At 38.9% G+C, this 60948-nt stretch overlaps 2 protein-coding genes across 4 annotated transcripts; one reads left to right on the top strand and one right to left on the bottom strand.

Moving 5' to 3' along the window:
• Nucleotides 1–1117: 1117 nt before the first annotated feature.
• On the top strand, nucleotides 1118–17616 carry CENPJ (centromere protein J). 3 transcript variants are annotated; one of them, XM_033084737.1, is made up of 16 exons: nucleotides 1118–1598; nucleotides 2624–2747; nucleotides 3519–3749; nucleotides 4413–4557; nucleotides 5680–5785; nucleotides 6087–7710; nucleotides 10983–11115; nucleotides 11929–12094; nucleotides 13140–13379; nucleotides 13966–14065; nucleotides 15223–15317; nucleotides 16007–16105; nucleotides 16215–16355; nucleotides 16464–16548; nucleotides 16642–16762; nucleotides 17359–17616. In XM_033084737.1, exons 1-16 carry the CDS (start codon nucleotides 1221–1223, stop codon nucleotides 17549–17551), a joined length of 3981 nt encoding a protein of 1326 aa, XP_032940628.1. In that variant the 5' UTR covers nucleotides 1118–1220; the 3' UTR covers nucleotides 17552–17616. The 3 variants fall into 3 exon arrangements, with proteins under 3 accessions (XP_032940628.1, XP_032940619.1, XP_032940612.1); XM_033084728.1 differs by having other exon boundaries at nucleotides 15220–15317; XM_033084721.1 differs by having other exon boundaries at nucleotides 15220–15320.
• Nucleotides 17617–18864: 1248 nt separating this feature from the next.
• RNF17 (ring finger protein 17) lies at nucleotides 18865–59597 on the bottom strand. Its single transcript, XM_033051705.1, is given in 37 exon segments — nucleotides 18865–19043; nucleotides 19878–19979; nucleotides 20315–20504; nucleotides 21850–21985; nucleotides 22858–22999; nucleotides 23553–23657; nucleotides 25987–26112; nucleotides 26765–26845; nucleotides 29229–29348; nucleotides 30209–30372; nucleotides 31500–31798; nucleotides 32107–32231; nucleotides 32801–32891; nucleotides 33509–33627; nucleotides 34673–34823; nucleotides 35545–35766; nucleotides 37335–37452; nucleotides 38176–38296; nucleotides 39221–39336; nucleotides 40043–40196; nucleotides 40665–40803; nucleotides 41364–41554; nucleotides 42859–43024; nucleotides 43446–43638; nucleotides 44258–44419; nucleotides 45975–46066; nucleotides 47241–47315; nucleotides 49584–49660; nucleotides 50968–51139; nucleotides 51919–52016; nucleotides 53360–53440; nucleotides 54527–54626; nucleotides 55900–55955; nucleotides 56950–57008; nucleotides 57662–57753; nucleotides 58375–58456; nucleotides 58859–59597. Coding segments are annotated over 36 exon segments (5253 nt in total). The 3' UTR covers nucleotides 18865–19043; nucleotides 19878–19880.
• Between the last annotated feature and the right edge of the window lie 1351 nt (nucleotides 59598–60948).

Genomic DNA, 60948 nt, shown 5'->3' with positions numbered 1-60948 from the left:
GTCCAGAGGGAAAGGGGACGGGGACATCAGACCGTGAACCCTGCAGACTTCAGTTTGCCACTGCGGGAATCTGCACCCCGCTGGGAAACTTCCCTTAGCGTCTCAAATCAGAAGGCACTCATTTCTATATAAAACATTTGTATAATGTTTCTCCCAGTCGCGGTTTCAAACTCTGGTTGGAAGCGTAAGTATTTTTACTGAGAAAACTGAGAGCTGGCATGAACTGGTCTCTTGGGAATGAGGAAGCTTTAAGAAGTTATTTCCTGATTTGCAGGACTCTTGAACCTGGGCTGCTGTGGCTGTCAGTCCTTGGTGCCCACCTAGGCTGCTGTGGCTCTGTCCTTGGTGCCCTGCCCTGGCACACCACATGCACAGGCAGAGAACTATTTGCCCTGGAAGCACATTTGAGTGTTTCGAGGAAGCACAGCTGAGTAGCCCGGCTCCTGCTGCCACATTGTCACCGGCAGCAGTTTTGTCTTTTTCTTCTTAAGTGAGGGAATAACTTTGGGTCTCCTTCCTACGTGAATTCATTCATGTTATATGGCGCTTGTAGGATTTGTTGCAGTATTTAAGCTTTCCTTTGGATGGGTTTTAAAGAAGCTTTTTGGGAGAAGGAAGATGACAGGCAGCATAGTTGTAGTGTTTCCTTGAGAAACTAAAGAAGATGTGAAATTGATAAGTGTTGCATTGAAGTATGTGCAGTAAAGTGTTTGTATTTAGATGGACATATCTGAAACTTTGCATTAATATGAAGGTCACATGGCAGAGATCTCTCAGCTCCTCAAATCCCTTCTTTTGTTGCAAGTGTTTAAAAAAATTCTGGATCCCTCTCAGTACTACTGAAGAAAATATTATGTACAGCGTTATGGTATTTGAGATTATATTAGCTGCACTCAAATAATATGATTAAGAGTTGGATTATGTTGATTTTCTGCACCTAAGGTGTTTGTTACTTATTATCCAAATTGTTTCTGCTGATTATGACTTATTTTTATAAACACACTGGGTTGGTTATGAGAGAGTAACTTTCTTTTACTGGGAATATGTTACTGAGATTTCTGATTTTGTTTATCTGCTTAATTTCTAGGTGCTAGAAGTAGATAGATAACTGTCCATACCAACTACCTGAAACTTTGAAAGTTATATTGTCTTAACCCTACAGAACGTAATATTATTGTGTTAATGCTGATCAGCAAGGAAATTGCAATAAAATTTGCAAGATGCCAACTGTTGAAAATCTGAGTGGTGAGCAAAACTTCAGTACACATTGGATGTTCAATACTTCCCGTGCTGGAGTCTTATTAGGTCCTGGTTTTACTGGTTTGAACTTCAAGAAAGAAAATTTGTTACCTGGACCTGAAAACATCACAACTTTACCTGAAGAAGTGCTACATCTTTCACACAGCCGTTCTGTAAGTGATGACTCCCTGTGTGAAGAGTCTGGCAGCTCTCAGACACTTCAGCAATGTACCACTGGAACATCTTTTCCAACAGCAGCTGCAAACCTAGAAAGCTCTAAACCAGACTTAGTTCACGGTGAAGCGGGTGGTCAGAAGAAATCCTGTCACAGTGATACACTCTTACAGAGGCTTGAACAGGTACTAAATATACCTAGAATTCCTCGACATACTTACAGTGAGAGTTGTTTCTGCATAGGATGTTTCATGCCTGCAACTAAGTAAACCCCTTGCAACGTATAGGCCAGAGCAAGCTTAAAGAGCAAATTCTAAGTTCCAGTTATGCTCACATGAAAGTTGGTGTCCTCCTCATGATGTGCATTTACTGAGAATGTGTAACTACTGTTGTTTCCAAATGGCACAAGTTCCAGTTTAAAATGCAATAGTTCTCAAAATCATTTTACCTGGAAAGGTGCACACAGTTTTGCAGTGTTTCTTCACTTGAGGCTGTGGAAATGGGGTGCTGTCATTACAGTGGTAGTTCTTGACCACAGATATTCACAACACAGTGGAGGTGAATGTTCTTGTATCTATAGCAACATCTTTTGTTAGTTCTCCAAGTAGGTGTGGCATACCTGGTTCTGTTTAGATGAGGAGGTATGTTAGAGTTGAATGTGATAAAGTATCCAAGACATCAGGATAAAAAAGGCCTGGAATTATAATGCCTTTATGCCACTTACTGTTTTTTTTTTTTCCAGTGCAAGTGTGCCAGTCAATCCACTGTAAGTGGCTGTGTGTTGACTGGAAGCTCTTTCCAGTTACTGGATACAAATTGTGTTAGCTGGAAGTCTTCAGCAGTACTTTGGTAGATCTTGCTGTTAAGGGCTAAGAAGTCCTTGTCCACTCTGCCAGCAGCTACATCAGCATAAATCCCTATGTCTGTTCACTTGAGTGGAGAGAGGGAGAGAGTGTGTGTGTCTCCAGAGTAGAATTCCATGAATTACCAAGTTTTCTCCTCTATTTTACATAACAGGAGAATACTTACCCACTTAAATATTGTCAGTAGTATCAATCAGTGGCTAAATAAATATTAGCTGATTTATTGTTATCTTAAGAGGAATTATTAAGTGTCCTTAGAAAGTTATTGACAATCTGTAACAAAATAATTCTGTGGTACATTCTAAATAAATCTAGTCTCTAATACATTTGTTTATCTGTTTGAAAAGCTGAAGGAATTGCAACAGCAGAAACAGGAACAGTTAAAGAAACAACAGATGGAACAACTTCAAAGGTTAATGGAAGAGCAGCAGAAGCTACTTAGCATGGTATCTGGCCAGCCAGGAGCTCTTGGTAAGTTGAGAAAGAAAGCACATGATGTACTTTGTATAAATGGAAAAATTTAATCTCATTTTCCAGTTAAAATCGGTGTCTTCTGTGTTCCTCATTTTAAGATTACTTGATTAGTCAAAGATAAATGCTGCATTGCTTCAGTGCCTGAAAATTGAGTGCTACTGAAGAAGGAATGCTGTCCTATTTTTATGAAAGGCCAGCTGTAGTTGTGACTTGATCAATACGTGCTATGATGGGAGGCCTTGCTTCGAAGCACATGTTCTCCTTTCTGAGTAGCTGCTTCTCGCAGTACTTTTGATTGCTTTAAGCTTTCAGTGTAGCCAAATGAAGTGGTCCCTCCTTGTTTGTGCTCACACATATCACATTCAGGTGATGAATTAGAATAGAGAACTGATCTGTATTTAAAACAAAGGCTTGTAACCTGTATCACTTTTCCAGTCTTGTTTGCTGGGTGCAAGGAGAGGGGACGGCTCTTGGCTGGGAAAAGCTTTTAGAGCTGAGGAGGGGTACATTCTGCTGTTGGCAGTGTCAGTCCAACCTGACTTAAATGATTGTCTTCCTTTCACTCTGCCTACCTGAGAAGATCAAATTAGGGTTTATTTTAGGAGAAGAAAATCAAGATTGTCTAATCACTTATTCTTGGTCAGTGATATGAAGATGGAGGCTGGGTGATAAATCCTGCCCTTCAGTGTCATTTCTTCTCTCCTGTGGAGCAGCAGTTTTGTGATACAAATAGAATGACACAGCTATTTTGTTCCTTCTCATTTCAAGGTTATACTGTAATGGCTGAAAGTCAGAAGCTGAGACCTGGGTATTCTACTGGTTTAGCACCTTCACCTCAATTGCCATCATCTGGATATCAGAATATCTTTGAAGACAGAGCTCGTGCTCTCGTTTCTTCCCATACACAAGACAACGATTCTTTACAAAAGCTGAACAACAGAGAATGCACCTCATCTTTGAAGAACAGTCTTTCAGAAGTGTCTGCCTGTGAAAAGCAAGGTCTGTGTGTGCCTCTGAAAAGGCTAAATTATTTGAAAAACAAGGAAGACAAATACATTACTGCTCAGTCATTTGCAGAAAGATAATTTGATGTGTGGTTCTTTTTTTCCCCCTTGTCACTGAGAGTAATTTTCTGCTAGTTATTTTGAAGGTGTTGTGATTTTTGTTGGTTTACTTGGTATGTTCAGTTGTTTATTGAGAACTTATAGACCTCAGAATGTTCCTATTGTTGTCCATTTGAGTTTGGTTAAAAGCAGCATGAGCCAAAAATCAAATTCTTCTGAATTTATGCATATATGTGTGGGAAACAGAAGCTTGATAAGAGAGCTCTTTGTACAGCAGGCATCAAAATTTGTTCAGTTATGTTTTTAAGCCATACATTAACAATAGCAAAGAAGATGAACAATCACAATGGGTCATTTAAGGTCTGTGGAAAATTTTTAATGCATAATTGCTTGTTCCTTTTTTTTAAAAAAAGTGCAAATTCAAATAAGAATTATTTTGGGGAAATCTTGGGACTGTTTTATATAGAAATTCAGATTACATGGCCGTGAAGCTCCCTTCTGATTTTCACGTGACCTGAATGCTGTTTTAAGTCTGTGCTGAAAAATGATTTGCTGTTGGGATGAAAAAAAACACAAAACAACTCTATTGCTTTCACAGGAAAAAACATGTGGTGTCCAGAAAAAAAGATGGAATTGTTAATGGAGAGTGAAGATAATCATGTTGATCCTTTAGGTGTGGAAAGCACAGATGTCTCTGAAAATTCCAGTGGAGGTGTACAGTTGTTGACTAATACAGAGGAAAGGTAATTCACACTATGATTATGCAGTTTTTATCAAATTACACAAGTTTGGTTGAATTCTGAGTCCTGATTGAAAGAGTCTGATACTCTGAATTTGGATTTGATTTTTTTAGGTACTGTGAAGATGTGTGGTAAGAGAGTCTCTTGCTTGGAATTGCTTGTGCTGTAAGAGATGAAATGTGTGTTGGATGAAGAGGTGTGTGTGCAGCCTGGGGTAATGACAACTGAGAAGCACCTTTCAGTATAGCTATATATATAAGCAGTTATGATTGCTGTTCCTAGTTTGATTAATTGTAGCCTCCTATCCACTATTATGTGCTGAAAGTAGTGATGTGAGGGAGGAGGGAAGGGCTGTGACTTCCTAGTTTATTATGGTGGGTTATGATTGTTTGAAGTGTCCAAGGCCAGGCTGATGGGGCTGTGAGCAGCCTGGTCTAGTGGAAGGTTTCCCTGCCCACTGTGGTGGGGTGGAGAGGTTGGAACAAGATGATCTTTAAAGTCTTTCCAACCCAAACCATTCTGTGATTATGTGATTCTATGAAATGTGGCTGTAGGTCTTGCCCATGCCCAGCCTGTTTCCTGGGGTGGGCAGCAGCATGGAAAAGCAAAGAAAGCTTTGATGCTGTACAAGCAGGGTTCAGTAATAGCTAAATTATTGTTATGCTATCAGTGCTGTTGTAGTCACAAGACCAAAACAGCTATAAAAAAAGCTCACTCCATGCCAGCCAGACCAAGCACTCCTGTGAAGGAGGAGGAGTATCGAAGGGGGAGACAGGGATCATAATCTCAGTAGCATTCCTGAGTGGAAAGGTGATACTGTAGGAATTGGCAGTGTGACTAAACTTTGAGTGGAAGTTTGGTGTTTTGTCCAAAAGAAAGGGTCTTTAAGAAAAGCAGTGCAAGAAAAAGGAACAAAACCTGCACATAGTGTGTTTTAGATATGTATATTAACTATTGCAGGAACGTAGTGTTAAAATGCATTTCTCAGATTAACTTAATGCCTAAAGCACAAAGATTTGTCATCTTTTATGCAATTACACTTGGTCTTTGAATACCAGTGATGTTAAACATAATTACTTTATTCTGAATAAAGTAATACAGGAGTTGTTTTTGTAATTAATCTAGACCTATTAAAGCTGCAATACATGAGAAGAAACAAACTTTTGAAGAATTCTTGGAAGAACAGATACAACTAGAAGAACAGCGTCTGGAGCAAAAACAGAAGTTACAGGTTATTATTACTTAAAAAAACCTTCATTCTTCTTTATATATTGTGCTGAGATGTGATAGGTACTTTAAAAGTGTACGAGGAAGATGCTAGCAGGCAAACCTAACACTGAATGCAACATTCACATTCTTAAAAATAATAAGCCCCAAATATCCGTGTGCTTAAATCTTCAGAAATCCAGTAGAAATGTAGAAATGTATCATGTTAATTTCTACTGATATGTGGGGTTTTTTTGAAGAGATCTTCAAACTGTGTTAGGAGCTTTCTAATATTTTATTGCTTGCTTTTCTTTACTAATTTGCAGGAGACAAATGGATCAGCTGTCCAAAAACCAGTGATCAAGAGACCTTTCCTGAAAAGAGGAGAAGGTTTAACAAGATTCACTAATGCCAAGTCTAAAATGACAAAACTTGGAGAAAACACCTCAAAACTTCAACAAAGGGTTTCAGATGATAGAAATGTTGTTAAAGTGGACAGGTCACAAACACAGAAGAAAAGTGTACCTTCTGGCAAAGAACTGGTTTCTGAAAATCCTTTTGCACCATGTAAAAAATACAGCCACTCCAATAAAGTCAAACGTTGTCCTATACAGAAGACAGTGGTACTCAGGAATCACAATGGAGAAAATATCTTGTCATTAGAAACAAGAATGCAATCCGGAAAAAATCATGATGGACAGATGGGAGATTCTTATCCATCAGAAATTAACAACAAAATAGAAAATAAAGAGAACAGAGTAGAATTTGTTAAGTCTAACACCGGCAAAACCAAAACCAAATTACCTGGTGCAGAAAAGTCTCAATTGTCTCAAGAACTGACCAGTGCCTTATCTAATTCTAAGTATCCCATAGGTCACCCTGTAAAAGATTCAGAACTGTCTTTTGAACTTTCATTTCAGAATAAACTGGATAACTGGGAAAAAGAAAAAGAAAAGGAGAACCTGGAATTAGATGAATTTTTGTTTCTAGAACAAGCTGCAGATGAAATATCTTTCTCAAGTAATTCCTCATTTGTGCAAAGGATCTTGGAACGAGACCAGCAAACTTCAAAAGGCCGTAGGATGTCTTCTACTCCTATCAAGGCAAAGCAGCAGCAAGTCAATGTGCTGGCCATCGAACTGACAAATGAGAGAAATAAAAGGGCAGACTGCGTGGCACGGGAAAATATAAATGATAGCCCAGTTATGCATATAGCCTCAAATTCAGGAACAGATTTTAGAATGAAGGATCCACTGAGTAAAACAGACGGTGTAATATTCTCAACTACTTCCATGAAAGCAGCTCCTGCTTTAAAAAGTAATCACTGGATTGTAAATGAAGATAAGAGTGAGAGCAGTGGAGATACTAGTACAGATTCTGAGAGTGAATTTGGGGCCACATTGAAGCATGACAACAAAGATACTAAGTCAGCCCTTGTGAACCATAGAGAAAGCGATCCAGAATTTTTTGATTGTGAAAGTTCTGTTACAGACATCAGCAAAGACAGCAAAAATGGGGATGCTGACCTTGACTTGTCAGACAAAGATTGTGGTGCACTGTCAAAGCAAAAGATTAGAAAAGCTACAGACGATCACAGAAACGTGTTGTGTATAAGTAGGAATAAGATGGAGTTTGATGATGAAAGAACATGGAGTGATCTTGATGAAAATCATGTTAGCACTGATTTACCTGAAAAATACACTAAAACACCTTTGCAGATGGACTTTTCCTATAAGAATAATACAACTGTCCCAGATAAAGCAATAAAAAGAAAAGTTGCCTCAAAGAAAGGAGATGAAATGTCCAAAGAATCTGCAGTGGACAGTGGTTCAAACGGGCCTCCTGTATCAAACCTGATGCTGAAACTGTTTCCTTCACTGAAGCCAAAGCAGAAGGCAGGCTGCCATCCAGAGCGTGAAATCAAATCAAATGTGGAACCAGAGCTGGGAGGTGAGAGAACCGCAACTGGTAAGAAGTGGTGAGGAAGGTGCATCACACAAATCTTCCCTATTACTGCTTAAGCTCCAAACGGGAATTGCACCCAAGGGTTTAAGTACAGACTCCTGCTGCAAGAAAGGGCCTTATTCTCCCCCCTACATGTCTGGTTGCATGTCTGATACCAGATCTAACAATTACACAGCTTGCAGAATTACTGTGATTGGTGAAAACTTACTTTTAAAATTTTATTTAATTTGTGGTTTGGTTTTTTTTCCTTCATCCTGGAGTCTTCAGCTCATTGAAGTAACTTGATCTAAAGGTGCTTGATCACTATTTCTGAATGGAGGAAAATACCAAGGGCAAGCTGAAAATGAAGTGGTACCTTCCTTTCCACCACAGTGGATTTACACCACAGTAGGGTAATGCTATTCACTGCTAGGTTAACTTTTTCCTCTTATGAAATATAAAGGAGTGGCAGACTTGTCTCTGTTTTCTGAGAGTAGCATAGTATCTACAGATATATACAGAATAGTATAGTATCTACAGTATTCATGTGGAATATGGGAAATGTGGATTAATTTTTCTGCTTTGCCCAAGTTTGATTTCATGTATATGGTTACAGTCTGTGCACCACTGCCTCTAAAACCCCCTATTGCAGCTGTTGCATTTCTGCTATCATTAAAAATGGAGTTGTTCAGTAAAAGCATGATGGCACAGCCTAGTATTTAAATCTTCTTTCTCTGAGGTTGTGATCTTGGTTTTAGACTGGTTCAGTGAATGTTTAGGATTGTTTTTAGGTTTTTACAGTAAGCCAGTTGATGTAATCTTTTTGGATTTCAGTAAAGCCTTTCTCATGAGCCGTCTCTCTCAGTGCCCTTCTGAACAAAATGTCCAGCATTCAGCTGAATAAGCACATCATGTGATGGATGAGCAACTGGCTCACAGGTCAGGGACTGAGGGTTACAGGGAATGAGGTGACATCACACTGGTGACCTGTCACTACTGGGGTTCCACAGGGCTCCATCCTCTGCCCTGTGTTCTTCAATCTTCATAAATGACTTGGATGCAGGACTGGAAAGGATACTAAGTAAGTTTGCCAGCCATACTAAATTGGGAGGAGCTGTTGACTCCTTTGAAGGCAGGGAAGCTGTGCAGAGAGACCTGGACAAATCAGAGGGCTGGGCAATCACCAGCCAGATGAAGTTCAAGGAGGGAGTGTGCTGGATTCTGTACCTGGTATGGTTCAGCTCTGGATGTAAGGACAGACTGGGGAATGAGAGGCTGGAGAGCAGTGCTGCACAAAGGGACCTGGGGATCCTGGTCAATGGCAGGTTGGACATGAGGCAGCAGCCAGGAGGGCCAGCCCTGTCCTGGGGGGCATCAGGCACAGCATGGCCAGCTGGGCAAGGGAGGGGATTGTCCTGCTCTGCTCTGAGGCAGCCTCACCTCCAGTGCAGCTTTGGGTGCCACAGTATGAAAGAGACATTAAACAACAAAGTGTCCAAAGGAGGGCAGCAAGGATGGTGAAGGGTCTGGAGGGGAAACCATATGAGGAGTGGCTGAGGTCGCCTGGTCTGTTCAGCCTGGAGGAGAGGGGACTGAGGACAGACCCCATTGCAATCAGCACTGATCTCTTCTCTGGGGTGATCAGTGACAGACCCGAGGTTGAAACACAGGCCTCACTTGACATCAGCACCTTAGCATAAATATGAATTAAGAAAAACTTCAGTGTGACTGCTGCATCTGACTGTAACCACTTCTGCAAGCAGGGAACTCTGCCCCTGGGGTGGGCTCAAGTGGTAAGAAGGGAGAGGCATGGTGACTGTCACAAAAGGCTAGAAAAATGCAAAGTCATAGAGTTCATTTTCATAGATAGAAAATAGAAGAATGTAATAAATGAAGCACAGTTATAGAAAAGCATAATAGCACTTAGGTGAATGTGATGAATATGTTAGATAGAACTGTGTCTGGGTAGCTCTAGGATAAAGAAACCAAAAGTTATGTGAGACCCCAGCCTTAAAACTGCAGCTTTTAGATAAGCAAACAAACAAGGGTGGATGTCAGGACTGTTATAAAAGCCTGTGTAAAATGAACCCCAGTCAGATGTGCACATGGAGGTGCTAAGCCCTGCAGGTTCTTTGGGCACCAGTAAAGGTGTGCTTTACTTTACAGGACCTGCTGTGGAGCAGATGCCTTTGAATCAAGGGAATGGCCTGAAGTTGTGTTAGGGGAGGTTCAGGTTGGTTACTGGGGAAAGGCTCTTCACCCAGAGGGTGTTTGGGCACTGGAACAGGCTCCCCAGGGAATGGTCACAGCACCACCCTGACAGAGCTCAAGAAATGTTTGGACAGTGCTCCCATGCACATGGTGTGATTCTTGGGGATGGTCCTGTGCAAGGCCAGGAGCTGGACTCTATGATCCTTTTTGGTCCCTTCCAGTTCAGGATATTCTGTGATTCATATGAAAGCTGCTACTTCTGCTTATTGTTTTCTGGAGAACTGATTGTGTAGGGTTGTCTAAAGATGGCTGCTAAATGTTTGCAGGAAGAGGGGTAGGGTTGGGGTTTTTTTACAGTGTTTCAGAGTATTTAGGGATGAGCACAAGGAAACCACCTACACAGACAGCAACATCAGTATTTCGTCTATTCTGTTGCATACCCAGACTCTAAAACCCTGGGGATTCTTAAGTAGTGACTGAACAGCAAACTGGGATAGGAAGAAAGCCGACAAAAGCCCCTCCCTGTCAGCCTCTGCAATAGATTTCCCATCAGGGATGGGTGCGAACAGACTTTGTAGTGACTAAAACTTGAAAAAACTTACAACCATGAACTTTCCTGTTCGATATACCTTATACTTTCATACTGTGTCCATGTGCCTGGCACATATATATGGTATGTACCTACCTACTCATGTGCCATATACACTCATTACACCCTTATACCTTCGTTTTAGTTCTCTGGTTTGAAGTGAAGCCCTTCACATTCCAGTTCCAAACAGTTTAGTTCTACCAAGATGAAAGATATATCCAGTATTTAAAAGTAACACATAAGTGATGGATCTACTCCATATTTGACGTACTTAAGTAAATAGTGCTGAGTGTTTTAAAACATAACTTCTGTTGTTTGAATAGTAGAATTTTTTTGCAAAATTACTGTTGTGTCTAAAACAGTATTTACTTGGTTTTTTTTTTTTTTCCCAACAATTTTTAAGCTGGTATGCGATAGTTGTTTACTTCAGTCTTAAGAATGCCATTTAGATAATATGCATGTGGCTGTGCTTTGACAGGAAACACTGTTCCATCCCAGCTACTGAGAGAGAGACTCGCTGAATTGGAAAATGAAATTGAGAGATTCCGAGCTGAAAACACAACTCTGACTAAGCTCCGTGAAGAGAGAGAGCACGCCCTGGCAAGTATCAGGTAATTTTTAAACATTTTGGTGCATTCACTTTCATAGTGTTCATAGCAGATTCTCCTAAGGTCCAGTTACCAACAGCACAGGTAAACACTTTATGTACTTCAGTTACAGTGGAGATAGGTGTAGACACAAATTGTTGCTCTGTGTGTATGTTAAGCTGTAATTATTGCACACAGTTTATAATATTAAGAACCCCTGCTCAGTTAATATGATGCCCCTGAAGGCTGTGTTTTGGAGAATATTTGAGTTCTAATCATAAATTTGCCTTGCAGAACTGTTCTTAATGCTTTTGTTTGGATTTGGTATTTGTGTGTACATACTGAGAATCTTTTGATTTGAACTGGGGCATTTATAAGTGGCACATAGAACAGAATAATTACCTCTGATGACATAAATGGGGCACATCTATTCCTACCACAGCCACTTTTGTTTTGTTTGGGAACAGCATTGTGTCTTCGGCTAACGTTTAATTTTCTACCTCCTATTAGGAGATTATTTTCTCTTGTGCTTTTGGGGAATGGTGTTCTAATGTTTTGAAGAACATAGCATGGATTTTAGCCAAAGCTTTTCTAAATTCAGGATAATGTTTGTGACTAGAAGATATAAAAATATATATTGCTGGACTTCAAACACTCACTGTGGGATAATTCTTACTCCTTAAATAAGTAATACTATTTATATGTAAGTCTTCCTGGGGGTAATAGATGCTGAATTGCAATCTGTGACCACAAAATACTGAGTCTTCACCTTCTTTCTTACGATCCAGATATGAAGAAGTCTTGGGCTAAAACAACAACTTTGTTTCATAATTACAGGAAAGAAATTGTAGACTTTGAACAGAAGAAAGCCCAAGAACTGGCTGAAATAGAAGAATATAAAAAAAAAGAAATTAAAAAACTGCAAAAGGAGCGTAAAGTTTTTGAAAAATACACCACAGAGGCTAGAGCAATTCCAGATAAAAAAGAACGGGATGAAATTCAGGTATGAGAATATATTATTCTAGTCCACACAGGCAGTCAAGAACTAAATTCTAACTTGGTTCAAAAATTAAAAGCGATTTCAAGATGGGAACTGCTAGCAGTGGGTTAGTGGTGAACTTGGCAGTGCTGGATTAAGAGTTGGACTCCATGATCTTAAAGTTTTTTTTCCAATCTAAATTATTCTGATTGAGGAAGGGAACTTCTCCACAATGCAGTTTGATGGTTTTAAGGCAAAAACTCCTCATGAGCAAATTGTTTTGTCACATTTCCATACTAAAAACTGCTGGTGACTGATAGAATGATCTTCAACTTTGAAACAAAATTACCAAAGTTAAAATAGTAAATTATAAGTTTTTATTCATGGTAGTGGATCGAAGCACAAACTGGAACTCCACAAGGGTTTTATTCTGTCTGTAACTCTTGTACAGTCTAGGTAGTAATCTCCTACAATTTTCAAAGTTACATTTTATTATCACTTATAGGTCTATAAGTATCAGGGATGTAAGGAACAAGATCTGTTTGTATCTTCATTGTCAGGACGTATGGTATATGAGATGTATAAATAAGCCATATTAAACACCACACAGGGATTTCCTCTTCCTTCCCCACAAATTCACCTTACTTCAAAAAACTGATGGACATTTGCTAAACTAAGCGGATTTACACGTGTTTTGTGTGATTATTGTGTCCTCCTTGTTTTCCTATGCAAGATTTTTGAAGGGCCCTCCAAGGGTAGCATTAATGATTTTGTGTTTCTACCTCAAGTGTATTTGTACTGGCCAATCTAGGAAGTGTTAGGGATGCCAGGAAAGCAAGAAAAACAATTCCTGTGATAGGAGTAGAGCTTATGAAGTTGGTAGTCTAAAGTAAATAAACACTCTTTCAGGAAAGAAAACTCTTCCTTACTTTTCACCCCTGCAGTATTATGCTGATTTCACTATTTTGCCACTTGTGCCTTTTTGCTTGTGTTTGTATTTCTATTACAGATTAAAATGTATTTTATTATATTAAAAACAAAACTGTCTATAAGCATGCATTTTTCTAAGGCTTTAAAACAGCAGATTGCAGAGTTACAGGAAGATCTAAAACGAAAAGAGGCAAAATGGTCAACCACCCATCGACGCCTGAAAGATCAAATAGAAGCTTTGGCAAATGAGAATTTTGAGCTAAAAGAGGAAATCAGAATTATGGAGAAGTTTCGTCTAGAAGCCTGGAAGAAGGTAGAAGCTGCTGGAAGCAAGAAGAAAACAGAAAATCCTGGGATGAATCTAAATAGAGCAGAATCTGTAAGTTATTAACCTTGGTGCTTTAAATACATTGGTGTGAATACTCTGAGTTTTCTGTTATATACTTGGACTCTAATAGCTGCAACTTAGCCGTTTACTTTTAATTTACTGATTTGGGGACTACACTAGTGGTGACAGACACAGAATTTTGTTAATGTCATATTCTCAGCAAATGTCAATGCTCACAATGTGCAGCATTCCCTTTTGTTGAGGAACTATCTTGGAAATTACCAATGATTTTACCTGCCACCCTCTGCCCCTTTGGGATCAAGCAGGCAAATCAAGCAGTTCATGATTGTCTGAAGCACTTCTATTAAGTTTTGAAACTGTAACTATTGTTCTGGATTGCTTGCATCAAATTAACATTCTGGAATTGGTCATAAGGAGGGAGCTGTTGGAGGAAGAGCTCCAAAGTGCAGCTTGGGCTACATCACACAAGCCCTTCCGCTGATCAAGTCTCAAAACTGTATAGTTTGTGAAGAAAGCTTCCAGTAAATTTCATGTCATATGGTCTATAAATTTTGTTGACTTTGTACGAAAAGTTATGATTACATCACATCAACCACAAATACTTCCTTTCTTTTAGTGTCTACCAAATAGAGGCCCAAAAAGTCGAACTGCATCTCCACTTCTTCCAGTACAGAAGTGCATCAAAATAAATGGCAAAAGTTATTCACAGGCAAAAGGTAAAAATATTTGTCCATGCAGAGAATTCTATTAAGTCTTTAAAATAAAATGAATGTGAAGTTTACTTGTGGAGTGCATCGCCACCTCAAAAGGAAATAGAGTGGGAGCTATTATGGTCTTGAGCATATGGATAAATACCTCGTAGGGATTCTTGAGAAAGCTGTGATGAGACCAATTTTAGAGTGAAAAATGCTTCTGGCCATACTTGATGGTGTGGAGCACTGCAGAAGCTGCTTTCTGTAATCAAAAATGACATTCATCACTGGTGTTTTCCAAGCTGCAGATGTTGGTTAGATCAGAGCAACAGAGTGGTTTGGATTGGAAGAGACCTCAAAGATCATCTAATTCCAACACCCTGCCATAGGCAGGAACACCTTCCACTAGACCAGGGTGCTCAGAGCCCCATCCAACCTGGCCTTGGACCATTCCAGGAATGAGCATCCTCAGCTTCTCTGGGCAATGCGTTCCAGAGCTTCACTGCCCTGACAGTGAAGAATTTCTTCGTAATGTCTGGTTGAGTGCGTTGATAGCATCAGAGATCTTCAGAACCTTCTGTTACCAGGATCTGTAATCATATGGGCAATGCTGTGGCAGGTGTTCCTTGTTCACAGTTAGGAGCGAGGCTGTCTGTCTTCCTAAGGGATAATTGCCTATGGAAAGTAACTGCAGGGTACTTAATTTTCACACTCTCTGACAGCTCATCCAAACATCCTGTTTTCTGTTAGAGGACTATGTTCCAGAATTGAAGGTAGTTTTATTTTGGTAGGAGAGACATGGAAAAAATGTGCTGATCAGTTCCTGTAAAAGCTGATATTCATCTTCCTTTGTTCATTATAAGGTATAACGAACAATGTCGTCTAAATTTCTAGGAGGGGCAAATCCTTTGTAAATCTACAGCAATGAAATAGGAAAGAAAGTGCATTAAATGTCCATCATAATGATTCTTCAGTTCTAGCTTATTGCTTGCACACAAAGCAATGGCAGATTGATTCTTTTCTGGGCATGTGCTATTCTTTTAATAAATACCCTGCTTTCAGTTTCTACTGCAGTTAAGAAATGTGGGTGTCCTGTACAGTTTGACCTCCTATATAACTGTAACTCTTAAACCATACTTTAATTTCTCTGTCCAATTTAACTATTACATGTATCCCAGTAGGAAAACTTTGTAGAACACCTGCATCAGGACCTGCTAATGACAGAAACAACTCTGAGGCAATGACAGCACTAGAAGATTCTTCTCAGACTTCTATGGTAGTAAGTCCTGTGTCTTGATTTGATTTTCAAAGCAGGGAAGAAAAAGCCTAAAATAGGAAAGTTAGAGTATCTGGAGGGTGACTGATGAGGCTGTTGACTCATCTTTTTATGTTCAACTTTTATTGTCTTAACAGAAAATGGCTATGTACCAGTCTGTGAGGGGTGTTTTACCTTTGTCGCGTAGTTGAATTATTCTTTGGCTCAGGAAAAAAAACAAAGTAATAATCTCCTACTCTTTGGAATTTTGAAAAATATTTTATCTTTTGGGAGATTATATAAAGATGGATGTTCATATGCTCCATGCAGGGCAACTGTGCAAGGATCTCTTAAATAGTTTAATTAATTCTTAGATTAATTGGTGTAGGCTACACTTAGGCTTTAGAGAACTCGATTGTTTCATACCATGATGTGGATTTCTTAAGGAAATTGAGCACCATGTTACAGCACCTCACTGAATTCCACTTCAGTCCAGACTACAACTGACCACAGATAACCAATGATTGTTCAGTCTCCACCTCTTGTACCACTTGAATTACACTTGGAGTTGCTTAAATGCCAGATTGTGTTTATGTCTCCCCATACTTACCTTCCTTCTGTGATGCTCCTTATTTCCTAAAATAGCGGTTAGCCTAGGAAAAAAGTATATAAAGACAAAGCTTGATTTGAGTTTTTGCTTGTCATCTCAGGACACCGCTCCTAATGAAGCTTATGTGTCACTACCATCTGCTCCTGCATTTACAGGCAGTGAAGAGATAGAGAGAGAAACTGCTCATCCTGATGGAAAGGTAAAATGAGAGCTTGGCAGTTGGAAATTCTGGAAGACAGCTGTTGGGAAAGATGAGTGAGAATGTGAGTGTGAGGGCTCAATACTGACCTCGCTCATGTATTCATTAGGTTGAAAAGGTTTTGAAAAATGGCTGTCACCTTATATTTTTCCCAAATGGAACATGCAAAAAAGTAGGCTCTGATGGGAAGACCATAACTATAACCTTCTTCAATGGGGATGTGAAGCAGATTATGCCTGATCAAACAGTGGTAGGTATCCTATATCTGCATTTTTTCAATAAATACTTATTTATCTGCATGTGTACACTCATTTAAAATTTCTCATTAGTTACACTAAATCTCAACTGTTGTCTGCAGATTTATTACTATGCTGATGCTAAGACTACTCACACTACATACTCTGATGGCTTAGAGGTCTTGCAGTTTTCAAATGGACAAATAGGTAAAGAAATCATCCAACCCAACTGTCAGAATTATTGCCCAGATATAGCTATGTACTTATGTAATAAGTATATTGTCTCAAAATACATTTCAGAGAAGCATTATCCTGATGGCAAGAAGGAAATAACCTTCCCTGATCAAACAATTAAGAATTTATTTACAGATGGCCAGGAAGAAAGTATCTTTCCTGATGGCACCATTGTTCGTGTGCAGCGGTGAGCTTTTCCTTCTTGGGTCCCCTGGCTGGGCAGGGGATGGGAGCACCTGGGGCTCAGTGACAGGGCATTAGATGGTGACAGGAGTGTTTCTACAGCTCCTGAAGGTTTACATTTCAATGGACTGTACTGTAACCACATATTTTTTGCTCAATTTTTGGTGGGCTTTTTTTTGTTTTTTTTTTATATGTGGGTAGCAGGGAAAAGGCATAAAGAGAGTGTTGTCTTAATACCCTAAGAGACTTTACTATTTGTACATAATTCTAGAAAAAACTACCTCGGAATCTGGCTGTAGTGGGAAGTAGGTGACTGACAGCAGATAATTGATAGTGCTCAAATTACCAAGTTTTAAACTTCCCTTGGCCTCTAGCAGTGATGGATTTGATACAGATAACATGCAGTGGAGTCATCAATTTTGCAGAAACAGGTTTTTAAGCATGAACCAGCTAAGATCTTTAACAGATTTTTCCACACTATTTTTAATAAAAAAAGTCTTCTGTATTTAGGCTTAGTATCTGATGCTTGTTCTGAGACTAATCTTACACCAATGCAAATCAACAAAACCTTGGGTTTTTTTTTTTTCCCCTTTAATGCAGAGATGGAAGCAAAACTATAGAGTTCAATAATGGCCAGCGAGAACTCCACACATCACAGTTTAAGAGACGGGAGTATCCAGATGGGACTGTCAAGACTGTGTACATGAATGGACAGCAGGAAACCAAGTATGGCTCTGGCAGAGTCAGAATAAAGGACAAGGATGGTAATATTATCATGGACACTAAGTTATAGACCATGTCAAAACTGCTGAAGTGTTAGCACATGAGCAAAAATAATGTACATTTCTGTAAACAAGTGAAAACGCTTAAAGCTTCCTGTATATATATTATTTATAGTTTTCTCTAAATAAATTTTATTTTTCAGTGGGTGCTACTACATCAGAGCTTTTGCTAATTATTTTTTCCCCATTTCTATGTTCAAGAAACAATTTATTGAGTCAGTATTCAACCATGTGGCATTAGAAGGGTGTTTTTTACATCAGCTGTCAGTGAACACTCAAACAGCTGTTTTTTAGACATCAGTTTGCTAACTGCTTGACTTAAAAGACCAAGGGAATGGCAGTCTCAGGCTATTTCTTTTCCTTTGTCTGTTCTATATACTGCTGTTCTGTACTCACAGGGCTAACACAGGTGAGTGTGGAGGACAGGTTCATTCTCCAAGCTACTCAGAAACACCAGAAAACTAACAGAGGTCATCTTATCAAGTTTTCCCACCTACCAGGTATTTTTAAGCTGACTTGACTTTCAAAATTCTGCAGTACATACTACCAAAAGGCTGCTGCTGGGCTGGCTGATCTAAGCCTGCATTCTTGAGCATCCTGAAAAATGTGTTTCCTTCTCTCACAGGGTAGAAGGCACTTTCTTTTCCTTGTCTCTTCTGCCCCCTCCTATTTTTCTCTTCATTGAAGGCAAGCTCTGTCCTTACTCTGTCTATGCCTTTTATTACTTACAGGGTGGCAATGAGAACTGTGCTCACTCACACCCAGAAATTACCCGGTTGGGTGGAGAGACAGGTCCTGGCCTTTTGCATCAAACTGCTCTGCATCAGCTGCTAAGTCACTTTCAAGAGGGGTGATAAACAACGGGATTTTGGTCTTTTTAAAATGAAAACAAGCATGAGCTCTCTGGTGTATTTGCAACAGCACCTAGGACATGTCTGGTTAATACCAGACTATGTAGTGGAAGTGGGACAGGATCCTTCCACTGCTTGTCCCACTGTGCCTGGCAGAGGTCAGCTTTGGACCCTTGCTTTCATGGGAGCTTGAAAGAAGAGATGGGTGTAAGGTTCTGTGTGTATGAGCACAGCAGGTTTCCTCAGAACCAGCAAGAGGCTGCTTTACTGGGAGGGTGACTGAGCACTGGAACTGGCTGCCTGGAGAGGTTGTGGAGTCTATCACACACTTGTTTTCCTTGATAGTCTAGCCAAAGCTCTCCCTGGAGAGACTGGGAGGAGCTGAGCTTTACAGGTAAAGGATTTAGTACAATAAAGAGACACTCAAATAAACCTCACATACTATAGCAGTAAAGGAAAAACAAGCTTTCAGGTGCATGCTGACCAAACTGTTTATTTCCAAACTCCAAAGTGAAAGAGGTGTAACAACACCTGAAAGTGAAAACAGAAACCAGCAATGACACAAACGTGTTTCAGAACAAAAACAGTAATGCAGCACCAACTGTTTGTTCCCTATCTGGTGCTGGGTGAAGATGTCTGTCACTAAACAAACCTGAAACACAAAGAAGAGTTATGTCATGATAATAAAATTATCATTTTTCTTCCAAGTCTTCTAACAAGATACTAGAGCGAGTGTCTCAGCATCAGCTTTTATCAAATTCTTTACCATTCTACATGAGTTCCATCTACTCCTATGAGAAGGGTATCACAGAACAGTACTTAAAGTTCCAAGGCCAGATGATTGAGATGTTTCACTCTTTCAATACTAGAAAGTGGTAAAAACATCATCTGCTCACATCTGCTAGAAGATTGCTTATTAAATGGCAAGGAAAAATATGACGTAACAGGGTTGGCCAAGAAATGTGAAAATCCAAGTCTCTGGTATTGCCCATGGGTACGACATAGTATAAAGCTCATCATTAAAAATATTCTGTGTTTGTCTAGACATGTGGGCACCAGTATGTTATCATGGATGTTTGCCTGAGCAACCACTGAGAAACACCAGCACCTGACACAGATTAAAAGCAGAAAATAAAGATTAGTTTTGATTGTTTGGGCAGAGTACACTGCCACATCTTCATGTTGCCTTCTTCAGCTACTGGCAACAGAAGGCCTTTATGTTACACCAGCCTAGGGGTTCTTTGTTTCAGTGCCTCTAAGTTCTTAAAACTGTGGGTTTCAGAAAGGCATATGAAGAAGTTAATTTTTAACAGCTTTTTGTTTAATGTTAAATACTTTACTAACAGAATGGATATGTGGACAGAAAGGATTTTTTAAAAAAATAAACTACTTGTCCACATTATTGTCAGTCTATACTTCGCTTAAAACTTCTGAAATCATCCCTCCCCAATGGTGTGGATTTGTAGTTCATAGTCACTGTACTTACCTGTCACTGATCCAACTCTGCAAGACCCATTTCTATTAGCTTCAGATGAACCAGATTTTTGTCATCTCCATACAAAGAAATGGTTACCTCTGGTGAAACAGTCTGAAAGTTTACAGTGTTGACAGTTACAGATTTAAATCTCAAGCTGATACTCAAAGACTTTACTGGCTGCATTTACTGTCTAAATGGAACTGTGAATATAAAAATAATACCTCTGTTTTTAAGTAAACAAAAGTGGTTGTAAAATAATAGGAATGCCCAGAAACTTTGTGATTGCAGAATTAAGAACACCCCACCATTTTCTCTTAGCATTCCTTCATGGCAAAGGGATTTCATTTTTAACTATAAGGGTTCACAATAAAACAAAGACTTAGAAATTGGAGTGCTAGTAAGAATTTTAGGCTCTGCAAGAACTAGGGAAAAAAACCATTTCTTACAAGTATGGAAGCAGAGAGACGCTTTCCTTCAACACAGTCCACCATGGTCCACAACGCTTTCAGGCTCCATTCTGGAGAATAAGGAATTCTTTCCACATTTTTGTCATTTGAAGCAGGTCTAAATCCAGCCAACAGAACTCGTACTGCTTGAACCGGATACTTCAGCAGATGACAAGGTATGTGACGCAATCTGAAACCAGAAGGAGAAGCGTTTGCCCACACCAATCCACCTGCCAGGAAGGACAGCAGAATGGCCAAGTGGCTCACACAGCACATTTATGGTGTGGGAATCAGGAACTGGAATCCCTGCTGTACAGGACAAAGTCAGACCCAACAATTCCTCAGGTAGGGCTAGGCCCTCTGAATGACTTGGCACAGGAACTGTCAGAAAGCAGCCCAGCATCAGAGACCTCTCCCCAGTACCCTGTCTGGGGAGGAGTCTCAAGAGCCAACCACAGATCAGAGCACAGGAATCCAGATGGAATCATCACAATGCAGCTCCACAAACCTCTGTGGTCCAAACACTTCATGCCTGAATGTGCTCTAGGCACACGACTGGAAATAGGTACCTGAGGTTTACATTATTGTCTCCCCATTCTTTATCTTTCTATCCCAGAAGCAATGGAATGGGGAAGCAGAGCAGGAAATGCAACTCTGGAACAGAAGACACTGTCTCCCAAGACCCAAACAGACTATAAAGCATGAAATCTGTTCAAATCCCTATTTTTGCATCATCTTCAGCAAGGAAGTGTACATTCCACAATAAGCTTGAGAGCAAGTAACTGTATTTGAGCAGTACATATATATATATGTACTAATATGTAATATATATAGGTTCTATATATGCTCTGTAGTACTATGTGCTATCCATATATATATAAATGTGTATGTATGAGAAATTCAGACAGGCTTAGGGAAACCTAAAAAGCCTGGGATGTTTTGAGACACTCAGCTGACATCTGTGACAGTAGAGGAGCAGTCCAGAGCATCTCAGAACTGCACAGAACAGGGATTTGAACTTCCATTTTCCACACAGGCAGAGCAGAGGGTATTCCATTCAGACACTCCCTTGGCCCTTAGTTTATTCCCCAGCTGTCTTCTGTGTAGACTACAGTCGCACAGGATTGGGATTTGTTTGTACACCTGGAGGGCTCAGTCCTTGTTTTGAGTAAGGTTCTCAGGTGCAGAAGCAGATTAACCTGAGCCCACTCACAGGTTAAGTAACTGGAGATAATGGAGAAATCTGATATTATAGTAATGGGCTTCTTAGAACAACCTGAAACAGAGAGGCAGGTGCACGAACCCCACACCCTGCAGACAGAAATTATTTACCCAGCCAAACCACTTTCTCTCTAACTGAAATCCAAAAATAAATTATGCTAAAAATATATAGTTATACAAAAAATGTAGTTATATAAAATTAATAATAAATTTAACATACATATTTATTTAAAAGTATGTATTTTATGATCTAAGGGTATACATTCACAGACATTTTACATGCTTTTTTTTTTTATTACTTATTACTTATTTACCTGCTTGTTGGGGCAACTAAGTAAGTACCATAGTCAACAAACTGAACCAGAATCTGAACAGGAACAAGCTGTGTAACAGAGAGGAGCTTTGCTCTATACCATAAACCATCCACATACTCTGCAAGGCAAGGTAGTTCTGTAAAGGAAAGAAAAAACTCAAAACCATCACATAACACCCCACAGTACTCAGTGCAGTACAAACTGACCTTGAAAATCCACTTTACTTGGTGACCAAGATAAAATATCCCCTTCCTTACCAAAACTGTACTACGATTTTGTTCCATGCATCCTCCAATGCTCTCTGAACTCCAACCCAATCTGTACTAAGCAATTTAAGCAATGGTGAGGAATAAAAGCAAATTGCTTGATGAAAAGATGGTGATCCAGAGACTAGTGTTCCAACTTTTCAGCTTGGACTCATCTGCACAATCCAGTAAATGGATTGATCTCCAAGTGAATAGACACAAGTCTGGAAGAGATGAGGCAGATAATGCCTAAAGCCTCATGCAGAGTTTTATGAGTTGGCAGAATCAAGTACGAATGAGAACTGCTTTCTACACCAGGCTTTAGACAGCCATACTTGTGTTTGTTCAGGCCCAACAGCTGTGGACATTAAAGTGGTGCTCCTTAGGGCTCACACAACTTCTAAACCTTTATAACATTAATTTTTCTGTACACAACTTTTGTCTTTTAACTACTTAATACAATTTTCACAGTTCAGTGACAGGTGCCTTTAGGTAAAAGTTTTATTACAGCCAAACATGATCTAAAGTCAGTTCGTACCTAACAGGCACCAGGAGTCTGAGCTCTGTCCATCATTTTCCAGTGGAGTAGAATGACACAAAAGACTCAATTTAATGAAGAATAAAAACATATTACAGTGTACCATGTAATTATAGTGTGATGTTACTCCTTACTCTCCAAAACTTAGAACTAGAAATAGAAAAGGAAACTCAGGCTTTCTGAATATTCACATGAAACAGCAGGAAAAATAACCACACACCGTACCTTTTTTGAAGTTTGTTAGATGAGGAAGAGTCTTTACAATTTTATTGCACCACTTCAGGGCTTTACTAAGGCCCTCTGAGTCACAGTTGGCAGCTCTCTCTGTGGCAGAGTGCTTTGTAGAAGAATCGAGACAAATATAAACCTATTTAAAGAAAAGACTCTGATGTTTTTTTGCAGTTAATTTAGAAACTAGAAAGTCCAACCATTATTAAAAGATTACTTTTAATCCAGATCCCATATTTGAAAGGTTCAGTACCTCCTTGCTCCCCTTTCTTCTCTATTTCATCATTCAACGTCCACACAGGAATCTTTTATTCAATCAATGCACGTGACATCCTGCTTTTGCCTGGGAGATTGGGCAGAACTCCAGGAAGTTGTGTGGGCTTACACAGAATTCACTATTGTTCTACCACATTAAAATCCAATTACCTACTTTTGTATTAAAAAAAGCTAAGTAGCAGACTGCAGTAGTGTAATTCTTTAAATTCATTTTGCTAAAGAAATCATTAATGTTTCACTGCCCTCACCTATGAGGTTATTTCAACTAAGAGTTCATTCAGAGGGCTGCCCCACACCTGCACCCCTAGCTCAGGACCATTTTGCAGCCTCTAATGCTCTAAGACTGCCAGCTGTGATTTCCTTTTCACCAGCTTGATGGGACTGCAGCAAGTGAGATGGTGAGCAGACACACTTACCTCCTTAGGGGACACCAAGTGAGTAACCGTGACAGGAAAGGTTTCTCCTGGAACAGGCAGTGGTTGCAGCAGGTACGAGGGTAAAAGGTCTCCTTCAAATACTCCCTAGACCAAGACAGACTTCAGCTGAGCATCACAGTGAGTAACAAAATAGAAACTAATTTAGGTATGACTTCTGGTTCAAAGGAGTTACCTAAGAAGGTGTATAAAACAACAAGCAGTGTGTCCTTGACAAAAAACACCTGACATTGCAATGCATAGATACAGATTTTTCTCAGCAGCATGGCATTGTCCAGTGGATTTTCTTTCAGAATCTTGTATTTCACAGTTTGAATTCTACATGTCATTACTGCATTTGGTTCACCATAAAATCCTGGAGCATTGAATTATACTTCTAGAAAGATACATGGCACACAGCTCAGCAAGATTACAGGTCATGAGGAGAGCTCCTGTTATCTCTTGTACTTACAACACGATGCATAACAAAATGTACAATTTCTCCAAAACACATTTTTATGCATTTACTTGATGAACGCTTTTCATTATGCCCAAAGAGAAAAGTAGAAGCAACATATGCAACTGGAAAATGAAACAATGAATTATAACCCTTTATTTCTCCTGCAGGATCTGACAGAGGATGCAGTACAAAAAATCATTACATTCCTCAAACTTCACTAGGAAAAAATAATTTTTTCCATTCAAATATGTACTCCTACAAGCAAAGAAAGGATGTCTAAATTATAGACACACAAACTGAATGCCAGATTTCTGCAAAACTATCAGGAGCACTGTGAGTCAGGAGCCACCTGACTACACATGGACAGACACACGAGAGTAACTGCTGTGAAGTTCAGCACACTTTGAGGTTCTGATGCATTCTCCAACATCCCACTGCCCTACCAGGAATTTTTCAGGCTAATGCCAAAGCTAGGATTGTCATATGGTAACAAAGACAAGCTCCTAAACTCATCAGTGCAGCTCAAGACAAGCACATCTCAAAGACAGTAACACACTGCAGCAATGTGCGCAGTGAGTGCTGCACAAGCCACCATCAGCAGTTGCAAGGCTCAGGAAATAGAATAAAGTCCTCAACAGCCTAACTTAGCCCAAATCACAGATTCGAGGCTGTGAAACAAAGGTACAAAACTATAGAATAAAATAATACATAATGGTTACACCTTATTTAAAAACAATGCACTTCGGCTGTGTCGTGAGCATGGTTGCTGAGTCTCTACAGATAAATCCAGAGCTGATTATGTTTGAACTTGTTCACTGCTGCTTGCTCTGCACTTCTGCTGTTCCTGAGGTTCAGATGGAGTTCTGGATGCCTTGCTTCCTTTCTGGTCTACAATTGAACACTTCTGATGTCCATTTTCTTACAAATTGTTCAGAGTCACTTATTCCTGGAATGGATCTGCTTAATGCTATTATTTCTTGAGGAAAGCACTTCAGGCTTTCTCTCTTCTTGCTCACAACCTTCTTACATCGCTTTATTTTTGTTTTCCAAATTTAATTTTTGTGTTTAAGGTACAAATCTCATTTCCAGATCCATATTTAGTTTGCTGAAAGCTGTGTGTTGTGCTGACTTTATGAAAATGCAACTAGAGACTGATTTACAATCAGTTTCTCCATGGTTACTCAGTTCTAATACACACTGGGGGATTTTTCTAACTGCATCATGAGCCCAGTGGCAGACAACTTGAGCCTTGCACCAGCAGCGACAGCAGCAGACTCTGTACTGGAAAATTATTTTCTGAAGTAAAGATGTACATTGGAAAGAAAACTACATTGGCAGACAAACAGAACTACGAGAAAGATGCAATAACGAAGTCTCAGCAATTTAAATAAACCTGATCCTCAGATTTCAAGAAACAAAATAATTAAAACAGAGAAATTACTTATGTACAGGTCTTTTTGTGTTAAGACAGTGAAGTTAGGTGGAAACTTCAATCCTCCCATAAAGAATGTCAGGTAAGTGTCCCAGACTCTTGGAATAAAGAACCTAGGCAACTCCCCTGTAAGTCACTGGGTTTATGATGAAATACTTGATTTAATTTACTCCATCCTTGGATATATTTTTGTGAACAAGAGATCCTTTCAAGTGATGAAAGTATTACCCTATTCCTAGTGTTTTAGAGGAACACAAAAACCAGCTGGACTTTAAACAAAAGTGCAAACATCTCTTTTCATTACAGAGGCCATGAACAAACTCTTGGCAATTCGCTATTCCAGTCTTATCAGCACATCATAGCTCCCCATGTTGTGCTGCAGACCTGTGTGCTCAGTCCTACTGCTGCTTACAGCACAAAACCCCATAGAAATATTAAAAAATAACAAATCCTCTGAGGCCACAACAAGCCACTGAATAATCTTTCCCATGTTAAAACAGCAACAGCGAAAGGGACATACACACATGCACACACAAAAGTCTCACCAGCTTTTGTATGTCCTGGCAATCTTCAGCAACACAGTATTTCTGGTATGCCATGAAGGATGAAAGTGATATTCCCCCAAAATACAGGCTGATGGACAACTTGCCCCATGGGTTATCTGGCAATTCCTAGTTACACAGGATAAAACAGGATTGTAATAGTAATACTGGGACTGAAGTTTTAGAAATAGTGACCAAGAAATTCAAACCTCTCATGTTGATATGCATAACACTCAAAGATACAAGACCAAGATGCTATTAACATCAGTTGTAACACAAATGGGATTATCTCTCTTTCTGATATGGCAGCACCAACTGCTCATTCTAACACAAATATTATCCCATGTTTGCTCACTCAAACTGTTCCCCTTCATAATTTATCATTAAACTGTCTGAAACAGGCTCGTTTTCAGACCATACAGACAATGCATTTCCCTATAATTTTAATAAATAAATTTAAGCACATCCATACATAACTATGTCAGAATTTTAATACTTAGAATTTAGAACAATTTATGCCGCCAATAGGTAAGTTACTTGTCAGAATGACAACTCAACATGAACAAGGTGAAAAAACAGCACTAACTCTAATGGACATATTCAAGGCCTGAAAACTATAATAAAGGTAAAGTCACAGGAGAAGTAAGTTTAGTTGTGGTTTTTCTTTTGTCTAAGAAATACATTTACTGCTATACTCCATGTACCATTCTTAATGCCAGTTAAAAGGAAAAGGACAACAAAAACTTTGCTTCATTCCACATCTATGAATAAATTAGGCTACCTTAACATGAATTTCAACCTCTTCATTTTTGAGAAGTTCTTGAAGGTAATCTACTGCATCCTGCTGCCAAAAATTTCCAATCTATTCGGGGAAAATCAAGAAACCACACATTAAGACGCTAACCAGTATATTCTTCCTATTCTTAGGGAAAATGAAAATACACGACTACCATTAAAAAAGAAACCTGACTAGAAAACACATCGTTAGTTTGATTTGTCTACAGTCATTCAAATATCTGCAATTTGGTGCATTGAAATTTATGTGACAACGCAACCCACAATTTTCAGATCCTGAAATGGCTTAGAAAGAGATGCTGCTTGCCAAACCTATTGTACTATGTACACAATAATGTATGTGCACAAAATTATCTGAAGCATAATCCAAAGAATTACAGAATCTAAGACACAACAAAACACAGAATACCTTAAATAATTTTTGCTCTCTGCTGTATCTTTGCTTTCCAACCTCTGCGCTCACAAGCCTGTCTGTCACAGAATCATAGACTAGTTTGCATTGGAAAGGACCTGAAAGATTGAGGTTCAACCCTCCTGCTGGGGCACCTTCCACTAGAGCAGGGTGCTCCAAGCCCCCTCCAACCTGGCCTTGAACAGTTTAGGGATGGGGCATCAAGAACATCCCTGGGTAGCCTGCTCCTATGTCTCGCTACCCTTGCAGTGAATATTTTCTTCCTAGTAGCAAGTCTAATCCTGCCCTCTGTCAGTCTGAAGATACTGCCCCTTGTCCTATCACTCCATGACCTTGTCAAGAGTCCCTCTCCAGCTCCCTTGTAGCCCCCTTTAAGTACAGGAAGTTGCTGAAGATGTCCCGGAAGCCTTCACTTCTGCAGGATGAACAGCCCCAACTCTCTCAGCCTGTCGTCATAGGAGAGGTGTTCCAGCCCTCTGATCTTGATCATCCTTCCTTGGACTTGCTCCCACAGGATCTGCTCTTCAGGTGCTCTCCTGCTGACCTGAGATCCCTTTCCAAACCTGGCATGCCTATGGACCAAAGATGCTCCTCCTCTTCTCTGAGAGATGGGCCCCACAGGACCCCACCAGACCACGTTCCTCCAAGTGAGTGTCATCATGCAAGCAGCCTGACCACTGGCTGTAGCAGCAGTCCTGTAATGATTTCTTAACTCACCAGACTGGACTGAACCTTTTAACTCCCTTCCCTCTGACAGACAGGACTGATGGAAAAACTACTGGCCATCCACAGATCCTTGCAAGCACCTGGGATCTGCAACCCCTGCAGATACAGCCAGGAGCATTCCTCAGAATTCCTCTGGTGCTAAGAGGAGCAGGTAACTCATGGCAGGGGTAACAGTGAGTGGACTGTATGAGGCCTGGCAGTCTCTCAGTGACGTCCCCGACACAAACAGGCAGGAGCACCATATCCCTCTCTAGAGAGTGTCAGGTCAGCACATGGGTTCCTCTGTACCTCTTAGAGGGGAGCACACCCCCTCCTATCTCCCATTGCCTTTTGTTAGCTGCACTGGGGGTTCCACAGGGAGCAGATGGTGCTGCCCTCCTCAGCCCTGGCCTCTCTCCAGCTCTGCCCTCACCAGCCCCCAGAGTGACAAAGCAGTGTTGCAAGTGCACTTCACACTCTGGGGAAAATCTCTTCTCGCAGGTCCTTGCCATTACAAGCTTCCATTCTTCTGCATTACTGCCCCTTCTATCTTCTACATGTGCTGCTGGGAGGGTTTCTGGCTGTTGGGCTGAGAGTCCACTGCAGACTACACTTGGAATCAGCTATCTGACTCCTCAGCCTCCCTGATTCTTCACAGCCTTCTCAGCACCTGCTGCAGGAGGTTTCCTACCTAGGCACACACACTACCTCTCGCTGGCAGGTCTGCTGCCTGTCTCTGCCCCACCACCCCTGCTGGAGCTGCAGCCTTCCGTACCCTACCAGTTCAACTGCTTCCAGCAATAAAAGCTGGTAATTTCAGTAATTCACTTTTACTAAGTGCACCATTCAGAGTAAGCAAGGTGCAATGGTAGGTGAAGATGTTATTTACGTACCAATTACTTACTGACAAAAACCCCTAAAACAATTCACCTGTATTGGATTGTTTCCTACACAGCCAAGTTCAGAATGTTAAAAGCAGTGTTTTGTAGAACTTGAAAATTTCAGATTGTCTGGCTATTTTGCATTAAGAAATCCAGGATTAACTTTTTGTTGTTGCTATTGCAAAATGAATTATCATTTCAGAGTATCCCTGTGCCAGGCCTGCAGTGTCCTGTCTCACGAAGGTTTAACTCCACTGACCTTTCAAGCACAGTCCCCTCATAAAGCAAATCTGTTGGGTCCTGATAAGGACCTGCTGAAACAATCCTCATCATCTCTTCTCTGAATCCTTGCAGGCAAGACAAGATACCAGCAACTACTCTCAACCTTTCTGACCAAGCAGGGTACTGATTTGAGTAACCACCCACTAACACAGAGATGTGCCGTGACTCACCGGCAGCGTCTTGTAGAGCTGACACGGGATGCAGAACGGAGGAATGCCAGTGTAAAATGTAGTCGGATACAGGTGACACTGAGGAATGCTCTCTATGTAACCACGATCTATGTACTGTACCTAGAGGAGATGCAAAGCTTTCCTGAAATAATTCCTGGTTCCTACATTAAGTTTAGTAAGGGAATGTGATCATTCACAACATTACTTCTATGAACGAAAAAAAATAATGGATTGATAGTAAGGAGGTGATGTGACAAAGCGGAAAAGAAGAAAGGATTAAAATAGTGGTATCGTAGATTAGAAATTCAGTCTATAAACTTCTCTTGCAAGAATTTGTACCTTTTATGGAATAACCAACATCAGTTTAAAATTTAAAGGAAAAAAAATTTGTGAACTAGGATAGATTTTGCAAATCTGCATTCAAAAATCATGAGCAGACTCAAGAGCTTTGGTAAGATTAACTGCTAATGAGAAGAATCTCTGTGTACCTGTTCAGCAGCAAGAATTTGAAACAGCCTATACTTTTTGGGTGGGGATAGGGTAGTGTGGGATTCTAAACCTAACTGTTTTCAAAGCATTCTACATATGGTAAAAACAACAAAAAACCCAACCAAACAAAAAACCCAAAAACAAACAAACAAACAACAAAACAAAGCAAAAAAACCCCTAAAAGTTATTATGTACATTCAATGATCAAGAGCAGGTTTCTACTTAAGAAAATTTATCATTACTAGGGAAACTACAGGAAAAATTGTGACAACTGAAATAGGTAGACAGATTTGATCTTTAAAATAAATGTAAAAGCAAGGACAGTAATCAACACTTTTAAGCAGAATGAACATCTGCATAGTCAGATCAGCTGAAGGAAGAAAAGCAAAATCCATTATTTACTTCAGAGGACTGGAGCATATGCCTTTTTTAACACACATATGTAGATATACATACACCTTCTCCCTTTCCCCCCATACAATCAAACTTACCTGGAGAGTACTACCACTGACTTCTACAATTTTAGCTCGATACCACAAAGTATCTGATCCTCTTACAACACAGGCTTCTCCCTTTTTCCAGCAGTAGGGTATCAGGAGACCAAGGCCTTTGAATGTATTTTGTATTTCAGCCATCAATTTGTTTAGTGCAGTTTCTTGGGAGAGGGGGTAAAAATAAATTAGGAATAGTCCCTAACATTCATGCAAAATATTTCCATCATTAAATCCCATCAGATTCAGATGAAGACATGTATAAACATAAAACATACGTGCAGCTCAAAAAAATATTTTCCAACACTGATACAATATGTATATTCAGTATCTAGTAGATGCATAAGAGTTACTACTTAAACAGTAAACTGCATTTCCAATTCTGAAGCCATTAGTAATTCCAAATTCTAATCTCAGAAGAACTTGTGGAAGAATCTATAAATTTTGTAACTGACACCTAGGCAGCACTAAGATCAGAGCCAAACAAAGCATGAACAAGACAACTCCCAGACCACTGTTTGAGTGGTAGGACACCACGAAACAACACAGAAGAGGTGTCCAGAAGAACCTCTTCTGCTATGCGTACAGCCTACAGCAAGAACTGCAGGAAGAATACACAGTCTTGTGTAAGTGGGGTTACTGTACTTTGAATTTCAAAGTTTTATGAATAGTTACAAAATCTAGTAGTTAAATGTACTTGTGAAGAAAAAGATGACAGAATTAATGTTCTCATATGTTAATACTTCTCTAAAGCATGATATACTAACATGGAACTGAGGAGTGACCTGCATCTGTCAGAAGAAAACAAACCTCTTTCAAACAAACAATGATGTACATGTAGAATCTATCACAATGCAAATAAAGAACCTGAAGAAACTGTGTACTGAGTTTAAACTGAAGAGAAAAAATACAGCAGTATCTGAGAACCAAGCTAACATCCAAGAATCTTTATGACTATCTTCATCACTGTGAAGTAAATGACTACATTTACTTTATCAGTCAACATTACAAAACAAAGCACTTGCTGCTTTACTCATTACAGCTTAGAGAAGAAAGGCAAGTAAACCTGCTCACCCTAGTGCTTTGGGTTTTTGGATTTCTTGGGAGGGAGGAATGATAGGAAAGCTGATTTAAGGACAGAGAGAATCCTTGCCTCTCACATCAAAGGACATCACCTCCAAAGAGGAATCTTTCAGAACAGTGAATGTGTACCAGACAGATGTTCTAGTATACAATCCGATATCCAAGAGCACTCAGATACATACATGTATTTTCTTCTATGTAAACTCACCAAATAATTTTGGTATTATATAAATAGTTCCATCACCTCCAACACAACTCACTACAGCCTGGAAAATTTTTGCTTCAGGAACAATGGGAGATTTATATACTTCATCCATTCCTGAATGAGGCAGTAGCTCCTGTGTTTTGAGTGATTTTTGTCCACTCTCTGAAACAGTGGTATTTTCCTCTGGAACAGTCCTGTTTCTTGCACCTGCAATTTCGGAATTACAACCCTCCAGCTGTGCGTTCTCCTGCTTGAAATGTACTTCAAGATGTTCCTTGGAGACCAAACAAGCCCCACCAGTTCTACAAGATTCAACCAAATACCAGAATATTAACAGACAAATAACTTTGAAAGTTCAAAACTACAAAGTAATACAAGTAACAAAACCAAACACACAGAAGTGGCAAAGGTATCTCAAAATACTGTCAAGCATCTCATCTACAAACTTCGAGAACTGAAATGTGCCATGGATATCATAAATAACATTACAACCAAGCAAGTTTAGAGAGAATTCTGTTGCTAGAACTGTAGAGCACAATCCAAATTTTTTATTTACTAATTAGTTTGGTCAAACATGAACATCAGCATCTGAGGGAATATAAAAGAAAACTATCCAAACCTTCTGTTTCTAAGAGCCAAGCCCTGTTCAATAAGGTATTCAGAAGTATCAGTAATTTTTCCTGTTTCATCTTTGCAAAGAATTTTCACAGGTAAAGCACAGCCCTTAGCATTTTCCTGAAAAAAATGGGAGAGCTGGTCAACATATTACAAATATGCATTTCCTCTAAAGTACAGGCATATTTTTAATTTTATTGGTACTGAATGTCAGACAGACATCCTTAACAACTGATGCCCACATGAGAAGGAACAAATTTGTTTAATCTATATGACAGTTCCAACCATTTTACTACCTGTACTACACATTACATTTGTAGGCTGCTGGGGGAAAAACTTTTTCCCCCCACAGCTTTTTAACAGAATCAAGTGCCAAACATTTGTTTTCCAGCAGGAGATTTAAAATCACGCATAAATAACTTCACTCATCGTTACTTTTATTTCCACACACACTGTAAAACATCACCGGCAGCTGCCAACTACTCTGAATAAATCAAACTCTTCTAAAAATCCTGTTTGTTTTTAACCATGGAAGGGATCAATTACTAATGATATTCATACAGCAGTGGATTAATTCTTTTAGTCTCTGAGGTTTGAAAACTAATATAGCAGCTTCTGAAATCATTCTCATCCGAGATTAGCAGACAGTCTGACTAATTTTATAAATACCACTGGTTTTGATTACAAACCTGTATGATTATTTTCACTTGTGCTCCAGTTAGGTAATAGGATAAGCATTCACACACTGTTGCTGTCCACTGTGTGCTTCCACCTGTGGGTCTAACACAGAACAAATGATTATCACTAGGTACAAAAGAAGCTGGCATCTCCCAAGTGTAACTACCAACTCTTCCCTACTATTACAGAAAGAAAAAGAATCTGTATTATATCTCTATTATAGAGAATAATTATTAATTTTTAATAATTATCAAATAATTAATATTAATTATTAAATAATTATTAATTTTTGGATCTCTACAACTGGAAAAATCTAAGAATACTAACCCAGAACTTCAAAGTGAGGAGGATCATGAGTTCTAGACATTACGACACCTGTTATAATCATCAACAAAGACACTTTCTGTACAGCTTCATGAGATGCAAGTCATCTCAAATTTTGCACCCAGGGAAAAAAGTATTCAATGAAATAAATCTATTCACTATTTTGTAACTCAACCTATAAATATTATTTATTTCTATGGCACAATTTCTGCTTTACTACTGTACAGTATAACCCTTAGAAAAAAAATGACAAACCTTTATTAAATAAATCACAGCCACCACCCCATTTCTTTATTCAAAAAGAAAATCACATTCAAATCTTAGATAAACAGTGTTAACAAATGTAAGCAATTTTTAGTTTCTAATGCTGCCACTCAGTATAAAGGAAAGGCTACCTTATTTCTGTCAGTGAACATTCTATTGCTAATGCCTTAGTAGTCTTCATGCTTTCCTCAAGTTTTCTTAGACAGCTGACCTCCACTGTTTCTTCAGCTCCAGAATCATAAAGTAGTACCTGTTACAGGCAAGAAACAACAAAACAGAAAAAAATCCCCTCTCTTACTGTTATCTGTAAGAAATGATAATTCAAAGCATCCCTGAGGAGGTTAAAAAAATTTCAAATGTTACTGGGATTTAACAAATGCCTTTTGCACTGAAATACTTCATCACAACTCAAGCAACTACCACAGCATAGGAAAGAGACAACCATACAAGTGTGTTCAAAGGGGGTTAAACAACTGACTTTTTGGTAAACCAAGAAACACTGAAATAGCTCTCCTATTGCTTTTTATTCTGATGGGCTTAAATAGCTGTTTGAAGGTCCTCAGGCTCAGAAAACAGATAATGCAAACCTGAAGTACACAAAGTCCCCTTTCTGCTTCCTACTAAAAAGACCCCTGGTGCACAACGTGATGATGGTGGAAAAAAGTCAACAGCAATCCACTCCTGGATTATCTGTATGATCAAAAAGCCATTCTTACTTTGGAGACATGTAAGTATCTAGTCACAAAATGCTTTCTCTGGTGCTTGGTATTTTCAAGTTGGTACAACAAAATGCACGTTTCAAGCAGCTCTGTGTGAGCTTACTGTGGAAAATGTTATGGCACAGTGCATTACCCCCAGCCTAGGGCTCATGAAACTGCATGACTACATGTGTTCCTGTGGTGTTGCACTTGGTTCAACCGACTCCATCTTTTAACAAGGGTCATTAAGTTTGAATTACTGTGACCATCAGTTTCACACACCATCTGGAATCTGGAATGAATTCTTAGGCTACATCTTGGGAATCTCTGCTATATTCCAAAGGGCAGTCTAAATAAAGAGAGAGTCAACCTCACGAACCTTCCTCAACTACCAGATTCCCTGCTAAAGGCTCCTGAGCTTTCACAAGAACAATCAACTGATCTGCAGCAACGTACAGCAGGACTTAAACTCTCAACAAAAGCAAGACTGTGAGAAAATGTTAACACAGAAGAAAGAAACAAAGATTTGACCTTAATCAGTGAACGCTTTCAAGGTTGGAAATAAAAGTATGAACCCTGTTTTGATAAGAGCTTTACCTCTGCACTTGTTTTAGAGACAATCCTGCTTATCTGACCTCTTTGCCACTGTCCCACATCATGTAGGTAAACAGCACAGTGCATTTCACTCTCCCACTCCACAGGCTGTGGTTGGGATTCTTTGTAGAAGGAAGCCATCTCCTCCTGTAAACTAACATTCAAAAACCACTATTTTATGATAAAATTTAATGCAGTAAACTAGCATACAATGTTTAACTAGCATACAATGAAGTTTTACTGTTTTAACAGATGCACAAATATTGCAGGTTTTCTTCATGACATGTTAGCAATACATGAAACGGGAGTTACAAAATATATGCATCCTGACTAAAAGTCTGCAAACCTATCATGTTAACTTAGACACTGGAATTAATCTGAGCAACCCTGAGTGTTTTGTATAGCACTATTTGAAAACTACACTGTTTCCTCTTGAGAGTGTGATACTCAATGTCATGACTACATAAAGGGAACTCCAGGTGGTTAGAGCCAAGAAGATGAAAAGATAAATAGATAAATAAGCAACTTGCCTTAAACCATGACACACTCTTAACTACCTTCAAACAGTAGGCATGACTACTTAAATGTTACCCAAATATCTACCAAAGGAAGGCTGATACACACTACGTCTGTGAAACGAAACGCTGAAACATGAGCGAGATCGTATATTTAATTTGGAATCAGAACTATTTAATAAGCCACAATACAGTGTAAACCTCTCTTCTGTTCCTATACTTTCCTCAACCAAGGTAAGTCGGCAGTCTTCAAGAAGTACACAGTGTCAAATGCAACTCTTAGAGTTTGTTTTTTAACTATACTTCACCACTTTGTAACAAGAACACTAACTGAAGGAAAAGTTCTTTGAATTTTAGTACCTTTTCAATATTCTTTCTGATAACAGCAATTGTACAAAAATTTTACTAGGAGACACAACATGACTAATTCTCCCATGTAACTCCTTGTTACAAAGTGATCTGAAATCTCCTTCATGCACAGCTTCCACGTCCATAGGAATTAAAGCTTCTGAGGTTTTGGAAATTTCTTCTAGAGGATCATCCCATATTTCATTGGGTCTTACTTCTGTTCTTTCAGTATACCTGTAAAGAGCACTAAATAATTAGAAAATTTAAACTGATTTTAAACCAAGTGAAAAAGGTTCAATAACAAAATGACAGGAATTATTCAACATGGAAGAAAGTTGTAGCTTCGACCAAACATTTAATAAGTGCTACTTCTGAAACACTAATGAGAGTAGCATTTTCATTCTCCTTCAGAGAAGGTACCCTTGCACATTCAGGAAACACAAGAGTTTGCACAGGGGCCACCAAGATCATAAGAACAGAAGATCTGGAGTGGGCCTCTTGTCCACAAAGTAAGGGACAGAAGTCTGGAGGGTCCATTCGAAAGCACAGGAAGTAAAGAAGGAAGGAGCAGCATGGATAAACTGCTGTGTCCCAACCCCAACTCCCAGTAGCACTCCCTCCTTGACGGGACTGGATGTAATTCAAGTGCAGGAGAGGAAAGAGAGGTGCTTGTAATAAACCTGACCCCGGGAAAGGGGGCAGGTAGGTGCTATAAATGTTTGTCTTCTGTGTACCAATGCCCAAATCAGAAACTAAATGCTAATGCCAATTAGTAATAACTAAGTAACAGCAAGTCTGTTTTGCCTGTAACAGTACTTACTAAGTGACTTCTCTGTCTTTGACTTATGAGTTTTCTTGCTCAAGTTTTTTATTTTCTCCCCAGTCCAACTCAAGGAGGAGTGAGCAAGTGATCATAAAAAACACATTATTCAACAGATCAGTGTTACACAGCAACTCATGCTAAAGGAATATACCCCCTTGACTGAAAGTTGGAAGCAGGCATCTAAGTACAGATGGGACACAACAAAATACCTTAATGACAGGGAAAAAACAACTCAGCTGTTCAGGCTGCATAACTTAGAAAAATCTTACTAAAAATTTTGACTGTGACAGTATTCGATTGTTACTTATATTTAGTTACATTTTTGAGCTAAGAGAAAATCCACTTACATGCTTCCTCCTGAAAAAAGGCAATTCCTGAATTTCCTTTTGGAATGGAAACTTCTCATTTAATGATATATTTCCATCATTATTCAAAAATTATTAATGAAAGAGTAACTATGGATTTTCATTAATAGAGCCCATGGATTACCTTGGTAAAAAGCCAACAAATTAAATGCAGCAGTGTTATATCCTCATCAGCCTCATCTCCCCCACCACATTTCCCATGCCTGCTGTCCTCCCAACTCTTCTGTTGCTGTCATAGCTGGTACCCAAGTCCCAAAGAGATAATTCACCTTAGGTGCAGGTTTAACACACGAATTCTTTTTCTTACTACATGGGGATGGGAACCTTAACAGTAAACACTTCAGGAAAATTTGGAACTTAGGGACATTACAAGTATGATGCAAACATTTGATCTCCCATTTTTTCACAGGTACAACTTCAATACATTAGTCAATAATTAGTTTGTGAATTCAACTATCAAACTGCAGTTACACTGTCAGCTGATTAATATGATTTGAGAATTAATTTATCACAGATGCGGTAAATTCCAGCCACTGGAGGTGACACACCAACACCAGCAGTTTCAATACACAAATTCAGCATTTCCAAACACTTTAAAAGTACAGTGTATTTACCCAGGTACATAGGATGCTAAATCTTCCTCAACTAGCTGGCAGTTAATACTGAATTTTCTCCCATTATCAGCAGAGGCATTGAAGAGTTCAATAGATAGGATGTTATTATCTAAAATTTCTGTGAATGAATAATAACATAATTAGTGCCAATCAATGACAGTATGAAGACTATGGTTTTACAGGAATGACCAATATTACTAAAAGACAGAATTCTCCAAAATTACATTTGATGTACAAAATAATTGTTTCTGAACATCAACAATATGCAGACACTTAGCTTTGCACATATCTATAAAATTAATGTAATACACCAATAATCAGAGGATGCACAAGAATTCCAACTGTTACACATAATTCCACTTATTAAATGCGTTCCACATCATAATTCCTCAAGGGCTGAAAAGTAAGTAGGTACAAATAAACAATATATGGTATTGAGAAAAATCCTACTAAGACATATGTGCTATCTGAATTATTCTTCTTCTTTGGCAGTAGTTTTTAGAGCAGCAGCAATTTTACTCCCAGCTACCAATAAGGTCAAGAAACATCAAGGACAGCTAGTACCTTTGGAAACAAGCCCATCTGAATAACTAGAATACTTACATCATGTAACACTGGTGTAGCTTGTAAGACAAGACATGAACAGAGCTTTTATTGCAAGTTTTCTCTGTTATGCCTCCTCCAATCAGAGGAAGAATTTAGATATTCTCACTCCAGGCTATCTCTAGCAGGTATGAACACAAGCATTTCAAATAAATACTACTTTAAATATCAAAGTGATTGTTTCTACATTTAAGCCATCTTCATATGTAAATATAAATTAATACACCTGATAACTTACCAATAACTGAACACAACATAAGCTTATCTTCAGTCATTTCTTCAAATCTTTCCTTGGCCTCTCTGTTCCACTCATTTGCCCCCTTGAATGGCTCAATGCAAGCCAGCCTACACCTGATTGCCTGAAGAATAACTCAAGATTATGCAACTAACATCACATACAAATCAAGATCATCTCATTATGACCGAAGCACAGGCTTTGCTTTGCACTCATACAAGACAGTCTGATCTTGACTTCTGGTTCCACATTACCACAATCTGATTTAGTTCAAAATGATCCCTCCCTTCCCAGTAGCTGAGCATGAACCTCACATTCAGAGACATTGCTGAAATACAGAGCTTAAATCTCTTTGCCTCCCTTTATGTTAAGGCACAGAACTGGTGCAGAGATCAGTAAAGATTACTGCACAGAAAGCAAAAAAAGCCCACTGGTGCCTTCAACTAGTTAAAATAACCTTATCAACATATGAAGTTTTACAGTTCAGCATAAGTGACTGGTAATTAAAACTATCAAAAGAATAGCAAAGAAAAAATTTTCATTCATATGCATTTTTTTCTTAGACAGAAATACTTTGCCATTTTCTTTCCCAGTCAGTTTTCCTCCTTGTCAAAAGGGGGACACTCCAACCATTCCTCAACTTAAAAATCCACCAAACTTCAAATCTATAAACCACACAAAAATACATGGAAACCCTCATTATGAGATTATAATTTAAAAAGGAAAGAATGCAAAAATTCATTTGGATTATTATGGAAATAAATTTAAATGAATAAAATACATATGTATATACACATTGTACACATACCTCTTCTGCAGTATGTATACTGCCGGGCAACATTAGATTTATTTACACTTGAAAGATATATTAAAAAAAGTTTTGCGTGCTTATTGAAAACTTTAAGTGAGACACTTCATAATGGTGGGTAAAAAGGAAATTCCTTAACATTTAATTTATTTTATGTCTATCAGAAGGTGAACAACTCCCTACTTCCCCTCTCAATTACTGAGATGCTGTTAATTTTGAGTGTTTAAGCCAGGCATTTACCTTTTCTGGAAAGCTCAGAAACTCTTCTTTCACTCTGCGTATGTCTTTATGAGTTAAGTTAGCAGTGTTGCCATAGTCAACATATTTTACCAGAACCTCCCGACAACTTGGCAGCCCTTCAAGGAAAACAACCCAAATTATTTATTATTTAACCAAAAAATTAGTATCTGATACAGTTAAAGAACCAGAATTTCAGGGCAGACCCCACATTCATGCCATATGATCATCTAGTATCAATTTTTTAAAATTTTTATACCCTTATCAAAATGAGTATTTTTAGGAGTCAGTTCTTTCAGGTCCCTCAAATGACAGCCCTGGCATTTTGGCCCCCTTTGTGAGACACTTGCACACTGAACACATGTCAAGTAAACATGTAAGCACAAACATGCTACACTGCCCACATACAGGCAACAGACACAGCACACTCACAAACCCCTCACTCCCTTTGGAATCACCATGGAGAATTATTAACCAACACCAGATACACTCTCAGGTTGGCTGGAATAGCCAAAGTTGTGGTTCAAACTGTAACAGCAAGAGAAATACTAGCTAAAGTAATTACGTAATAGAATTTCAATTATCTCTAGAAAATGGAGTATGTTGCAACTCTGTTTACACAGAAAGAACAAGTGCATACACCAATCTATTAATAGCAAAAGAATATGCATTAGTACTACTGACTTTATGAAGCTACCTGGTAGCACCATAATTCCTAGTAAAAATACTGGCTGGATGTTACTGCTCATATCCAGCAGGTGACTCTAACCTCACAAACATCTGATTTTGCAGCCTAGCATTACAGCATAAGAACCAATACTTCACCTATAATCTGTGCTCTATACCAATTCCCATCCTCCTGTTTTGCAATGCAGGCTTGGCCTTCAACTGGGCAGAAAATTTCCAAGTTTTTACCATTCTCCTGTTTATATATCTCCTGAATTTTCTCTGGAAGAGCTGAAGATTCCACGCTCTCTCTCTGAAATAAAAACAACAAACCACACATACACAGTAGATGTTCTTTTTTAATGGCATTTTTTCCTCTTTAAAGGATTAACTTTGTTCTACTACTCTACTTTCCAGTCTTCCCTCCAAAATTAAAGTGGTCATGAATACATAAAGTGAATTAAAGAGCCTAACTATTATTGAATAGCCCTGTGTTCAATAACAACTCTAGCCAGTAAAATACTGCACATCCACGAAGGAATTAATTATGTTATGTAACTGACAAAAACTTCCTGGGATTTTAAGAACTCCTAGCATCTAACTAGGCTGAATCAAGGACTGTTAGAATTAATCTCACCTATTACTTCTAGGAATCCTACCACTGGTAACAAGAGACAGAACTTAACAGAAGTTGTAGCTTATTTAGTGCTGATTGCAAGTAGCTCAACATTAAAATTTGTATTCGCAGTTTCATCTAAACAGACTTTATTTTTAAACTTACCAAGCGGAGATAGAAATCACTCGGACTATTAATGTGACAAACCACAACAAAGACTTCTTCTCCTTCTTGTGGAATATTTGGTGGACTGTAGTGGGAGACTGTGCAATTTTCCAACTGACTGGGAAGCTGTAATTTAAACCTAAGGTAAACAAAGGAAAATTTTGAATAAAGTCAGTCAAAATTAACTGCAAATAAATCCTTTTATATTCAAATGTCAAATTTCATATTAATAAAACCCCACAAAATGATCTTATAAAAGTTACTTGATTCATATTTATATGTATAACTTAAAATTTCCTTCTTGCAGTTGGTGCAGCCAGTTATCTGTAATGCTTCTCCCACTGCATACCAGCCATGTCAAACAGATCCCAGGCTCATTTCTGTGTGGTTTTCTGCCTGTGACAGACACTGAGGGCTTCTCATTTAGCCCTCCATTATTAAAAATTTGTACAGAAATATATTTTGCCATTTTCTAAAATAAAGTACCCTGAGTAGTACAAATGAGTATAGCATGGTACTTATTGGTGAAGGTGAAAAAGGGAAATCAACAGACACTGCTGAAGGCTCGCACATTAATATATGGAACACTGCAAATACAACCAGCTCAGTAAACTTCACTTTTGTAAGCATTATTCTGTTATTCTTTTATCATTATTCTGTTATGGCAAAGAGAAACATGAACCAAAGGAAGACTCATACCTTGCCAGATCTAAGAAAACCAATGCATCCTTGAGAGACAGTGGTACATTACTGCTTACTTCATTAAATGGAGGTTTTCTCAAATCCACAATGAGAACACCATCTTCTTCTCTAAACACCATCATTGAAACAACTTTATTATTCACCATTTCTAAAAATTTTGTCTTTGCCTCCTCTCCCCAGCCTTCATCCTGTATTAGAAAGAAAAAGTTACTGAGGATGTCAGGGAACATTAAAACAAAAAATACAAGCCGTAATTAAAAATAAGATATAATAAACACAAGGAGAACAGATTAAATACTGAACATGGTCAGACTTGTCTAGTCCATAGTCAGGACAGCACTGCACAGAATTCTTTTATTATGGATTATTACGTGTATTGAACTGTATAAAACTGAGTCAGATCAAAGGATTACAATTTCCACCATGTTTCTTCTGAAGATCCCCTCAGACAGTTTTGATACATAAACTAACACTATCTTATTTGTTTCATTTCATGACTTTCCTGGGAATTGAAAGAGTAGAAATTAAGTTTGTCTTGTGTCTTTACACAAACACACAACATGGGGTTTGATCAATTTACACACTGCTGCTCTTCACAGCGTCCTGTGTAACATTTTATCTACCTTGAAAAAGCCTGTCTGAATTTATTTCTCTGGGATCAAATTAATGCATTTCTCATTTGATACTGAAAATCTGTGCCTTTTAGTCAGAGAAAAAAAATGAAAGCACCTATAAGGAAGGCATTTTATCTACACTTGTGAAAACTGTTCCAGAAAGTTCCTATTCAAAGTTTTTCAGTCAACATCAGATTGGTAAAAACCCCTCAAAACTGACCAACAGTTAATACTGTCAGAAATGCACAGCTACACTGGCCTTAGTTCATTTCCATGTGAAAGTGGCAAGAATAAAACAAGCCTAAAAAAAGTGAATACTGGAGAAAATAATACTGCAATATATAAGGTTTTTTTTTTGTAATAGACTAAAGATTGACAGTACTTTATTTCTGGTTATACTGGAAGAGAATAAATAACACTTCACAATAGTGGCAAAAACTTTTAAGTAACAAGTACAATCCCTGAAGAGATTCTTAAAATTTTTTAAGAAGCCATTTATTCATTGGATGACTTTTGAAAGTTACTACTTGCATAGTCATCAGACAGACACAAAATAAGAGGATCAATTATGCAATTAATTTAAAACTTCATAAAAGAACATGTCTGAAGCACAAGAAGTGAGATTTAAGCCTGAAATACGCATTTGTAGTCTCAGAGGCATTTTAAGACAGACTGCCATAAGCTCTTGTTTCTTAGCCAATGAAAGCAATACAATATATCTTTTTACAAGTGATTTTTAACTTTAAAAAAATACATTCTGTACTCTTGAGTTTCCTTCTGTTTATACTGGAAAAAGACAAAAAATTTAAATATGGAATTTAAATTAACACAAATCTTGTGAAGAAGCTCCTGAAATACTTCAAGCAGTTTGTACTTACCTCATTTTTGGGAACAACATCCTTCAGTGAACACCGCACTGCTAAAGGAGGAACAGCTGCAAGTTCTGCCTCAAGGTGCTGGTCAGGCTTCCTCACAAACAGACAAATGTCATGGGTTTCAATAGTTTGCAGATTAGCAGGGTGAGGCCTTTCAGTGTGATCACATCTAGTGTCAATGGGAATAAATGCAGCACTAGCTTAAAAGCAAAAAAACCCAAAGCCTAAAATCCCCCAAACCAAACCTCAGGTTTTTACTGTAAGTTACTATTGCAGTAATTGGCATAATGTCACGTTCAATAAAACAGAATTTTGACGTCTCAGTGAAATGCATTTTTTAAAGCATTTAGTACTTTAGCCTTTTACAACTCAAGTCTCAGTTTAATATTTTAATGTATGCAGACTTGAGCACTTAAATACAGTTCCATTTTTTCTGAGGGGAATATGGATGAAGAGAATACCAGAGGCATCTGGGTATCTGGTTATCCACCTGTGTGAAGATGAGGAAGGACTTGCTTCTCCCAAGAGATCTTGAATAACCACAGTTAAAAGACAACTGCAAACAAAAATCCTTCTCACCATATACATACCCTGAGAAAGTCAGAACTACAGAGCTTCCAAAATCAATCAGGAATACTTTCAGCAATGCAACATCACACACTTTGTATCTTATTGGATCACAAGGCTTCTTCCTCTGATATTTACTTTGTACAGGAATTAGTTCAGTGATAGTTCCACGGCACCACATTCCAGTTTCCCTACTCTTAATTAAAGTTCTAGCACCTATATGGAAGCAAATAAAAAAGGACTAGATTCAGTATTTTAAATTATTTCACAATGAAACTATTATTACAGTTCTGCACAATGCTCCCCAGTTCCCATCCTCCATACAGGTAGCAGAAGTGCTACTGCTATAATAAAGACACAAAGACAGTAACAACCTTGTCTTCCATAGCCACCAAGAGTTCCCCTCACATTCATTTACACAGTGTCTTTAAGGCTGGCAGGCATCTGGGGTTTGTATCAAGAAGTCATTTCTGGCAAACTTTCTACAGCTGTGAGTAAAGTGGCAAAACCTCCTCTGACATATAAAGTTATTACATACTTTTCCTTGGTTTTCTGAACACATTATGGAAGCAGGTAAGATTATCAACATGAGGGTTAGGAAATTATTTTAATGATTTAAGAATATATTATTGTCTTTCATTTTGATTTCTATAATGGTTTCTATTCAGTCAGTGAGCGTTATAACTTTAAACTTTTAAACTTTAAACAGTGAACTGCTTTACTACATAAAGGAGTGGGAGAAGGAGAGAAAAAAATAAAGAATATGGTACTAAGGAAGGTATATTGTAAGGTAAACATTTTAAACTGTGTAGACCTTTAGAAATTAATCATTTACCTAGCTCCAAAATGTCTGAAGGCAAGAGATAGGAACTCTTACTACAGCAGAAGTTTTCCAATTTTGTTTGCAAAGCAAATGCTTCTTTCTTCTGTGAATATTTCCGAATATAGAAATGACATGGATTTATAACATGGCTTACAAACACCAATTCTGTCAAACCTGAGTAAGACATAACGCAAGTTATCAAACACCCTCCAAGTGACTTTAACAGATAGACATATGATTGAGTTTATATTGCATTAATCATATTACCTCAAAACAGATTTTAATCTGACAAATCTGTTCATACTTGTTTCAAACTATTACCATGTTTGCTTCTGATGAAATCGTTCTTTTGAACTACCTGCCTTATGCTACCCTCCAAAACAAAAGGCTGCCTCACAAAATGATAGCCTGAATTTAAGTGGTAATTCAGAGTTTTTATTCCCTCTAACAAAGACATAGAAAGCTTATAGAAAACAAATTAGAGATGAAGACTCCTTTTAAGAACAGGTATGCTAAACACTTTCCTACAGTAACTCAGTGTTAGCCCATGAAGACCAAGGAACTAGCCAAGAGATGATCCTATGTAAGACAGGACTCACGACCAAGCTTCCAAACCCTTTGTCCTGCATGTACCTCCCTCCATAAGGGATACAAAAAACAGACTTCTCTTTCTGAAGCTACTCAATAAAGGTTCATAGTGGGCCAGAGGGTTTTAGAAGACCCAGGACCTGATTCTTACAAGAGTATTTCATACCACAAAGCTTCCTGCAAAGAGTGGACAACATCATCAAGATTGAATGTTACCAGAACAACTGATCAGGGCAAACCAACCAGACAGATTTGCAACACCCAGGAGCACTGCCATCTCTGAACTGCAACTCATCATGGGTGAAAGACTACACAGAATTTGGCATCTGAAACAATCTGAGCAGGTATTGAGGACTGCACTTCCAGGTCTAGGAAATGCAACATCCAGAACAGATACAAGATTTCTCTTGGCCATTTCCAGTCTGTAAGACTGCATCTGAACAAAAAATCTGAATTATGTGAAAGATTTCCTCTATAGGAACACAACCTCTCTTGGATCACCATTCCCAAGAGTGATGACTCTGCTATCTTGTCTTACATACAGAATCATAGAGTTATTAAGGTTGGAAAACACCTCTAAGACCCTGAGTACCTCTTACACACCAGCCTGGCAGGCACTGCTGCTCCCCCCTCCTGTGTGACCGTGACTTTCAGTACTGTAGGGTCCAATACCTGACAAAGCACTCCAGATTCAGTCTTCTAACAGAGGGGAAGGATCCCTTCATGGACCTGCAGCTGACAGTTACAGTACAGTACTTACTAGTACAATCCAGGGAAAACCTGACAAGCTGAGGAACCTAATCGTTCCTGCCAAACATCATAGGACAATGGCCAGGCAGAACATTCAAGAAGCTGAGGTAACTGACAGAAAAGGATTCTCCAGCAACCAGTGACAGAAACTGAGGGAACTGCAATAACCACAAGTCAAAGCAAATAATCATAGCAGATGGTGCTTTTAACCCTCTTTGAGAGAGCTTGTGACAAAGTTTTCTATAAGCTAAACAGGAGAACAAAAAAAAGGAAATCCAAAAGAATTGAAACAGACACCATTAAAGAACCTGCATGAACCAAACACACAACTCAAAAATAAGATCACACTCAACAATGGAACACTGGAAGCATTAGGTATTAAGACACTTGCCTTCCAAGTCATCTTCAAGTATTTCTTCTATTACGACATCAGGCATTTCTTCCTGGTCATCAAGGATAGGAGTGTCTAGTCCATTATCTTCACTGTATTTAGGAAAAAATTTATTTGGAAACAAATTTACATAATTCAGTCTGTTTCCAGAAAAGCATGAGTCCAAGCAGAGGTTTTATTAAGAATGCATCACTATCGCTACATTAAAAAAACACCTCATAACAGCTGCCATAACAGAAATAAACTAAACTTTTTAATACCAAGACAACAAAAACCAGTAATTTAACTCCTGAATCCTATAAAGAATTGTCATGGACCATACATATGCATGGGCACAGTTTAGTGCAAGAGCTACCTCCACCTACATGATCAGAGACCACCAGTACGAATACAAACTATTTGAAAAAAAATTCATAATGTGATAACTCATACTGAAAACAAGAGGCATATCAGATGCTTTTGTACTAACAGACTCACTCTCAAATGCAGGATTTTCAAATATTACAGTAAGCAATAAGCCTTTTTTAGCATATTCAGCTTTAACTACAACAGCTCTAATAGCAACTCCATCCATTCAATTTTTTCAAGTATTAGTCAAAGACCACAAACAAACAAAACAACAAACAACAACGACAACAAACCACCCTTAATAAAATAAAAGCCATTGCAATTCTAAAAATAAAAGGGTTTTTTGCTAATCTTAAGACATTTCTTTTGGCATATGACACAATCAGTATTGAAACTGTCACCTGGAAATACTACCAATTTCAGTACTTGCTGTTCATTTTAGAGATTAATTAACACTTACAAACATTTTCACGTGCTGAAATGATTAACATCTCTATTCCATGTACAACAAACAAACAGACACAGCACTCAGGGACATGATTTAATGGGTGCCTTGGCAGTGTTAGGTTTACAGTTGGACTCAATGATCTTTTCCAGCCTAACTGGTTCCATGATTTGAATCATTACATGCCAATCATTAAATGCCATCTGAAGTTGAAAAGTACACAGCATAAATAAAATCAGGAAAGTTTTTCAGCAAAACATACTAGGGCAAAAGAAAGTAAAATCAAAATGTCAGAACTGAAGCACAAACTGGACTGACTGGCATGCTGATTGAAATACCGGCACAAAGATTTGCTTTGCTCTTAGAATACTCTTCCATAAGCACCTACAGTTTTTTTAAATTTGATCTCCAACAAATGCGTAACCACTAGACCAAGTAAGTTACTGTACCTATTCTCTTTCATTAAAAAACACTTCCCTATCATTCCCCATTTAATCACACCCAAATTTTCTAATGAAGATGTGATCTCGAAAGTGTTCGGGAACAACCTCAAGAGAACAAATATTACAGAAGGTGACAAGGATACCTAAATCACTTTGACAGTTTAAGATCTATGGTGTTTTTTCCAATATTCATGGAGGGGCAAAGTGAGAGATTAATTACCTACTCCAGTTTATTTCTTCCTACAAAAATCAGATTTGGCTGCTCATTTATCTTCATGTTCATACTTAAAAAAAAATCTTTCTCCCTCATGCACAGAATACTGCAACACTCACTCAATTTTCAAATCTATACTCAGTTTAGTTCAATATATCATTCTGCACAGAGGAAAATAATTTTCTTTTCATTCTGAAGAACAAAACCATCACTCAAGTCCAAAACACATGCTTCTGTTTATTGCTACACTATTAACTATTTTCTTTACCAGTGAAAACCAGCAAAATCTTTCAGGCACTTTTACATTTAGGCTAATGGAACTGCGACTGTACCTTAAATAAATGCCTTAGCTTTTCTATCCAGTTTTAATTAATGAAAACAGAAACGTAAATAGTACTGAACAGCTGTCTGGGCTTTTCTCCTACTGCCCCCTTCAGAAACATACCCACTCTTTCTTCTCCAATATTTTATGTCAACAGCATGTGCCTCAACTTCTATGCACCTCCTACTTGTGCTTTTTTTCACCTTTGGAATAATTCTGGAGTGGCACAAGGTACATAACACATTTATATTTATCCTTCATCAGGTTTCCTTTGTCTCCTTTTCAGCTGAAGCTCTTTAAAAGTTTTTCAGTGAAAAAAAAAAATACTATGTTTCAGATTTCTTTTAGGTTGGGAGAGTTTACCACTGTACATTTAAACAGGCTTCTCTGAAATTGCCATTCAACACTGCCAGCATCTTCACAATAGTGACTTGGTGCATAGAGCCCAAGTTTTCTAAAAGAGGATTTTATAGCTTGCTTTATCCATATTTTAACTGAAGAACTCAACTACCATGACAGGAGGAGTCTTAATTTTTGTCTAGCGTTGGAACAACCCACCCATTGGCTGAGTCACCATCCATGGAGGCATGTGGCTAAGGGAGCTGGGGCTGTTCCCCCTGGAGAAAGCAAGGCACCAGGAGACCTTACAGCACATTTCTGAGAGACAGGTACAATTTTTTCTGGCAGAGTATCCTGCAACAGTTTAAAACCATTACCCCTTGACCGAAGGGAAAGTCGACTCAGAGTAGATAAAAGGGATTTTTTACAGTAAGAGTGGTGAAACAGCAGAACAAATGGTCTGGAGAGGTGGTAAATGCCCCATCCCTGGACAGGTTTAAGGTCAGATTGGATAGAGCTCTGAGCAACCTGATCAAGCTGAGGATGCCTTTGCTCACTGGAGGACACTTGGACTACACAAATTTTGAGGGTCCCTCTCAAACCAAACCATTCTATGATTTTGTGATTTAAACTTATGCAGACATTACACTTAAACACATGGTAAAGGTGGAATTGGTAGTGTTAGGTTAAAGTTTGGACTCGGTGATCCTAATGGTCTTTTTCAATCTAAATGATTTTGCTATCTTACAAAAATTGTTAGCATTTAGCATGTAAATAATCAACTTGCAAAGCTTAATTTCTGTGTGCCAGTCAGAATGACATCCTCCCCCTCATTTTATTCCCAGAGTGGTTCCACTCCCTGAAACATAATGGAGGTCCACAAGACGTTCCAAAGTAGCACCATCTTTGCTCTGTCCCTCCATCATTTTCGAGTGTGGCCTTTATACACCAGGAACTGCAGAATTCTTGAGCAGCCTTATGACCAAGTTGCACAGGGTCAGGTGTACCTCAGCTGTGACCAACTTTCTTACTCATTTCTGCTACAGGTATCTATCATCAGTTGCTTCCAGTGAGGACAGCATAGCAACTGGAAATTCCCAAAACCTTCTTTAGGCATCAGCACCCCAAAAAGCATCTTCCTGAAGGTCAGAAACTGCCTCACTAAAAATGTAATTAAGCCCTTATTCTCCCAGTTTATTTCTATTTGTAATGAGAGGACTTTAGATGTGGTAGAAATCTGTCAAGCATTTTAAAAATGCATGTGTATTTTTTTACATTCCAGCGAATTGTATGTGCTTTCTCCCTCACACCTCACATGAAGGCTATTGCCTACTTTAGTGAAGAGTTTATATTTATGACTGAAATAGTAGTTTTTCAGTCAACTACAAGTGAAGAAGCTCAATTTCTGCTGTTTAACTATTCCATGAACAGTTTTTGTAATTAAGATAATCTATGCCTCCTTTTAGCTCCACGTATATCTCCCACTCCAGTCAATTACCTTGAAAGTATTTTTTCCTTTAAATTTTTCACTCTTGAGAGCTCAGCCTCCACTGGTAGCTTCAAGTCATAAATAATCTGAAATTAAGAAATACAATCTCAGCTTGCATTGAACAGAAAGCAGATTATACAGACACCTATTACCTATAGCACACCACCTTTAATTTTATAGTAAAAACCCCAGGAGTTCAGCCAACAGCCAATTCTCAAATAAGTTTTCTTGCCTTGCTAGGACCTAATGGTTGGTATTCTGTAATCTAAGCATATAAACAGAAGCAAAAGTCAGATACTCCTTTTGTATCAACATCTAATGAGAAAGGGATCTCTAAGTAAAAAGGCAGGCCTTTGAGAGGAGAGTGGTAGATGCCAATTCCTAAAAAACCACTGGTAGGATGGAAATAAATGACAGAAAAAAAGGGAAGGATTAGACTTATTTTCTGGGTCAGAAGACTCAGTTTCTTCATTTGGAAAGTAACAAATGGATGCAGGGTGGTTGATTCTGCAAAGTATATTTCTTCAAAGAATGACAAGACCAATTACTCATTCTTTTTCTCAACACAAGGATTACAAAGACTCCAAATGAAATAACTTGGTGGTACATTTTGAAAGAACAGAGGAAGCTATTTTACACAAATAATAAAAGGTCACACTGACACTACCTATGCCTTTGTACATATAATGCACGTATGTACACACCCATGCACACTGTCACAAGCTTTAAAATGATACTAAAGATGTTCCACAAGCTTATGACAAAATAAGGTCATGTTGATTCACTGCCAAGAGCCTGATGTATCCTATCAACATTTAATCCTTAACGTTCAACTTCCCCAGTTTCTTGGATACTTCCTCCAAGCATTTTTGTTGCCAGACAGGAGACTTCACAGGATGGACCTTTGCTCTAATACAGCACGGCAGGTAGTATGGGTTTCTATGAATAGTAAAATATGACGGGAAGAAAGAATGAAAGTAGAGGCCTGGGACCAAGAGGATCAAATGAGTGTGGCTATGAATTCTGGAGTAGTTCAGTGAGAAGGTTGGAAAGCTCTGGAATGGAAAAAGTTTGAGAAACGGAACCAATCCAAACACCACCTTTTCACTGATCACCTTTGTGTCAGTTTTCCCATCCTCACCCTCCATTTCCTTTTTCACATGCCAAACTCTTCAAGGCAACCATCACCTTTTTTTTCTTCACACCAGTCACCAGACTGTAACTTGTAACCAAGACCAAATACAAATTCTGTGTCTGTGAAGAAGCAGGGTAACAATATAATACCCCAAAAATGTCAGTATTGAAGTCAGCAAACTGGGACCACAAACTTTCAATCCAAATTTAAATATATTCCTTAAAAATAAATTATTTCACAGTGCAAAAATGTTACTACCTGAGTGACATCACAACAGTTTCTTAGAGAATGCGAAAATTTTAATTCCTTTGCCGTCCTAATGGCACCAATCAAGTGCTTCTTCTTCTCTTCTATCATTTCCTTAGCTTTTGCAATACTTGAACTGTAGTTGTTGATGTTCTCTTTTAAGTTGGAAAACATCTTCCTCTTTCTGTGTTAAAAACATTACTTTTACGTAAATTTAATATGCACTCAAAACTGAACAGTAACCCACAGCTGCCAGCCACACAATACAAAGTGAATACATCTCACACACAAGGATCATATTCCCCAAACACTGTGAAGTAGAATCATGGGAAATGTACTGTGTAATTAGAGGAACCACAAAAGTTAAAGAGCTCACACTGAAAAGACATTTATTAAATATTAGGAGCACTCTTCCATTTCAGCCTCCTGATATTTCCAAACACATCCAACTGAAAAAAAAACCAGTTGGATCTTACAATTCATTCTACTAAAATAAGATTGAAGACCCCCTGCTCATAAGCTCTTCTGGAAACCTGAGGTTTAATACCTCTCTCCCGTCAATCTGAAGGCAAAAATATTTCTGAAAAATCCAGAAACGAAGTGTCCTTGGTATTCTATCAGCTTGAAAATGCACAGAAAGTAAATTTAAAAAACCCTGCTATTAAAATTTATCATCCACTATTAACAGTATAAAAAACCTCAAAATTGAGCTTTTTCAGAAAATTAACATTATTAGTAGTTTTTCTGATTTTTTAAGAACAGAGACAGCATAAGCTGTAGTGTTTTCAAACCATACAGACCAGTTACAAGATGCCATAATGAAAGGGTACAAATGAAAGCCAGGTACTATGAAATTCTGCTGTGAGAAAATTCTAAACAAAATTTTAGTCTTTCATCTGAACTAGAAAGAGGTTTGTGATAAAAGTAACTCACCCGTGTCATACTACAAAATTAGATTACTACCTTGACAGAAGAGTAATAAGTTCATCAAGTGTTCTATCTGCAGCTTCTGTAACTTTGTCTTTTTTATGCTTCACTTTCAACTCCAAGTATTCCAGCACCTATTTAATTCAGTATGAATAAATATGTATTATTTCATTATTATTTTGTTATTCTCACAATAATACTTCTTTTAAAACTCAGAACAGAAGCAATGAACAGTAACAGTGACAGATACCCCAGCAGATCGAGTGACATTAAACCACATACAGCTCATTAAAACCCTCTGTTTTCTCTAACTTGGAGTCAGCTGGCACTGTTTGAATCTTCCTCAACTGAAGCTTTTAGGTCTATGAGGCAAGAAACAGATCTTGGGCCCATAGTCTCACTTTCCTTACCCGACATTCTAATACAGCACCATGCACAGATAACAGAATGCTGAGATTTCCACTGTTTTTTAAAACTCATGAGCATAAACGGAAAATTTAAAAAAAGTTCTTCCCCTGGCTAAACATCAGATTTGTCACTAAAATTACATTTAATAAAGAGACTATGGGAAAAAATCTCAGCAGTTCAATACTACTTTGGGAATTTCTCAATCTTTGTTGAAAACCTGTTGCAAGACCAGAGTCATACCTGTGGGTTATTATATTATAGCTCCTGAAATGGGAAGTTTTTACAAGATGCTATTAGTGTATGAATTAGGAACTCAACATAGCTTTGGTTAACAGAAATATTGGCCATTAGAAAGGGAATGGAGAACAGGGCTCACTGACACCTGACACCACATTTAACAGAACTGAGTTTCTGAAACATTAAATACTTCTATACTGTTTATCTTACAAGTAAAAACGTAAATTGATGGCAAAGACAGAACTGCAAACTTTTCTACAGTACATTTAAGAAGAGCTATAGTTTAAATAAATTAATTCTAATTGAAAAAGTTCAAAAGTTATTCAATAAAACCTATTAACAGTATTATCCGGTATTTTAGGATTCTTCCTATGTTCTATGTTGTGCATATAAATGAATTACTTGATTTGCATTTTTCTGCACATTCCGCACTTTTTACTTCTGTTGGTCTCATAATATCTTAGAATTAAAAAGCTGGAGTAGCAGCTAGAGCAAAAACAAAAGCTGAATTTTATCCTGATCCAAGGAAAAACAAACTTAGTACTTGAAGACTGGATTGCATACAGTTCTGCTAAATGTATATACTGAGCTACTAATTTTAGATCATGCACAGGCTCTTTTACTCCTTTGCAGACTACTTCTCAGGCTGTAGCCTGGACTTTAAGGCTGTTTTTCACAGAAATAACAGGAACAGCTGAAAGACAAAACAGGTATCAAAACGAAGGAAAAGCACATTTAAATAGTGTGTTAATGTGTGACTACTCACAACAAAAACCTTCAGTCTAGGAGAGAACTTATTATTTCATGATTTATCGAATTGATTTTCACCCACCTTGCTTGCATCATGGAAGTGGCCAAGATTACTAACAGCTACACCCAAAGCTTCATCAATATCTTGCCCAGTGTTGTACTCCTGAGGAAAGGTTTGCCAATGAACATTAACAGTTGCTTGCTTAAAGCAAAGATAGCCTATAACATTTTGCCATTTTGAGAGAGGCATTTGATGTGGGTGACTGATGAGCTATGTGAAGACTCTGAGCAGCTCCATAATGGCCATCAGGCACAAAATACTTGGCTCACCTAAATTTCACCGAGAACATTTACACTGCAGTACTTCTGAAACAGATTCTAAATTTGTTTTTTTAAACAATTTAATTGCATACTCACATACAAAAACCAAATTAAAACCGTATATGAAAAAAAAGGCAAAATAAAGTTACTAATACAGAGAAATGAAAACATGGAAGATTGAAGAACAGGAATATTGCAGCCTACAACAACAGTAAAATATTTAGGAATATCACTTGGGGAAAACCCCCCCAAAAAATGTAGCTAGCTCCCAGTATTTTACTGATACAAGAAAACCATTTTCAAAATTTAACTGGTACTGTAACAGAACTACTTAAGTAATCATATCAGACATTTGCAAGTTATGATTTTTTCAAGGTCAGTATACAGGACAATCTTCACAGAAGAAAACATGACTGGCACTGGATATATAGTTCCTTCCCAGTCATTTTAAAATATCCACAACTTAAGTTCTCCTGGTCTCAAACTTCACAAACGTCATTCAGAAAGATGGGGTTTGGAAATTAAATAGAATGTTTAAAGAGGGATCCATTTGTCAATAACCTTGTTGCCCTGAATTACTGTTTTAAGGAGGTGAGCATGAGCCTTGTCCCACATTTAAAAACAAAGAAGTCCCCAACTCAAATGTGAAGCCTGGGATATCTTTTAAGAAAGGTGAAATTAAAAATACATCATTTCACAGCAGCCAGACAGAACTAACAGTCTTCAGCTCTGATCTCACTGGGGGGTCTGAGCTGCACTCATTTTGTCAAGTTATTTTATGAACACTGTAGCTACACATCCCTTCTACGATAAGACAGAACAACACATAACTATTAACGTCGCAGGGTTTTTTGTTTTACAAAGTGCACTATTAACTATGTGTACACTAAATCAAGTGAGAATATAAGGAAATGTCAGGTTAACACACCATGTCAGATGATGGAGCTAGAGCTGGTCCATCACTCAGCCCACGATTGGAAGAAAATGGGTGCTGAACATTTTTCTCTCTGGTATTGTGACTGAAGGGCCTGCAAACAATAAACTTCTAAAGAAAAGACCTATGCATTTTAAATAAAGTGTCAAACTTCCTACAAATACTTTACACAAGTATTTCAAAAACTATAATTAAAATACATATACACACACCTATTTGTGTAAAAGATGAATTCACACATAGCAGATGCCCGATTAAAAAATATCTCCTTTTTTATTATAATCCCCTTAAAAGTATCTATTTTTCATTTGACAATTTTGGTAATACTGAACAAAAACCTCAGTAGCTGGTAGTGATTCTAATCCTCAGTGAGCGTAAATGCATGATCATGAATATTCCAGGATTCATTTTTCATTTGTTACTGTTAAAATCTTTAGAATACATGACCAATGGCACCAAAAACATTTATTGGTAACCTGTTAGGCAGGGTCTTAAATTCAACTGTATGATGACCCACAGCTGCTCTTCTGCAACAGCTTACAAGACTCCTACAAAAGCAGGCTGCATAGACCAGCCTTATTCCAGGAAGGATGCCTTGTGTTGCTCCTCCTGGGCTCAGTTGTGTCTGATCAATGGTGGGAGCATCTGGAGAACACTGCTGCAGAGACTGACAGCCACACATGAAATCTTTCACTTTGGGCAAGGCTAGCAGTGTGTCTTACATGCACCAAACTCAGAAGATAAAATTTCCTACGTCTTCCTTTCAGAACAGGTTTCTTAGGCAACAGACCTGAAAGAATTATCTGGGGCTATCCTTATTTGCATGAACATTAATCTCCAAAGCAATATAACAGGAAGATGCCCACTTTAAGACTTCCTTCAGGTTCACACAGTCTGGCCAGATAACCAAGTGAATGTAATTTAGATTTGACAGTACCACAGAATATTGCTGGCATCTAATCCTTATATAGTTGTGACTTTATCAAAACAGAAGGAGCATTGGGATCAGCAGCTGGTGGGGGAAAGGAGACAGAGTCCTTCCTACCACAGTGTGGTGTTTCAGACCTCTCTTCCTCTCAACCCTTATCAGCCATCTACCCCACTGCTTAAAACTTTCAATTTCATACATTTTCAAGCCAAACCAATTTGTTTTTTGTTGCCTTGCAATGAAATTATATTTGTACTCAATGTGCTCCCACAGTATCAGATGCTCATACCAACAACACATTAGTGAAGTTTAAAGAGCACATTAAAAGAAAATCAGCCCAAGTAAAATGTCTGGAATCACTTACTGGAATCACTGGATTCAATCAAGTCTTCAACCAGGCTGGCATTTAAAGACATGAAAAGATTTAATAAAGGTTTACCTTGCTTGTCTTTCTGAGCTGCTGCCATACAGCCCAAGTTTAAAGTCCGTTATGCTCTAAATTCAGAGGGGAAAAGGAAAACAAGCTCAACCACAGGGTTACAACCAGATCCCAGGAACAGGTATTCTATAAACCTGTTTTCACCTTCAGTACCCACATCTGTCCACCATTTCAATTAGATCAAACTTCAAAATAAGTGCTGTTGAACTGTACAAGGGGAGGTCTAAAAGAGCTCCCAAACAGAACATCTGCAGCCATCAGTGCACCTCTGTGATAAATAAAAAGCATTTCTAGTAAAAGGATTCCTGACTTCCTGTTTGCACTTAATATTTTCCCCATTATTATGTAAAACTTGTTACATACTGGATTCCTGAACCAGACTGTACAATGTACCTTTTCAGTAAGGCTTAATCAAAGAGCTTAAATGCCAAAGATCTGACTGATCTGTATTTTGCAACAAATGCTAAACCTGAATTTTGTAAGAGAAAAAAATAAAGAGTACATCATGTTTGTCCAAAATATAAATTTACATGAAACAATGGCATTAACATGTCACAACACATGGGAGACACACACAAGGCTTTTTTTTTAGATGCAGAAACAGAAAAACCTCAGAACCTACACACTACTGGGCAAAGTGTAGTTGGTTTTTTTTAGTATCTTTTAAGTCTCTATGAGAGACTGAGACTATCAGCTCTATGGGAGTTGATAGAAAATGTGCATATTTATGAGTCACTTTCTTGCCCGCTGTGTGCACACAAGAGGGTGGAACAGATCTGGCAACACGGGGCACTAATGAGAATTGTAAAAAAACACCTTCCTAAACCCAGGTTCTGGACATCTGATGTGCACTACACAGCAACACTGTGTAATGAGAAATGCTAGCAAGCACTTGCTGGGGATGTAGGTGGTCACAATGCACAGACCCTGAGCTCAGAGAGGACCTAAGCCTGCTTTAATCACTCTCAATGAAAATTCAAAAGAGCCTGTAACATTGCTGCTTCACACCACCACAGTGACAACTGAACTGAAAGCTTTAGATTAACTTACTTCTGGAGAAGAGAAACAAAACATATCAGTGTCTTCATCCTTCCCATCACCATGCAGCACTGTAAAAGCAAACACAGAAAAAACCCACTGCTGCAGGGCATCCTAATCCATGAGACAATAGAAATACACCAACACCAGTGTAGTCTCCTAAACAGCATTCAGCAAGTCAACAGGAATTAGAACCCTGAGCTTTTTTTCATAAGAGAATTTAAGAGCTAGGAATAGAAAATCAGATAGATATAAAGCTTAGCTGAGAATTATAAAGATCGACTTGTATTAATGAGGGCATTATCTGTTATCATTAGCTATATATATTGTTTCTACATTCAAGATAATCATATGAAAGGAAAAAAGGTAAAAAACCCCACAAATTCAAAAAGCATAGTTAAGTACTGGAAAAAAATTGCTTCATAAACACCTATAAATACTACGCGTCCCAAACAATTTTTCAACCCTTGGAAAAAAGTTACTGATGCAGAAAAAAAAAAGGTTTCTTTTAGAACAAACTTGTCAATCACTTCATCAAGAAAAGGAGCAGGAGAGGAATCAAAAGGAATTGATTGTTCTTGCTAACTACTGAGTAAACAGTAAATAAACAACGTGTTAACCAAATCTAGCAGCCCATCTAGTGTCCTTAACAGATCACATGAAATAAAAATTAAGTAGTGCACACCATAAAACTGCTGGAAATGAAAAGATTCCAAAGCCTTACCTTCTGCACTGACAGTTTGTGACATATGACACGAATCACCATTTCTCTGATGTGGTTCTGTAAAACACTCTTGTAGTAGCTTAGGGGATTGCCTTCAGAAGTAAAAGTAAAGATTTAGGATCATCAAGAATATCGGTAAGAAACTAACTCAGACTTCCAACTCTTTTAAAGCTAAGCTTATCCACTTTTACAAAGTGACATTATGAAAAAGCCGCAGTCAACAAAATACACGACAAAAGACTGGTTACCTTCTCTTAACTAGGGAAGTACTTTAGCTCAGTGACACTAAATTCATCATACATAAAGGTGACACTACAGCTGTTAGGTATGCAGTATTTCAAGTAACTAGAACCAGCACCAATAAATTGTTACGCAAACAGCTTTGATCACATTTATTCTAGTTATTTAAAACATACTGAGCAGATCAGCAGAGGTAATTTGTAAAAAAAAAAATAAAAAACAAAAAAGAAAAGACCAATACGATATAATATCTGAGTGTACCAAGTTGTATTTAAAGTGCCTCTTTCCATGACCCTACTCCAAACACTGAAACTTTTCACAAACTGAGCATTCTGCTCACGTAGATAACACAGTAAAACAGACTCACTTGCAGAACACAAACATTACTCTCTACATTTTCTCAATTCTATTTCCAGGTAATCGCACCACCAGAGTTTAAAAATATTAAAGCCACCATCTCAAAATTCACATACCTCACACCTTTCATCCTACTTCTGGGAAGCTCTTTATTACTATCACCCAACAAGGAGAACTCTTCCCTTCTACTCGTGGCGCCTGATAGAAAAAAAAAAAAAAGGCAGAAAAAGTGACAAATTCTTCTCAACACAGTCCAGTTCATCACTTGAGCCAACGCTACAGGTTCAGGCAAGTTCACGAACAGCAAAATGGAAGCGACAGACACAGAAATCACATCGAGCATACACTTATTTCTTCCGCGAAAGGCAAATCTAAATGCAACAGAGCAGCGGGCTGCCCTGCACAGCTCAGCTGCTCCACCCCGACCCACCCAGGGCTCCTGGGCACACCAGGAAGCGCCAATACTGCTCTTCCAGCCTCCCTCCCGATCCCGTATCCTCAACAGGACGATGCCTCCTTTCTGCACTTATCTCCACAAGCACTCCCTGCCTGCAATCCACGCCATGTACAGACCCGACTCCCTTCCTCAAGGGCTCCCACCGGCCGTGCTTTCCCTGGCTGTTTTTCCCGTGCTCAGTGCCCCAGACGAGCGCTCTCCCCGCGGCGCTGCGGGCTCGGGGACGCGCGGCTCCCGCACCGCGCCCGCTCCCCGCGCCGCCTCACCCCGACCCTCGCGCGCCAAAATGGCGGCCGGCCCGGGGCGCCTCTCGACGCCGCCGCAGCCAATCCCGGGCAGCGCGCGGGGCAGGCGCGCGGGGCGGGGCGGACACGCCCGGGAGGGTCCCTGCGCCGTGGGGCAGGACGGCGGAGGCGGTGCTGCTCTGAGGGGATCGTACTTCCGGCCGGGTCTCTCTCCGCCATGGGGCAGGTGGCAGAGGCCCTGCTGTGACGGGATCGTGTCCCCAGCCGGGTCTCTCCGCCATGGGGCAGGTGGCAGAGGCCCTGCTCTGACGGAATCGTGTCCCCAGCCGGGTCTCTCCGCCATGGGGCAGGTGGCAGAGGCCCTGCTCTGACGGGATCGTGTCCCCAGCCGGGTCTCTCCGCCATGGGGCAGGTGGCAGAGGCCCTGCTCTGAGTGGATCGTGTTCCCGGCGGGTGGCGGTGTGACACCAGCCAGCGGCCTAGCGCCAGGCAGCTGCTCACTCGCTACCTCACCAGCGAGATCGGGGAGAAAATCGGGAGAGTGAACTCTGGGTTGGGGTTGAAGCGGTTTAATAAGGAAAGCAAAAGCCACGCACACAAGCAAAGCAAGACAAGGGGTTAATTCACTGCTTGCCATGGGCAGGCAGGTGTTCAGCCATGTTCACGACAGCAGGGACCCATCACATACAATGGTAACTTGGGAACACAAAAGCCATCGCTCCAAACATCCTGCCTTCCTCCTTCTTCCCCCCAGTTTACACACAGAGCCTGATGTCAGATGGTCTGGAATATCGCTTTGGTCATTTGGGGTTGCCTGTCCTGGCTGTGTCCCCTCCCAACCTCTGATGCACCTACAGCTTCCTCACCAGCGCATTGGTTCAAAACTGACAATACAAAAGCAGAAAAGGCCTTGGCTCTGTGTAAGCCCTACTCAGCAATAACGAAAACATCTTTACATTATCAACTCAGCACAAGTCCAAGACACAGCCCTGTACCAGGCACTGTCAAGGAAATTAACACTACCCCAGCCAAAACCAGAGCACTGGATTAGAAGCCATTAAGTCCATGTTTTGGGATTACTTTATTCTACATGCGTTCTCATTACTTGCAGAAGAAGTGAGATGTTTTGGCAGTGTTTTGCCACTCGTGTTTTGGCTGTCACAAATGTAGCATGATACTCTCCAGCTATCTGTTTAATCACCTGTAGTGAAATACAGTTAAGTTTTAAAATTAAAAATAAATTGATTTTCCTCTGCTGATATCCAGGTGTTAAAAAAGGTAAGTTTCTTGTTGGTAGAATTGCCTTGTTAAGGTTTTGGGCTTGACATGGGCTTGACAAAGCTTATCAAGGTTACCAAAACTTATCAAGAAGGACGTACCACTGATAGTGGGCACAGGGAATGCTGAAACACAAACTTGACTCAAGGTTTTCTTAATAACAGGGTGTACTGCAGTTGGTGTGGCCAAGGCAAACAGTATTTGTGTGGAAAAGAGACAAAAGAGGAGAAACTACAGTCCTGTCTGCTGGAAGGGCAGGAGAAGAATTTCAGGAGTCATGAGAAAGAAAGCATGAAGAAAGAAGCAGTGAAGTTCAAAAATGATGCAATTCTATGGAGTGAGGACTTCCTCGCTTATTTGTAAAACACCCAAAAAAACCAAGTTTGCATGGATTTTTTTTAAATCTACACTTGAATGAGCCTGATCTGTGTATGATGGGTGAAACTTTCCAGAAGTTATCCTCAAACTGATTTCCCTTGTAAATAATTTCCCTCAGATGGGAAGAAATTATTCATCTTTGTGTGGCCCATAACAGGTAACCCCCCTTCTCCTGCTCTGTGAATACCAGTGGTCCTTCCTCTCCAATCCTCCCATCACTTTTTGTCATAAAGCTAAAACCTCAGGTGTTTTCTCAACATGTATTTAGATTTGGAAATTGCTTACTCTACTTCCAAGGTGAAGGCAGGCTTGCTTCCTTATTATGTGGTAAT

The sequence above is a fragment of the Catharus ustulatus genome, chromosome 2 (genome assembly GCF_009819885.2).
Source record: "Catharus ustulatus isolate bCatUst1 chromosome 2, bCatUst1.pri.v2, whole genome shotgun sequence".
Classification (NCBI taxonomy): domain Eukaryota; kingdom Metazoa; phylum Chordata; class Aves; order Passeriformes; family Turdidae; genus Catharus; species Catharus ustulatus.
Note: the sequence above shows the minus strand (reverse complement) of the source record. Positions and strands in the feature narration are given on the sequence as shown.

What these genes read in the sequence shown, in the direction of transcription:
- CENPJ (XM_033084721.1), top strand. Translation starts at nt 1,221, where the DNA reads ATGCCAACTGTTGAAAATCTGAGTGGTGAGCAAAACTTCAGTACACAT. An exon ending in GTTTTCAAATGGACAAATAG is followed by an intron (nt 16,549 to 16,641) that starts GTAAAGAAATCA and finishes AATACATTTCAG; the next exon opens with AGAAGCATTATCCTGATGGC. An exon ending in ACCATTGTTCGTGTGCAGCG is followed by an intron (nt 16,763 to 17,358) that starts GTGAGCTTTTCC and finishes CCTTTAATGCAG; the next exon opens with AGATGGAAGCAAAACTATAG.